This window comes from Malaclemys terrapin, chromosome 8 (genome assembly GCF_027887155.1).
Source record: "Malaclemys terrapin pileata isolate rMalTer1 chromosome 8, rMalTer1.hap1, whole genome shotgun sequence".
Lineage (NCBI taxonomy): Eukaryota > Metazoa > Chordata > Testudines > Emydidae > Malaclemys > Malaclemys terrapin.
The window spans coordinates 18,863,556-18,935,644 of NC_071512.1; the positions used below are offsets into that span (position 1 = coordinate 18,863,556).

At 41.4% G+C, this 72,089-nt stretch overlaps 2 protein-coding genes across 4 annotated transcripts in view; one reads left to right on the top strand and one right to left on the bottom strand.

The window, feature by feature from the left end:
* Positions 1 to 523: 523 nt before the first annotated feature.
* SFXN1 (sideroflexin 1) lies at positions 524 to 42,310 on the bottom strand. 3 transcript variants are annotated; one of them, XM_054037881.1, is made up of 11 exons: positions 42,228 to 42,310; positions 20,875 to 21,049; positions 19,951 to 20,121; positions 17,982 to 18,080; positions 17,289 to 17,364; positions 15,423 to 15,508; positions 14,109 to 14,236; positions 12,548 to 12,597; positions 5,549 to 5,598; positions 4,730 to 4,777; positions 524 to 2,967 (listed from the first exon to the last, which is right to left on the bottom strand). In XM_054037881.1, exons 2-11 carry the CDS (start codon positions 21,042 to 21,044, stop codon positions 2,871 to 2,873), a joined length of 975 nt encoding a protein of 324 aa, XP_053893856.1. In that variant the 5' UTR covers positions 21,045 to 21,049; positions 42,228 to 42,310; the 3' UTR covers positions 524 to 2,870. The 3 variants fall into 3 exon arrangements, with proteins under 3 accessions (XP_053893856.1, XP_053893855.1, XP_053893857.1); XM_054037880.1 differs by lacking the exon at positions 42,228 to 42,310 and adding an exon at positions 29,387 to 29,479; XM_054037882.1 differs by lacking the exons at positions 524 to 2,967; positions 42,228 to 42,310 and adding exons at positions 9,407 to 9,507; positions 29,387 to 29,484 and having other exon boundaries at positions 4,725 to 4,777.
* A 28,756-nt stretch (positions 42,311 to 71,066) lies between these two features.
* DRD1 (dopamine receptor D1) overlaps positions 71,067 to 72,089 on the top strand; it is a 3,716-nt gene continuing 2,693 nt past the window's right edge. Inside the window, exon 1 of the mRNA XM_054037866.1 lies at positions 71,067 to 72,089. This exon is cut by the window's right edge and continues 2,693 nt beyond it. Within this exon, the coding sequence (XP_053893841.1) occupies positions 71,628 to 72,089 (462 nt within the window). The 5' untranslated portion in view covers positions 71,067 to 71,627.

Sequence of the window (72,089 nt, forward strand, 5' to 3'; positions counted from 1 at the left end):
ACAGCCTGGGAACGAACGTCTAAGACTGCCGCTGAATTTCAAAGGCATAGCTGGGAGTTAGGCCCCCACTTCCTGGTGAAAGTCCATGGAAGTTGGGTGCACAACTGCCCTACTTGCCTTTGAACCCCTCTCCCCCATGTGCTTTTACTGGTTAACATTGCACAAGTATGTTTTGTTTTTAAATATTAGTTAAATAAACACGTGGGATCTTTCAGCGATGAGTCCAAATATTGTCAATATAAATATTCAGTTTTTTTCCTATGACAAATTGACATTGGAGTTGTACCTGCCTAAGGCTGTTAAAGGAGCTGTGAAACAGTTATTTATGATGGCCCATGCCATCGTAAGCTTTATTGAAGCTTATCAATCAAGAAGCTTTATTGATTGCTTTATTATGAATTTTCAGACATCAGCACTCAAAACCTCTGAGGTGCAAAAGATGATGAGCTGGTGTCGACTGCACCATAAAATTCAATGTACAAAAATCTATATTTAGAAGACAATACAATAAGAGAAAAATCAATTCATTTCAGTCTGAGTTTATTTAATATTGTACCTAGTTCACTTTAAATAGAACATGAACTCCATCAATACTGGAAAGACATTGTGAGAATACTTAAATTAAAAATGTAGTCAGTCACTGCATCACTGAAAATTATATTCCCCAAGTGGAAATATAACTATTCTATTTTTCTAGTTTTAAGTAAGAGTTTATTGCACTTAAGTTGGAAATATTTTTTTAAAAACATTCTATTTCTAGCAGATCAGTATAAATTGTCTGACCTTTATACCATTTTGTTCTGCTTAATAATATCATGAAACTGTACAGATATTAGTTCTGTAGAAAAGCATTAATAGACTGAAGCTTCAAAAAAGAAAGTTAACAAAAAATATATATACCCATGATTTTTTTTTTCTCCTCAGATCTACACTTTGGTCACTGAAGAATCTCCTTTATTTAACTGAAATCTATCAATAATATTCTTTAAACTAGGCTATATCATTTTTATAGAACATTTGCACATTTCAGAATTTTCCAAACTGAATAAGTGAGTTCACAAAAAATATATCTGATTGCAAGAGTTCAAAAATCAATGGGTGGAGAAATGGCATGTTTAAAAATGAGACAAGCTCCTTTAAATAGGAGATTGTAATCATTAAATTAATTCCTTCCTGGCTTCTCTGCAGATGAGCATACACTTCTACATGTGTTCCTAAAGCATTCAAGCATAACACAAATCTTTTGGCATTTATGTTTTTTCATTTCTTTTCATGCAGAACTATTTATTGCAATAAAATATATCTAGAGTCAGAATTCACTGGGGAAACCAGCTCACTCCCAACTAGAAAGGTTAAGACAAAAACGTGAAGGTAGGTAATTACAGAAGAAATGCAGGTAAGGCTCAGTGGCATTCAAGGAGACTAAAGCTTCAGATCTGTTAATCCTTTCAGATCAAACATAAACGTTACAAGCCATCAAACAAATCTCTGCTTTATGAGAAAAGTCACTCTGATCACAGTCAAGCAAAATCTGCCACTAGACTGTTCTCTAAACTTCCAGACATTAGCTATGTTATATAGTCACTGCAGAACAACATACTGTCAGTAAAACACTCACCAATCATTATGTATATTACTTTGAACATCTACAAATGTAGGACAAAATTCTCTGCTGGTGCAAACTGGCACGGTGTCAGTGGAGTTGCACAAATCTGTCCCAGTGGAGAATTTGGCTCTTTAAGTTTAAGCTCTCGAACGTTACATTAAATATACTATATATTAAATATAGGTGGGCCTTGGTAATACAACGGATGTGTACTGGATACACTGAGAATATGGTGAAATGTAACAGAAAGTGTTCAGTAATTTTGTGCAGGAATTGATTAAAACAGCAGCATACAACATGTTTCCTTTGTGCTTTTCCTGGAACAAAGAGGTTGGCCAAAAAACCATCATATGAAAAAGGGTTAGGCAGATTGTACTGCTGCAATATTGATCACTCAGAAAACAAGAGCACTCTTAAAAGACTGAACACAGCAGGACTGTATGTGCTGAACGTAGTTAAAAAGGAAACCGCAGGAACTTTCCATGAAGTTTGAAGATTATAAAACATAAGAAAATAAGGCAAAATAAAATTAAGTGCTGCTGCTATTTATTAGAAATGGGAAATGAGGCTAATGGGGCATGGCCACAATATAGCTGTTCTTTGGAGTTATTACTCTTATGATGTTAACACTGGACAGGGAGGGCCTGAAGAAAAGGATTTGTGGTCACAACTTGAACCATGGGGCCAAAGACATTTACAAAGAGACATTTGCCCTACATTGAGGGGAAAATGAAAATCTGGGTTCCTTCCCACTCTGAGTGGAACAGGTAGGCTGCCAACCCTCCAGGATTGTCCTGGTGTCTCCAGGAAGTAAAGATTAATCTTTAATTAAAGATTATGTCATGTGATGAAATCTCCAGGAATTTGTCCAACCAAAGTTGGCAACCCTAGGAACAGGTAGCAAATCTCAGAAAAGATCATCTGATTTTCTTTGTGCGCTTGATTTTTTTTTTTTTTTCCTTTCGAGGAATTTTGTCTTTAGCTGCTTGCAAGCTAATGTAAACATGTTTGGATATGTGCGATTAAACTTTCAGTTAAAAAAACTGACGGCTACAAAGTGGGCAATACAACAGTAATGAGTTTGTGATTTAAGATAATTTTATCATAATTTTTTAAAATATATTTATATAAAATAACATGGATGGTCAAAATTGTTTAACAATAAAAGGATAGGTCAAAATAGAGTTCTTTTCACCAACGTTGGCACACAATTAAAAAAGGAGCTCACGAGATTCTCCTCGAAGGGTATTCTACCTTCCTCGAATTATAATCCTTTATTAAAGTACACACGTTCTAAACCAGGGCTGAACTCTTGGATCTTGGCTCGCAATTCTGGCTCCAAGCGTGTTACGGACATGGAACTGAGCAAAAGAAAGATAGTCAAATGAGTACACAGAAAAATGCTGGGATCTAAAATAAAAAAGATGATGTATCTGCTCAAGGCTTTTTGGACTAGGAAAGGAGGTTCTGGATCTATTTTTTTCCCAATATGATGTTCTTAGATCAGAAGCAAAATAACTTTACTTGCTTGGAAATGAGATGTTCTGCCTATTCAAGAAATAGCTGCTGCTCTAGTATCTTGGACTTCAACCTTGATGGTTAAGTTCTCATGTAAATGTAATGCTGGAAGAGACAAACTATATCCTTTTACGAGACTTTAAAAAAATACTGTATTTGGCTGCTTTTGACGACTGTGTTATTTTATTCTGTTGAATCAAAGGAACTATTCTGTAAATGCAACATTTATTTTTCATTTGTAAAATGAATTCATCTGACAAGTCATGTAACAGCTGCAATTTCTTAAATACATTTTTTTTAAATTAATTTCCCTATGAAATTAGTGAGTCAACTCAGGACACATGAGGGTGAATTTCAAGAAGCACTGATCTGACTCAAGAATAGCACAGTGCTCACTACACTGACTTGCCAGTACAACTGTGTCAATCCAACTCAACATAGCCCTGCCGTGTTCCTTGCTATTGCAGCTCTTCAGCCTGTTCTTAGCCAGGAGGGCAAACAATGTGTAATTGCACTGTTGGAATCAAGGGAGTTACACCAGTGTAAAAATTATGTAAGTGAGATGAGAATGAGACCTAGGGTTTCCAGAAGAGAAAAGCTAGTGAACTCACCCACTAACTTTGTTAACCAACTAACCTCCAGTTGCAACATTTAAATCACATTAAGTATTTTTTCCACTTGATGCAGTAATCATGACTTCCATTAATGACAAAAGGAAAGAATACATATCAGTGGAGTTTTTACACCAAATTTACATAATTTATTGCATTTGAGCTGACCTTAATATTTAGTCTTCCCAGGCTCCTTTAGGATCTCATGGACAATGAATGTCAGCTCCATGTTTATTTTCAAACAAAGCTAATGGTTCTGAGACACATTAACATGGATGAGGCTCTTACCTGGGGACAATCTTATTACCCAAACTACAAATAAAGCACACACAGTTCAGGTGGCATCCATTCAGTGCGAGTTTCCAAATGAAAATAAATGGGATCTCACCACTTTTTTCATACATTAAAATGACGCCACCACCTTAAGGCACAAAGATGTATCCTTTTGACGTCATCTCCCCCTCTTTGAATCCCTCTACTGGCTCCTCACTGTGCTGTGTATCAAATCCAAGCTCCTTGTCCTGACATTCAAGGCCCCACATAATTCAACCCCAATCTGTATGTCCAACTGTTTCCTTTTTTTTCCATTCACCCCATTCTCTCTGTTTCATCAATGATGCCCACTTTAACATCTCCTTTGCATCCCCTCCACTCCTGCTTCTGTATCTTCTTCAGAGCTGCCCCACAACAGGAATGCCGTCTCAAACCCCCAAGTCCTCCCTTCTCATTCAAATCCCTCCTAAAACTCATTTCTGACACCCAGCCTATCAGACGTTAAACCCCGCTCCGCAACTAAACGGAACTATTAATATGCACACCTGCCTTACTGAGTAACTGTGGCAACTGTCTTTTCCTTCCTCCCTCATGTGTATGACCCACACTTGTCATATGTGAATTTAGATTGTATGCTCTTTGAGGCGGGGGAGGGAGGGAAGGAATGCCTTGCATGCTTCTGGGCTCTCAACATTAAAAGAATAAAAAAACCCACATGTACCTTTTTTGAGGAAATAATGCACAGCACAGAGGTGTAGCAAACACCAAACTATAAAAGACAAAAATAAGATTACAATATTTAGGGTAGAATTGTACTTTTCTAAAAAACATTTCTAGACACACAAGTCAATCATTTTATTCTCTTTTCTTCTCAAGAACGGTAGGCCCCAGTCCTGTGACATGAAGTCAATTCTCCACTGCCTTGCACCATGTGTAGTCATTTACACCTATGCAGAGTGCAAAGAGGGCGCGATCACCCATCTAAGGCAGTGAAAATCTGATTTGGTGACATTTCACACCCACTTTGCATAGATGTAAGTAATGCACAAGAGGTTAGGCAGTGAAGAATCAAGCCCCTTGTTGACTTCCATGTGAGTTGAGGGCATTCACAACATTACAGGAATAGGTTCTACATTATCACCTGTTTAGGCAGTGGTCAAAACAACTTATTTTAATCAGTTGTAGGCCGGAGCCACCACCCGCACCCCCTTCTGCTCCCTTTCTTTGCTGGTTATATCTACGTTTGTAATTTCTCCATGCTGATGGCTACCATAAAAGAAGCAATGGAAGCAAGAGATTTGTGATTCATTTTTAAAAAACGAATAGATAATACGATATAGAATGAGCAGATGTAAATGATATAATCTCGTTAACACCTCATCTCACAGAAGGAATGAATAGTTTCTGATGCTCATTGGCTTTACTGCCCAAAAACATACAGCCTTGATTTTTTAAAATATTTTCAAATTGTGCCTCTTTACATCTTCCAAGGAAGCTATAGTCACACCTGTTAAAAATAGTAGAGAAGAAACTCACTCACCAGACTCCAACTAATCCAACTTGAATGGGGGCACTCATCCATGGGAACCGCTGTGTTAAAAATAATTATTACATAGTGAATCAAGTGTGCTTTTCCCTCCCCACAGTTTTGGAGATTTCATGTACTCATAAGAGATGGACTGACAGCTGTTAAGAGCTAAACATGGTGCAGATATACTGTGCAAGTTCTCCCCACAGTTTTGCCAGCACACTTCAATCCTGACCTCTAACTTTAATTGCTAAATTTGAGGGCCTGGTCCCAAATCATCTGAAGTCAGTGGAAAGATCCCCATTGACATCAATGTGTATTGGATCAGATCTGAATAAATCTCCACTAGGAACTAGATTAATAGATGTCTGACAACCCATTTTGCTCATGGCCGGATTCTGATTTGAGTCTAGGGGCCAGTTCTCTGGTGAGAACACTTTGTGCTGCACTGACTTCAGAATGTAGCAGCAGCATCAGTGTCTGGCCCTGAGAGGATCAGCCCAGTGAAAACAGAACCATATGACAGAGTAGAGGTTCATATGTTGCCCATCTTCCTGCCATAAGGAGTTTGGTCAAGACAGCCCTATGCTGTATTGAATCCTGACTATTGTTTCAATCTGTTGTGCACCCTCAGGTTGATCTAACTTATGCCTGAGGACTTGCCAGCAGCAGCTTAAGGATCATGGGAGTGCCAAGGTAAGGTTTTGCACCAACCTCTCTCCTCACCCCTTGATTTGCTCTGTATGCTTCTCAGCTATCGCTGAAGTTCTGGCTCTAAATTCCTATGGATAAAACTAGTACTGTGCAACCGTGTGAGGGCCCCACTCCTTTCACAATTAAAGAAGAAAATAAAATAGAAGCTGTGATTTGTTTAGCAAAGCAAAATAATTTTTTTTATACAAATGTGATATTTATGGCTGGTTCATCTCTACTGCACTTTTTTTTGCAAATCTCATCAAATGTATTTGGAAAGAAGACAAAACTTTTATTGTAGGTCTTTAGATGATTTTTAAAAAAATACTATGTTAGAATTTTAGTTGAAATTAAATACTAATGAAATAAAACCAAACATTTTAATGAAACTCTGCTGTGATGGGCTTTTTCATTACCATCAAACGAAGGTCTCTAAAAAGCATGAAACACACAATTGCTATCACAACAACATGTTGATTTGAAACAAAGCAGTTAATTAGTTAAGATTACACACTACAGTAGGCAAGTATAAAGACGATGTGTCTACAAGAAGCATTCCTCAAGCTGTAGGAAACTGGTGAACCAACAACAAAAGTCAATGTCAGTATTTTAAAGGGGAAAATGGAAGCAATAGGGAATGAAGGCAAAAAGGAATTTAAGAAAGTAAGTACGACAAGGTTGGTGCTAAAAGATCACAGCAGAAACAAAGAAGTGGGAAAACAATACTGGAATTAGCTGTTTCCTTAGGGACAGAGAGAGAGGAAATAACATAGCAGATTTGAGGCAGTCTGTAGTCCAGAAATGGCTGCAGGAGAGAACTGTTCAATTCATCAGTTACCTACAAAAGTAGACAACAGATGGAAAAAAGCAGCATCAAGGCGATAAAGGAGGATGAATTCAGTGGTGCTGCACTGTTCTGACATTCCACTAATGCATCTTCATCTGACCTTTGCCCCAGATAGATTGGTTCAAAAGGCTTTGGTTTCATACAGTGGGAGAGTTAATGACAAGAGATGGTGGGAATAGCATCACCGGAGCAGAAGTGCTCGGAGACTGTATGCTTATCACAGCTTGTGTACCAGCAGCAGAGGACTGTGGGATTGCTATCCTCTTTTTGGGAATGTTAGTCAGATTCCTTACTGTGAAAGGCTATGATCAAGGGGAGGATTATGCTTGAGAGATTCCAAGTATTGAATACTGAGGGAGTTGAGATAGTCTCATAATACAGAGGCATCAGGTCACTTGGGGTATATAAGACAGATCTGTGCTTTTATCACAGTAAAGCACAGTGGTATTCGGCCTTCTTCTGAGTAGGATATTACTCTGAAAAACACAGGTGTGTCTAACAGCCTAGGCAGCATCATTAGCATAAACTGTTTCGTTTAATGGAACGTTTTTTGTTTCATGACAGTAGGATGTAAAAAACGCCTGTTAGGCAGATAAAGTCCTGACCTTTATTTTCCAGGAATGCTGCTGGACAATGCTAATATTAAAAAGAGTAGGAGGAAGAAGCCAGCATTAAAGATCAGTTTTAAGAACAAATATCTGGAAGGGTGAAAAAAATCAAACCAAACAAGGAGGTATAAGTAAAATACACTTAACTAAAAACAAGTTAGAGGCATCAGACGCAGAATGTGCATCTGTCTGGAGAGAAAACAAAAACAAAGAAGCACAAGATAACAAATAATTTGGTGAATACCAATTCTCTCATTAAACTCAGGAAGACAGTAGTTCTGAATGTATCAGGACTTAGCTTCCAGATGGTTTGTGTGGCAGGTGTTATTGTTGGATAGCGCACATAACGAGGTTGTAGAAATGACAATTAAATATGAAAACTTAATATTTTAGTTATTGTTTCTATTCACTGTTAGTGCATAGTCACATTGGGAAAGATGGCAGATTCAAATGTTCTTCTATTTGCAATTAGATAAATAAATAACATGACTGGAAGCAGTTAAGGAATTAGAGGTATATGGAAGGAACTTGAATGTATCATAGGATAGTTCTTTGAAGAGCAGAACTATATGAGAGAAGACTGCAGAACAGGCTCTCTTTCTAATTAGGAAAAAAAGTTTGTAACGGTTGTTACAGTTGCAAACTAAGAAAATCTGATTAGATGGTTATATTACATGAAAGGGGAAAAAATACACAGGAATCAACCTGAAATGATGTATAGCGCAACAGGAGAAAGTAGGATGGGAACTTGTATGAGAAATTATAGGAATTTATGAACCACGTTAGAGTTGGTTTAAAAATCTCAAAGTTCAGGTGGCAACAGTGATTTTCAGAAGTTTGTATGGAAGAAGCATCCAAAGTGCCTCTAATGGAAGGGTTAGATGAGATGGAAGTGCACCTATAAACTCTGCATTTCTATGCTAATATAGTTTATGGCTCCTGCCACTGGGAGCAGCTATTGTGACTTGGTTTTCAGACATACATACCCAAGCATGAGTCAACAGAGATGATGAATATAAGTAATAATCATATAGTCATATGGCCTTTGTTTTTATTTCAAATATCAATGGAGTTTACCATGATACCATTAAAACTGTTAGACATGAAGAAACAGAAAAGAGTAGGCTATAAAGAAATGAAGACTTGCTGACTGACACGCATTTGTTTATTTTCAGGCTTTTTGGTCTCAAAGGTACGTCTTCACTGTAATTAAAAACCGGCAGCTGGCCCATGCCATCTGACTTGGCCAAGGGGCTGTTTAACTGCACTGTAGATGTTCAGGCTTGGGCTGGATCCTGGGCTCTAGGACTCTCTAAGGTGGGAGGGTCCCGGAGCTTGGTCTGCAGCCTGAGCCCAAACATCTACATCATGGTTAAACAGTCCCTTAGCCCGAGTTCTGCAAGCCCGAGTCAGCGGGCACAGGCCAGGTGCAGGTTTTTGATTGCTGTGTAGACATACCCAAAAGGGTTTTTACAGGCACATAAGAATTATTTTCTGGAATGCTGGTGTGCAAAGCAAAGACTGAGGTACATGTGTTAGTAAAGCAGATTGTAGGTGGTGGTGTCACAATACTGCAGGTGGAATGGTGCTTCTGGAAACCTCAAGAGGACATGCACAAGCTGCTAGTTAAAAAATGCAGCTCATTCCTTAATAGTTTTAGAACTAATCTACACCAAATGTTACCACTGACTAACTGCAGAGCAAGGTTTCACCTGAACTCACAGTCTGTGAGGCTGAGGGGAAGGAACAGGAGAGCATAAACGATCATGATGGTACCAAAGAACATTGAGTAGCCACTGAAGAAATCTCTCATGTATGCTGATCTGCAAAATTCACAACACCCTTATGTTGATTATACTGCACAATAAATACTTGAAGTTTGACTCCAAAGACACACTGATTCCTCCTTCACGCTTTTTGCCATAAATGTCATGTTTCTGCCATGCAAGTTGATATGACACATGACAATTCTTTCATGCTGTGCACATGTAAAACCATTTTTGCTCTAAATTTGCAACCCCTTGGATTTCAGAAAACAAATGTCCTTGCTCTTTATGGACAATAAATTTTCAGGTGCACTGCTGTAGTTATCATGCCTCAAGTAGTCTAAAGGTCAAAGGAAGTCCATGAATAGGACGTAGGTCAAATCAATATATATCTCATTTATACTGGGGAAAACATGATGTGTGTACATGGGAGCTTCACTCCTATCAGTTAGGAGAACCATACAGTTTAAGTCTCCTATAGAGTAAAGATTTTAATTCCAAAATTCAACAGCTATATTCCCTGTTTTAGCACTGTGACGAACATAATTTTCTGAAGAAGTGAGCACTTCAGGAAAATGTAGTTTTCTAAATTTGGGGATAAAAGAAAATAAAAATTAAACAGTCTTAAAGAAATGCATATTTATACACAAGTGTGAGCGTGTGCATGTGCACACACAGTGTATATTTCAGTAGTGTAGTTGTGAAATCTAAACTCAACATAAAGACTATGAAGAACAGAAATATAAGAAATAATTCCTCAGAGTCAACTACACGTGTAATCTAAAAACCAGGGCCGGCTCCAGGCACCAGCCTACCAAGCATATGCTTGGAGCGGCACCCGGAGGGGGGCTGGCGCTCAGGGTTGGGTTTTTTTTTGTTTTTTGTTTTAAACATACTGGGGCGCCCGGCGGCACTCCAGCCTGAGAGCGGGGCCGTGACTGGGCTCGCCGCCCTCCCCCGGCACTCTGGCTGGTCGGGGAGACCGGGCCCGCGGCCGGGCTCGCCGCCCTCCTCCCAGCGCTCCAGCCGGTCAGGGAAAGTGGGCCCGCGGCCGGGCTCGTCGCCCTCCTCCCGGCGCTTCGGCTGGCTGGGGAGAGCGGGGCCGCGGCCGGGCTCGGCACCCTCCCCTGCTGCACTCCCCACCGGGGGGCGGCGGGAGGCTTTTTTGCCTGGGGCGGCAAAAAAGCGAGAGCCGGCTCTGCTAAAAACTGATAACACTAAAAATATACCTTTCCAAGGAATGTCGGTAAGTTTATACACAGTACTACTTTTCTGCTTCTAACAATAAGCATGCTCCTAACTCAACTTGTGTGTTTCCCAGACAAAGATATGAGATTGTCCAAAGCCACTCATGCAAAAGGAAGCCAGGGACATTAATGGGCAAAGAAATTCTACCTTTGTAACTAAGATACAGCCCTGGCTTAGGTCTTATGTGAAATCTGTATGATATTTTATTCACAATGTAGTATGTTATTACTGCTGATTACAACCTCATGCATACACACAGTGTAAAAGGTAAACCAAAAGACCTTAATAGATCAGTATTAGATTTATACTAACATATTATGAACAACTGGATAAGGACATCACACTACATTAGCTTAAATAAAATATGAGAAACATATCATACCTATTGAAACATGCACACCCAATATTTGGTTTACCCATAATTCTAATGGGTCATTTTCAAATCAGATTTTTTTCCACTTCAAGATACTTTTTGACTCCAGCTAAGCTGAACCTCTCTTTATTGACCAAAACTTAAAAAATAAATTTAAAATGATTTGCATTGTATTTGTAACAAATTCAATGTTTACAATTATTCCACTGAAACAAGCAAATCTTTCTGAACAGAGAAGAATTGCATATTTTAGATTTTTTTTTAAAACATAGTTATTGTATTTTATAATTTGGTAGGTTCATTCATTTTTTGGGTGGGTGGGAGCAGGGGGAAGGTAGATGACACAAACATCATTCGAAAACAGATCGCAATCTGTGTGTAGCCCATTGTGTTAGCTGATTCAGATAAATGTTCCCTAGATTTTAACCAAAATATCGTATACACATACATGATGCTATGCAGAGTAATCTACTCATTCCTTTCATAAAACTTTTATTTAGACAGTGCTGAGGTGAAGGACAGGGACTGTTCAAATGAATTATTTAAATAATTCATGATACTTCGATAGCTCCTCTGATCAGAGCGATATATGAAAGCACTCTGCCAACCTTAAGCAAGCATAACACCCTATTATTGCTGCTTTACAGATGGGGAAACTGAAGCACAGGCAAGTTAAAGAGCTAGATTCTATTTGGTGCTGAGCAACTCATTTGAAGTACTTAAGCACATGCCTAAGACCCACTGACTTCAATGGGGCTTCTGGACGTGCTTAACGTAAAGCATGTTCTGAACTGTGTTCGTGAACTGGAGCTTAGCTCCCTCAACTCCCACTGTCTTCAACGGCAGTTGAGGGGCTGAATATCTTCAAGGAGCTGCTCAGGTCCTCACAGGATTGAGGCCTAAGTGACATGACAAGAGTCAGAAATTCTTGACTGGCAGACCAACCTTTAACCATTAGACAACATTTCCGAACTATTCAGTAAAAGATTTAATAATTTAATTGGCAAAACTACATTACTGAAAATATTCCAAATGTTTCTTTATGCATATTCAGAAACAAAAATTTTCCTTTTCTAGGGAATATAATAGTTAGCGGTCAGATCATAGAATCACAGAAGAAGATTAGGGTTGGAAGAGACCTCAGGAGGTCATCTAGTCCAACCCCCTGCTCAAAGCAGGACCAACCCCAACTATATCATCCCAGCCAGGGCTTTGTCAAGCCGGGCCTTAAAAACCTCTAAGGATGGAGATTCCACCACGTGCCTAGGTAACCCATTCCAGTGCAGATGTAGACTAACTTTATGTTTCTGGTATGTATTTGCGGTTAAGTAACTTAAACAATGTTTTATGAAAATACAAAATATTATTGAAAATATAACGTTGTAATCTTTCTTCATGTAACATTTACTTAATACTCTGTATATGAAATACATGTGACTATGTCCTATATGCATATATTTAGCAACAGAGGCTTACCTTTAAAAAGGCTTTTTTTTCCAAAGTATTCATTATAAAGGGAGGAATAGCTGAAAGTGAGAAAATAAAAAACAAAACACAACAAATGCTTAAATCTTTGCAAACAACATATAGTTTTCCATAAACCTTTTTGCAGCAGTTTAGAACAGTAGTTGGAAATCTTATGCCACCTTTAGAATCTGGAATACTTTTCTGTGACTTCTTGAAGTGTGAACAACGACATCCAAGTAGCTTAATTATGACAGTTTCAATATTTACACATATCTCTAGCAATGTGTGCAAGCATTTTGCTTGGACAATTCAGTCTATTGTAAATTTTCCTCATTCTGGAGCAGACTCATCTTCTCCTCGTTTTCCCCCAGTGCTCCTTTCCCATTGTGTAGGCTGTTCTAGTGGCACCTGCACTTTCCCCACAACTCCAGGTCAAAAAGAGCAGCTGACCTTCAGTAAGCTGAAAGTATTGGTTAGTAAGACCCATTAACAGCAGTAAGGAGGTGATACACCATAAACAACCATTGTCTCCTTGTACCTCTTGGCTTTTACCAGCCTGCACACAAATTTTAACGTTCACATCCATTGTGAGATTACATTATCAAGGTATTTGCCTAAATTAGTGTAACACTAAGCACAGAAAAAACTATTTCCCATACAGTAGAATCATCTTAAGTCAGACATCTCAATGGATGACCTATCATACTAATTAAGCACCTGCCTTGAGTAAAAGGAGGACACTTTAAAGCAGCCAGTTAAGACTTTAAATGAACTGAGTACCATAATGAAGATTTCACTGCTTTTCATTTTGATTTGACTTTCCTTTTCCTGCTCCCCTCTGCCCTTCACAACCTCTCCTTATCTTTATTTGACAACTTGTCTTCTAACACATTGGAATGGAAAATTTCTCACCTATTTAAAATATGGCTAAGCACTCAACAACCTGGCACTGGTTAAATATGTCCAGACTTGTAGCTAATTCTGTTCCATTTGAGTAGAAGTTACCACCACTCGCTGACAGCAGCCTAAGAACCATATTCTCAGAAGTATTTAGGCAACTAGTTTCTATCGATTTCAACAGCAGTTAGGGAGCTAAATACCTTTGAAGATTTGGGCCTAAGGCCCTGTCTATACTACCACTTATGTCAGTGAAACTTATGTGAAAAAAACACCCCCCGAGAAACATAAGTTTTGTTGCCATAAGCTTCTCCCACCGACGTAGCTACCACCGCTTGTTGAGGTACTTTTATGATGTCAACGGGAGAGCTCTCACCCATCGGCATAGAGAGGCTACACAAGCCATCTTACAGCGGTGCAGATGCATCGGTACAGCTGTGCCGCTGTAAGATCCCTAGTGTAGCCATGGCCTAAATCTCTTCCTGGGGAATCATTCCAATAAATTCTGTTCCATTTAAGAGGAACACATAGCATGGTTCCTCCTGGAATGTCTCTACAGCCATAGCAGGGTTTGATCTATTAGAGAAACATTTACATAGAATTCAGCATCCCTCTAGCTGTTTATTCTAACAACTGTAGGGCAATCATTATGTTTGACTAAAGTTATACTAACCCATGCCAGGGGCAGCCATGAGAATCCTTGAGACAACCACCTGAGTAATGGCCTGCTGAGCAGCTTTGGCTGATTCACCTAACCTGTTCCCATTTTCGTCTGTAACAGGGATACCAAACTTGAGTTCCCTGTTGAATAAAAAAAAAAAAAAAGAAGAGTTTAATAACAATTAGTGGCACTCATTTTTATCCTTTTTTGTCATCTGATCCTAAATGATTTTTCCTCCTTTAACTATGTCAAATTGAAAAAATACTTCCAAGCAAGTGACATAGGCCATGTGTACACTGTTTTCGTTGTTAAAACTTCTGTTGTTCAGGGGTGTGAAAAAGACACCCCCCCGAATGATAAACGTTTTGACGATGGAAAGCGCCAGTAGGGGCAGCGCTCTCCCGGTGACAAAGCTACCACCCCTCATTCAGAGTGGTTTTATTCTGTCACCGGGAGAGCTCTCTCCTGGCAACAAAGAGCGGCTACACTGTGCACTGTACAACAGTGTGGCTGCAGCGGCACAACCACACTGTTGTAAGGTGCGCAGTATAGACACAGCCTTAATATTTTATGAACTTTAAGTGAATACTTTAAAGAGCTTTTAAAAAATAACTCCTTTGGTGCCAAACAAAAATATTTCTTTTGTAATCTTGTAGGCCAAATATAGGGATTTTTTTTTGCTGGGGATAGGGGGTGGGGAGGGGGGTTAAACACACTAAAGAGTACTTCTCTACACAACGCACAGTCAACAAAAAAGAATTAGATATATTCATGGAGGACAGGTCCATCAATGGCTATTAGCCAAGATGGTCAGGGATAAAAACCCATGCTCTGGGTGTCCCATAACCTCTAATTGCCAGAAGGTGGGACTGGATGATTGGACGAATCTCTTGATAAATTGCCTTGTTCTGTTAATTCCCTCTGGAACCATCTGGCACTGGCTACACTTGGAAGACAGGATTCTGGGCTAGATGGACCATTGGTCTGACCCATTGTGGCCATTCTTATTTTCTTATAAGACTCTATATGTCAGGTCTTGAAGGACAGGTACTTGGCTTTTGAGATCCAAGAGCAAAGATCTAATGGGATACTTATCTTAGGGGAACAAAGATGTTCTATTTTATACTTGTGATATTTAATCAAATGCCTTTAAAACCTAAAAAAGACTGCCCTTGAAATGCCATACACGACATTGAAAACAACTAAAATAGGTAGAAACATTACAAAACGGATAAACTAACTAAACAAAACAAATAGTTCATCTGCAAGTGTTGCCACAAAAATTACATTTCTTCTAGAATGAATGTATCACATTCTCTTTCTTACCTTTGCCTCATTAATGGAATATTTATGCAATTAGCAGCGGCTACAGCAGCAAAAGGAACAAAACGTCCTATAAGGGGCGAGACATGCTGTGAAAAGGGGAGGAAAAGGTTTTCAGGTTTCACAATCTTTTTAAAGGGTCTTCTTAAGCCATTTTTTTTTTTACATATAAAGCAGATTGTTCTCTTTGACTTAAAATTCTGAGAGAACCCACTGTGAAGTCAAGGGCAAAAAAAAATCTGACATAAAACTTTTAACTGACAAAACTGACAACCCTCTCTGTCAGGGTAAGCATTGGCAGGAAGGTTGAAGGGGAGACAGTCTTGACTATTAGCATCGCCGTTGCCTAGAAGTGTGAGCTTCCTGACATACCCATCAGCATAATAGCAAGGAGTGGCACCAAAGAGACCTTAAATTTAATTCTATCCACTGGCAAGGTTATATCCACCAGGCATCAATATTAATAGCTTTGTAACTAAGGGCACTGACTATACAGAAGCTATTGATCAAATCAATATGTTGTATAATCTGTTATGCTCTACTTAAAATAAATTCTCTTGAACATTTTGTCATTACTGCATTTTATCCAAAACTGAAATTTAACAAAAATATGTACGACATGCTATTATTTAAAAATATTATATAAAAGGTAAAGAGTCTTCTTTCATGGTAAATCTGAGGATTTAGTTAAATAACTCGACAATTTTCAATCTGAAAATCAGTTTAACAGAAACATCCAGACATACTCCATAGCAGCTTCATTAACTCTGTAATGCCAGTTTGGGACAGAGTTGCGAAAAACTGCGAAAATCGCAAGCAAAGTAATGTGTATCATCACTCATCACTGAAGCACGTATTAAAATTAAGCATTTGGAGAACAAGAATATATAAGCTCAACAGAATCCCTTGTGTAGGAACAGGTGATAAGAAAACTCCAATTCCCTACATTTTAAAAGTGAAAGCAACATAAATATTAAAAGGGAGGTAGTGAAAACTGTTGCAAGTATTGCTATTGCAAAATATAGTATTCTTGCAAAGTTTACAAGTTTTAATCAAAGATTTTGATAAAAGTACTAAGTTCATTGGCAAAAACTTCTTGACATATTTTCAGGAGTTTTGACAATAACAATAAGTAATAGTAAATAAATAGGTATCTGAATAACTACATCCTACATAAATATTATTTTATGCTTAAATATCAGACTACTTATTTCACACTTTGGCTATGTCTACACTGCAACTGAACTGCAATCAAAGGTGTGATTGCAGCTGGAGGAAGCATCCCGACACTAGCTTTAATCTAGCTAACTTGGCTAACACCACAAGTACATACCCAGGGTCTCAGAAGGGCTCATACAGCCTACGCCAGGGTCTGTGGCGTCATGTCTTCACTGCTATTTTTAGCCATGTTATGCCTACTTGAGCCGCAATCACATCTTTGATTGCAGTTTGACTGCAGCATAGCCATAGCCTTTGGCACTTATGGCCAATTTTTCAGCCAGACTGAGGTTCAGCCTCCACGTTTGCTGGTGCAGTATTGCATCTACAAAAAATTTTCCTGCACGTTTTGTTCACATGAATGGATGATGAGCATATATATCTTAGTGCTTACTGGTCTAATTTCCTGATTTTCTTCCAAAAGATACTTAGACATGTAACACTGCCAGTGTAAAAATGGAGTACATGCAATTGCACTAGCAAGAGGGAGGGATGGGCCACTGAAAAATCAATCTGCAGTTCTAAACGAGCAGTAGGTAATTATAGTTCCATAATGGGAATTGTGTTTAACAAGATGTAGCGGTACCAGAGGATGACTAAGCCACTAAAATTCTACTAAACATAAAAGTTTAACTAAGAAAAATTCAATACCTTGGTTAGTGCATTAAGTCCTAGAGCTGTTGCTACAGCACCTGTAGTGGCAGAAACATAGGCTGTTCCCAGCTGGCTAAAACAAAAATAAAAATGATTGCACTTGCACAACCTGTATTTGTATTAACTTGCAAAATCTTCAAATTCTAAAACAACATGCATCAATACTGTACTAAAGTAATTTAGTTTAAAAACAAAGCTGCATTTTATTAATGTGGAATCAAATTTCTCTCTGCATCTTATTCTGTTCATCGCATTTTAACTTTCGCTCATATGTCCAACTCTCTGAACTGAGGCTGTGAAGGATCGTATGTCCTATATTTAATCTGTTGATGTCCTTAATTAAAGACATTAACCAAAGCTTCTGACAAAGTAACAAGCTAATTTAGCATTTTCAAATGACTGGTTAAACAGTGCAATGAAGATCTCTATTAGAGATTATGTTGGCGTTTAAAAGATTGCTTAACGCATAGCAGTTATATTCATTTTTAAAAGGTTAAACATAATTGTAATCTCAAATCATTCTCAAGCATCTCTTCGCAACTGTGCTAACTTGTTAGCACGCACTCACACTGATTTGTGCAGTGACTCATGTCCACATACTGCATCAGAAATTACTGAAGCTCAACCATCTTCAGATAGATGGCAGTGCTGGTTACAAAGATATTTGAACTATTTGGTTAAGCATCTGACCTGACAGTAATTGGGGCATCTCCACTCCTGTTGGTGTAATTTACAATAGCGTTGAAGGACTGGTTAATCCACTGCCAGAAGACCACTGCTGGAGTAGTTCTTAAAACAAGAAAAAGTGTTTTTTTTTAAAATGGACATTAACAAAAGAGCGATGTTATACCAAGCAAGGTGAGTATGAACCTGAAGAGCTGCTAGGCTGTTCTTATTTATCTGAGCAAAGTTATTCCGAAGTACTTCAGCCAATCAGAAACTAGTTTATTACAGTAATCAAAATACAGAATACATTTTTAAACAAACACAAAATCACAACTAAAAACCATATCAGCAGTCAGTATAATAAAGCACAACCCTAATTATTCACTCAAGATGGGAGGTGAATTGCAACAACTGAGACATTATGGCAAAAGCTTAACTTCTAAAAATTGAACAAAAATATACGAACTTACTTCCACCTTATATATAGACCACATTTACAGACCTGGTTATTTCTCGCCCAGCTCCACAACCACATGGATTGGTAGTTTTCTTTGGAGACCACACACACACACACACCCTTTTTAAATCTACTTACTCCAAAAGTTCTTCAGTCTGCTACTGTGACATAAAACATGTCCTCTGACCCTGAAACATTTGTTTGAGTTCAGGAGTCAACAGGCGATTTTTTCATTATTAGCTCAAAGTATAAGCAAACATTTCTGCATGAACTAACAATAAATATTGTTGTTGTACAGGAATGAATGTAAAATCTGTTTCAATATAGGATCAATGACAGATTCATTTGAAAAAAAAGTCTCTGAGACGTCCTCAAAATTGTGTAAATGCTACTAAGGTGATGCCTCAAGACAGAAATCCTACCTTGAAAGTATTTAAACACTTTAGCTGTTGGGTAGCAAGAAAGCTAAAGATCATGCTCAAGTTTCAAAGCTACAGTCTGAAAAACTGATGTGACTGCTATAATATTATCAAGATGGGTGCTTTAAAAATGCCTATGTGGGGAGGTTGGGTGGGGGGTAACTGTTCTACTATGAATTCTGAGATGGAAAACAACCCATTAATGTGAACAAAGAATATAGATTAGAACATTCTTTCTATTAAATTCAAGTAAATTGCACTTGTGGGGCCTTTTTCAGATGACAAAATATTATAATTATCAGGTTGTTCAGTGGAAAAACTCCAGAAGACAAGTCATTGACAGAGACAAAGGACACAGAGATCAGCAAATCGTTTACATTTCTTAATATAGATTGCACTGATAATATTTGTTTTTGTTGGTTTTGATAAAGTGATAAGATAAAGTGAGGATAATTTTAGAATCACTGAATCAAATACAATAATGTTATTGCCTCTAACTTCTCCACTGGTTCTTCTAAGAAAAATAATATTATTTAAGAAATAAATAAATAAACTAAAATAAAATTCAAGTACAAAGACTGCTCACAGAAGATACTAAGACTGGCCTTTGAAAGTAGACTCCACTGAATTTGTGAAGATTTGGAATAAGGATAATTCAGGTGCTTTTGAGGAAAAGGGAGGTAATAAAAGGGACATGGGACTGGACGACTGATAGACTGAAGGATGTTTAACACTTACTTTGCAGAGAGCATCCTACATGCCAGATCTCTACAGTAAGAATTATCAGACAGAATCTCCTCCTCTTAGTTCTCCAGATAAATCTCCTATATGGATGGGATTTTGGAACATTCAACTTCCCCAGTTAAATGAGGAAATACAGGATATTTGGTGAATTATTAGAAGAGGCTAAAAGGCTCACCTCCCAGCTACTTCTAGAGGAAACCACCAATAAATGCAGGTAAAAAGGGATGCAAGGACAGAAGAGGAAAGGAGGCAACATTTTATATTTTAAAAAGTATTTATAAAACATCTTTTAAAATGTTCTGATGAGCTAATTACATTAAATATTACCTACTTAATTTACTGACAGTGTTTGTGTTATATTGGCATCACTTACCTATAAAAGGTCATCATACAACCTGTGATAGTCATGTTCATTGGTACCTGAGCTGACATTCGGCCAATCAAAATCATCTTTTCACCGGTGTCTGGGTGAAAAGCTGAATCATACACATATTTTGCTCTCCATAGTTCATCTTCTGTCAGCCCAGGGGCCACAATACCTTGTCTTGGAAACAAATAAAAAATGTTGTTATAAAATATAGCAATTAGTATAAACAAATAAGGTACCAAAGGACTTTTGGATCAACAGAATACATTTAAAAAGATAGAAGTGAGTATTGTACTTTAGCTTCTGTTGTACTGCATGTTAAGAACCCCATTGACAAGTGCATTTGGTAGATTAGCCTTTATATAGCTTGCTGAAGAAAGAATCAAAATTCCCTGCAATGGTTAGGAACCTTAGCTGATACTGCCCATAACAAAATTCTACCTGTTCAAAAGAATGTAGAGATTTCAGCTATATAACTTCCATTAAAATCACTAATAATCACATAGACAAAAACCCATGCCCAAGTCTGAAAATTTATCTTCAGGTATCTGAGAAGCTATTTATCTCAAATAATAGAACAAGTAGTCAAAGTTAGCTCTCAGTATTGCTGTCATACCAACTATTTATCGGAATTAGACAGCTCATCCATAGACCAGAGTGCTTTCTTAGCACGGGTTCTCAGACCATGTCATTTGTTAATTCATAACTCTAGATGCTACTATTTTAAATATCACATATACTTGGCATTACAAGAAGATACAATGGAATACCTAAAGGAAGCGATATTGGTTTGAAAATGTTTTAAATATTTCATTAGATGGATATAATCACCTACTGATATGAGTGACACTTAGCAAACCACAATCACTTATGGTCCAAGAAAAAAAATTGTCATTATTACTGATGGCCAAAAATATCCAACTATCATACCTGTAATCATGAACAATTTTTCTTGCATTTTCTAGTTGTTCATTAGGTAATAAAATATTCCTGGGATCCGTTACAGTAAAGAAATGATTGGCTCGTCCAACAAAAGTGCTTTGATCCCAACGGGGTTCCTTGATATTAATGTCTAATGGTATATCTGCTGACATTTTCATGAACTCTGTGTGCAAAGAAAAAAGATTTCAATTTGATAATTCTTAGTAATACATAATGTACCGAGAACCTCTAAGGATGTAATCTTGCTAGGTGCCAAACACTCTAAAATTCCATTAAAAACCCTAAATGAGCAAGTACATACTTTGAATGCAATGTATTTATCCCATATGCTTTCTGCAAACAACAAAGTGATTGGCATTAGTCAAATTGTCATTCACACGAGGAACAAGTGCAAGTTCATCTGAACATACATATATATTTTTACATTCCTTCTCTTAAATAGTGCACAGTAAAAGAATGATTCTCAGAAGATGAGTAACTGAAGAGCAGAATTTTATTGATAATAGCCTCACAAAATAATGGATAACGCAAAATACTAATTCAGTATTTGCTTTACTTGAATTAATTATGTATTCTCTCGACACTCCACCAGACTGGAATAAGGTGACTTAAAGCGAATTAAAAATTAAATTGAGAAGACAGGCTTTAAGTGAGTTAAACTATTCTTCTGCACCTTTATTTTGTGAGAAAGCCTGTAAAAAATTTCTGGCACAGCAAAACAAAATTAAAGTTAGAAACACACAATACAATATCGTTTACTGTAACAGCTGCATTTTCTAGATCTTACTGTAGATTATCCTTTATTTTTAAAAGTGTTACCAAGCAATCCATTACACTAAGAAGGTGTGCCAGTTTTCCTAGGCATAAAGACAGGAAAGAGCACCTCTGCCAGTTAACCTCACAGACCTAGCAGTGTTCTGCCACCTCAGTAGAACAGGGTGACTTATTCATAGTTTGCTTCCACACCAAGAACAAATATCATCTACTCAACCATTCATTCTGTCTAATTACTAAATAAGTCTGTGGAAAATGCTAATTAATAATGATTGGTTGGGGGGTCAATAAACAATTGTATTTCAAAGGCAATGCTTCTCACAGCCCTCTAAAACAGGCAGATGGATGTTAAAATACATCTAACTGAGAAGTGATGTTAAAGACAACCCGCTGTGTTTCTTATGGGTTTAAGACCGAATGGGACCATAAAAACAATGTTTTTTCAATGCATTTCTAAACATTAATTTTTAAACAGTATGGTATTCTGTCTAGTATTGAAAACAACCACAGACTTACAGACTTCAGTGAAAAAGAAAAGTAAACACATAAAACCCAATATGTGATCAAACACAAGACCTTGAGAGAATGACAGTTTCACTGTAGACACTACAGCAAAAGCAGGCAAAATATCATACCAGCAAGAGCACACGCTCAGCTCCCCCTGACGTCACTGGAGCATGTCCATGTCCATAGGGGTTAGGGCCCAGAAAATTAAAGGTTTTGTGACTAAAATAATTTTAGCATCCTGATGAAAGAAGGCAGTTCCTAGTATAATACCGGCTGTATCAACTATAGCATTGTATCAACTATGCATCCGAAGAAGTGAGGTTTTTACCCATGAAAGCTTATGCCCAAATAAATCTGTTAGTCTTTAAGGTGCCACCAGACTCCTTGTTGTTATTGTTAAAAGTGGATTTCTACAACATGTTCAAATAAAACCTGAAAGTGGATTTCTACAACCTGAAACAAATAAAAAACCCAAAACAAACAACCAAAGTTAATTAGACTTAATAAAGGGAAAAATGTTATGTGAGAATGATATTTGTACTGTAATGTATTAATTGCTAATATCATTATCTTTGTCAGGAGAAACCAATACACTGTGTACCAGTTCGCTACCATTAAGATCTAGTTAATAGTCCAGGTGAAGTTCCAAAAGTTAAGACTTTTAATTGTTAAAATGCCAAACTTAAAGATATTTGCGTTCTTGTTGGGTTCACTGTTATCTAACTGGAGCTTCATTTGGGGTGGTGAGTTGTGTGCATATTATTTCCATCAATGAAATAACAGACTTTATATAAACTTGTATTGTCCAGGAGAGAGCTGGGTAGTACAGGACATACATTTCTGGGGGAAAATTTAAGACCGGGAGTGTGTTGGGGTCACCCTGCATTATAACAAAGGCTAGTGATAGCCAGAGTGTAACCCATGCGTGGCTGGCAGGCTGCAGTTACACAGAAACACACAGGGAGTGACTTGCATGTTGGAAAGCTGTTTGGGAGCAGCCCAGGTTGGAACTGCTTCAGCAAGGCATCATAAGGCACCCAAGATTGCAGGGCAAGGGTGGCCCAGCTGCTCATTATTCTACATTGTACTCAAGTATGTCACACCTTCCACATGGCATTCTTTCATATTCTGATCAAAGACAAGTCAAATACTGTTTGTGAGAAAATTAGTGAAGACACTGGAGTTCAGCAATTGAACTTGAGTTGTTGTGTCACTGAACCTGGATAGTTCTTTGCTGTTTATGTGAACAAATTCTGATGAGTATTTTCATCTTAACTTAGCTTCTCTTTTTACTTGGTTGATGCTTGCTTGCTAATGGAGAAAGATCAGGCACAAATTATGAAAGCTGTTTGAATTGCGTGAGACTGATCAAAATTAGATGTGTAGAGAAAAAAGTATAAAAAGAAGCACTTTATAACACAACTTCTAAAAACATCTTCAACATATGAATTTTACACCAAAACAGAACTAGTCCATTCATGAAAAGTGGAGAGTTAACACATCCAATAGACATGAACCGTTACTCAAAGTCCTTTTTTTCCACCTCAAGAGCACTTTGGAAGTCTTTGGAAAAGCAATTAAGTTATCTACAGAGAGAAATTTCTTGGTCTTCATATCCTAAGCAGCCCAAAACAGCAAAAGTTGTAAGAGATATAAAATACCATCCACATTTCATATTGGAGATTAGGAAGCTGATTTAGACCACTGATACTATTGGTAAAAAACCTCCCAGTTCTTGGAATCAAGAAATTAACCATTTGCAAAAGTCAGGCCCGGATCCACAAAGGGACTTTTAGGCACCTAGAAAATCACTGAAATCCACAAACCCTGGATTAGGCACCTAGACTCCCTATACAATACATTGGGAAATATAGGTGGGATCCACAAACGCCCCAGCACTCTAGGTAGGAACTGACCTAAGCTGGCCAATGGGAGATACCTTTCTTTATAATCTTTAGCCCAATGGTCAGAGTACTCACCCTGGTTCAATTCCCCCCACCCCCCTGCCTGAGAAGATATTTGAAAAGGCATTTCCCATCTCTCCTCCAGATGCCTCACTAAGGCAGCAGTGTGCATGCCCAGAGGCAGAAACTTGGGTATCTAGGTAACTTTTACAATGAAAATGTAGGCACTGACTGAGCTTTGGCCTTGGCTACACTTGCAAGTTACAACGCTGTAAAGCCTCCCCCAGCGCTGTAACTCAGTCCCCGTCCACACTGGCAGGGCACTTGCAGCGCTGTATCTCCCTGGGTACACCGCTGCAGGTACTCCACATCTCCGAGAGGAATAACAGCTGCAGTGGAGTGGCTATGACTCACGGGTGTGAGTGTAAATGCTTGCAGCGCTGTACTAATCACCTTGTCAAGTGGCCAATCCTCTCCATTGTTGTGACCGGCTGCAGGAACGTGGAAGTGACGGTTTCAAAGCTTGTACCACAGAGAAAAGCAAACAGATTGCAGCTTGCTTTGAGTGAGTGAATGAATGATCAGGGGGCCGGGAGTTTGGAACTTGCAAAATAGAGAGCTGACATGCTCCAAAAAGCACTCTTTCTCCCCACACACTTCCTGTCACAATCCACCCCGCCCCCCCCGTTTTGAAAAGCACGTTGCAGCCACATGAATGCTGGGATAGCTGCCCATAATGCACCGCTCCCAACACAGCTGCAGATGTTACAAGTGTGGCCACACCACTGCGCTGGCAGCTGTCAGTGTGGACAGACTGCGGCACTTTTCCCTACTCAGCTGCACAAAGACTGGTTTACCTCAGAGCGCTGCTGTACAGCTGCAAGTGTAGCCAAGGCCTTTTTTTGGCACCTAAAGAGTTAGGCAGCAGCCAAGTGGGGGTTTTGTGCATCACAGTAATACCTACATCTGGGGTTTAGGCCCCTAAATCCTTTTGTAACATATGTCATGGGGACCATAAATTTGTTTTGTAAACAAAGTTACTACGGAGAACTGATGGCTGTGACAAAGATATTCCCTCTCCATGCACTTAGGTCAGAAAAGATTTTGTAAACTGTAAGATATTGAGGGAAAGGGCTTTGCCTTCCTTTATGTCTACACAGCACCTAGAACCTTTTGAATGCTTTTATAATTATTTATTGTTTAAATTACAACAAAGGCCTAGTAGTCACACATCATGCATAGCTTACTACATTTCACATATTATGAAAGATAGCATAGTTCTCTAAGATGTTAATCCCCACAAGACCTGTCACTGAGATTCAGTTTGCCCAAATTCTGCCTCACGTTTATCTCCTACCAAAATCAATGAGTGTTGGCACACACATGAAGGCAAAATTGGCTCCAATTAATTTTACCAAGTATACAGAGCAGCTGTGTTATGTATGACATTTAGTAGCGGAAAAAAAAGAACTGGCAAATACAATTCATTTGGCTTTCCAGAACACAATAGACAAAGTCCCTCAGAAGAGGTTTTGAAGGATACTAAGTAGTCAACAGAAGCAAAGTTCTGTAATGGATTAGAAAGAAACTGGTTGAAAGACAGATAACAGATTAGGAGTCATCGTCCAGCATAGTAAATGGTTAACAGTGGAATGACCCAATGATCCATACAAAGACCAACACTGTTAAATAAAACTTGCTAATGACCTTGATGAAGTCATATTTTGTTCCCACTTACCTTTATACCAGGGGTCCCCCAATATGGTGCCCGCGGGTGCCATGGTGCCTGCCAGGGCATCTAAGTGCGCTTGCGTACTGGCCAGTGGACGAACATCCGCCGAAATGCCGCTGAGAAGCAGCGTCATCCAGAGGCGTTGCCGCCAAAATGCCGCCAATTTTCGATGGCATTTCGGCGGCAACGCCTCCGGATGCTGCTGCTTTTCGGCGGCATTTCGGTGGTGACGCCTATTGACATTGCCGCTTGTCGGCGGCATTTCGGCGGATGCTCGTCTGCCACTATGGTCCTCCGTGCTTCGTTGTCTGGCACCCGCCAGACGAAAAAGGTTGGGGACCACTGCTTTATACTATCCCTTTATGCATGTCCCTGATAATTATACACTATTTCTTTCAGTTAAACAACTATTCTTTAGAAGAAAAAAAATTGAGTTTATTGTGTTTTCAATTAAAAAAAAATCATCTGTCGTGATATTATATTTTTACATTTAGTCTATACTGTCAAACATAGAAGATTGAAATAACAAGGCCATTACATTAAAAAGATTTCTGTTTTCAGCCAGTTCCAAGATTATCCTTTAACAAACATTCTACTGCGCTAGACAACAAATCCTATTATTGACTTAAACATCAGTCAATACCTGATTGCTATCCTGCTAAAAACTCATAAACAAAGTTTACAGTATGTACACATATTTCTCCTTGTCAGGAACCACATGGATTTTTGTTTCTAGTCTCCTAATTTATTCTGGCACCAGGAAAACTGTACATTGTATAAATAAATTGACCCTTTTTTGTCCTGGAGGTGCAGAAGTTAGTAGTATAAAGAGGTTGTGATGGGTTGGATCACAGAAACCCCTTCGGGACTGCCACCTGATGTGCTTAGACTACCTCTGAGCAGCGGCGGCTCCAGGCACCAGCGCTCCAAGCGCGTGCTTGGGGCGGCAAGCCCTGGGGGGCGGCAGTCAGGCAGCCTTCGGCGGCATGCCTGTGGGAGGTCCGCCGGTCCCGCAGATTCGGTGGCAATTCGGTGGCGGGTACGCCGAAGCCGCAGGACCGGCGGACCTCCCGCAGGCACGCTGCCGAAGATAGCCTGACCGCCGTGCTTGGGGCGGCAAAAAAGCTAGAGCCGCTCCTGCCCCTGAGCCTGTTTTCCCTGCCAGCTTGGGACTTCAGTCCCTTGCCTGGTTTGAGCCAGACACACTTGCCTGCTGCAAACACAGATCCAAGTCTGAACCACGTCCCCCACAAGCTGCAGGCTTAACTGAAGACAGCTTAAGAAGTTCTCCTGGTCCACACTCAGATACCCAACTACCAATGGAGTCCAAACCCCAAATAAATCTGTTTTACCCTTATAAACCCCTTGACTAAAGCTTATACAGCGTAAACTCATAAATTGTTCGCCCTCTATAACACTCAGAAGTATGCACAGCTGTTTGCCCCCCAGGTATTAAACATACTCTGGGTTAATTAATAAGTAAAAAGTGATTTTATTAAATACAAAAAGTAGGATTTAAGTGGTTCCAAGTAATAACAGACAGAACAAAGTGAATTACCAAGCAAAATAAAATAAAACACACAAGTCTATGCTTAATACAGTAGGAAAACTGAACACAGATAAAATTGAACTCCGAGATGTTTCAATAAGCTTCTACCACAGACTGGATGCATTCCTAGTCTGGGCCCAATCCTTTCTCCTGGTACAGTCCTTGTTCCAGCTCAGGGGGTAGCTAAGGGATTTCTCATGACTGCAGCCTCCTTTGTTCTGTTCCACTCCCTTATATATCTTTTGCACAAGGCGGGAATCCTTTGTCCCTCTCTGGGTTCCCATCCCTCCTTCTAAATGGAAAAGCACCAGGTTAAATAAAGATGGATTCCAGTTCAGGTGACATGATCACATGTCACTGTAAGACTTCATTACCCACTTGCCAGCACACAGGTATACAGGAAGATTTATAAGTAAACCAGGGCCGGTGCTTCCATTTAGGCGACCTAGGCGGTTGCCTAGGGTGCCAGGATTTGGGGGAGTGGCATTTTGTCGCCCTCGGCAGCAATTTGGCAGGGGGTGGGGTGTCCTTCCACGCTCCGGGTCTTCGGCGGCAATTCTGCGACGGGTCCTTCACTCGCTCCAGGACCCGCCGCCGAAGTGCCCCGAAGACCGGGAGCATGGAAGGACCCCCCCGCCGCAGAATTTCTGACGACGACCGGGAGCGCGGAAGGACCCCCGCCTAGGGCGCCAAAAACCTTGGCACCGCTCCTGAAGTAAACAGAGCCATCTACAGTCAACTGTCCTGGTTAATGGAAGCCATCAAAATTCCAAACCACCATTAATGGCCCACACTTTGCATAATTACAATAGGACCTCAGAGTTATACTTCATATTTCTAGTTTCAGATACAAGAGTGATACATTTATACAAATAGGATGACCATACTCAGTAGATTATAAGAATTGTAATGATACCTTACAAGAGACCTTTTGCATGAAGCATATTCCAGTTACATTATATTCACACTTATTAACATATTTTCATAAAATCATATAGAGTGCAACGTCACAGAGGTATTAACTCAAAGGCTGCAAACATCTGACTAAACAAAAAGCACAATTCATGAGTGCATACTGCAGCCAGTGAACACTATTGTCTGATGTTTTAAGACTGTTTTCCTGGTTTATACTCTTAATGTGTTAAGATCATTTAAGCGTCTAAATGTTTCTCTAGACAAGTGTTATTAGCCTGGCTATTTTACTACAGGAGGTCTGTGATGCACTGCTTGTGCAATGCTGTTTTAGGAATGTTACTGTCTCAATAAACAGAAGCCTATGCTGTCACATGGAAGGTCATCTCAAAGACGCTCAAAGCAGTCCAGATTCTCACATCTTTTATTTTGACAATTGCATTGGATTAAGAGGTTGGATTATTTGGCAATAAAGTCAAATTAGCTATTCTGAATGCTGGCCTTGTCAAAGCAAAGTGTGCTAAGGTCTTTCCAACAGATGGGACCTAAATTTGAAATAGAACACAACCTTGTGAAACCAGAAAAAATAAAGATGAAATAAGGACAAATAGTTTCCAGTAATGATTAGGGCACATGAATAGTTCCCACTGACCTAACTGGCTCACTTGCAGCAGAATGCAATATTGGTCCCCAGATAAAAAAGAGTTTATCTACTGCAGTTAATGCCCAATACCTATTAGCCCAAGATCTACATTTTCTTGCCAAGGTTAAAAATACTAGTGCCACCACTCCTTTTCAGGCCAGTACCTTGCAATTTAAATGGCACCATTATGTGCTGAGTTGTTGTTGCAATTCAATATTGTACTGTACTCATGATAATCAACTTTCTATTTAATACAGTTTTATTACCTAGCTGAATAACAGAAAACAAAATTTGTTGTATATAATTATTCAATGAATTTCACAAGTAGTCATCAAATGATATATTCATTAAATAGCCTTTGATCAGTTAAGGAGTCAGTCTAATATTGCATAAGAGTATATGTCAACTGAATTATTCAATAATTCCAGTGAACTTTTAAAAATATAGTCACTTATTATTGTACCAGCTCTACTTATTACCTCTTTCTTGCTTTTTGTCATAACTTCCTTCCATTATGAACTTCGCTTTTTCTTTCTCTGAAAGAGCTCCAGGAAAGTGGGGATTTTTCCAAGTACCGTAAATATCTTCAAAACCGCTGTATATTTACTAAAATAAGTAACCATAAACCAGGGGACTCAAAGAGCACTAACTCTGTTGACCAAACTTACTGTAAATATAGTTTCAGTACATGTTAAATATACAGATAACTTACATTATCTCCCATATTTCAAAGTTCCAAAATTAGGTTACACAAGAGAAGCTCAAAGTCCCCCTGGATAATAAAAGGATAATAAAAGCAACTCAGATTGGAGGTGGGAGGTTGGAAATCTAGTTCTATTATTAAATCGAAAGGGTATCTTAGGAGATAGCAGTGTCTATTTGCATTTTTTTATAGAAAGTTGGCAACCTTCCTTCATCAAAAAGGGGAAACACTTTTCTAATTCATGGACTTCCAAAGAAACAAGTTGGCACAATGACAGGCTATTTATAAAGGTACTTTGAAATGCTGAAGATACTCTTCATGATAACTACGTAACTGCTAATAGACCAGTACAATCGAATAATACAGTGACTTTCACAAAGGCTCTCAAAAGACCTTTATTAACACTTATCAGTGAGGTATCATTTCCCCCATTTTAAAGATAAGGACACTGAGGCAAAGCAGCAATAACTTGCTCATGGCTACAAGGCAAGTCAAAGCCAAGAACAGAACCCAGAATGTCTGAATACTAATCTTTAACCATCTCTGCTACAGCAGTTACTCACATACTCTATGATAGTGTGGTAAATAAATTCTCACAAATTATCCAGTTGGGGGAGGGAGGGAAGGAAGAAAAAGAATTCCCACTTGTCGTCTAATGGGCTTTATAGACTGTTAACTAGCATGTGGAAATAAACTGAGTCAGCGCACAGAGTGCATCATAAGCATCTTATGCTTTCTTGGTCCTGCCTTACTCAAAAAGGGCTCACACATTAAGCGTTAGTTGAAACTTCCAAGAGATCTTCAAGAGGACCACAAGCAATTAAGCAAGACTCATTGCCATTGGTATCATTAGGCATCAATTTGATCTCTGGGAGATGTCCCAATTAAGCATAAACTGGTACTTTATCTTAGGAATTTTAGTAGGTAGACTATTGAACTGATGCAGGTGATTCTACCACGTAGGTAATGTTTGCTCACATGTGAGAAACTTGTCTGGCCAAATCATTATACAGTAGGGGCAGATACATTTTACTAAGAACAAAACACTGCTTAGAAAAAGAGAGGGGGAAAAAAAAATAAACCCTGCTACTTCCAAATGTTGAGACCCAGCATGTTGTGGATCTTTCCAAGCTCCCTGGGGCATGTGCTGTACCTTCCTCTAAATTCTATATAGCATCAACAATGTTACCAGCACTCAAATAATAAAAGAAAATGTAAACCTGCATTTTCAGATTTTGTTAGCCTGGAATATACAATAAATTGAAACAAGCCAATATGACCTGTTTCATATATTTAAGGTAATGAACTTTTGCTTTGATACACTGTTGCCAATAGCCCATTTTTAATCTCTAACACTTAATGTGATGAATTCTTCCACAGTGCTATATAATCTTTCCTATATCTAAGAAAGAGGTCCACAAAGAAGAACTGTATTCATTTCAAAGTGTCATTTTGTTTTTAAAAGGTTTTGACATTTACATAAGGTTCACACAGTGCCAGGGACTGTACACAAAATCATACACTGCATGAATCCTGGCTTAATCATCAAAGCAATGCTAACATTGTAAAGTTATGCATTCATTTAAATATTAGTGTTTCTTCTGATCGTAAAACCAGCACTAAAGTGACAGGAAAATATCTAGAATTTCCTTGAGAGGTGTGGAGCATGTAAAATTTTAAGTCAGCTTCCATCCTGCCAAATTCAATAGGCCACATTCAGAGGTGAACTGTAAGTTACTGACTGATAAGTGAGAATAAGCAAGCCTGAATTGCTGTAACTTACACGAGGAGGGTAAGATCTATAAAAGAAACTAACAAGGGGTGTAAAGTGTCTGTTAAAGTAGGACCCTCTCTGTGTAAATTACACTGACACTTTTTCACCCACATACAGAGGTATAATTTTCACCATTTTACATAACTAGAGTTGGTAGAAACTGACTGATGTTTCAATCATTTCAAGTTTTCCACTACATTTTTCATTAAAAATCTGATTTTTTTAATGAAAAGTATTTCTCACAAAAAATGCAGGTTTTCAATCACTTGTGGAGCTGGTTGAAATATTTCAAGAATTGAAATATTTTGATGAAATTTTAACATTTTTACAATTTAAAAAATTCCCCGGACATTTTTAATTGTTTTTTCAACCAATTCTACACATAATCTATGAACTTCTCAGCCTCATCACCTCCTATTTTCTTTTTTGTGTTCCTCTCCTACACTTTCCTGCATACCCTCTCCACACAGAATTCTCATCATGACTTCAATGGCGGGATCATACTCTTGGTAGTTACAGGAGCATACTCTTGATGGTTACTTTAAAACAATGTCTTCATTAATTAACATATTAGAGCTTTAGATTTAATGACCGTCCATAAAAAATAAAAATGGCCCACAACTAATGGATTTGCAACTGTTTGTTTTGTCATTTTAACTATTAAAATGTGATCAGTTCAGCAAGTTTTCAGCAGCAAAAGACTGATAATTTAAATATCAATTTTACAGAAGTGGAACATGATACGGATAATCTGAAATATGGGAGTAGGTGGGAAGCAGAAAAAGGTCATGGAAGCTTCAACTGCAAGACAGGATGGAGCGGATGCACTGTTAAGTCTAGCAACTGTTGAAAGGACTGGCATTCCTTCACATGGGAATGAGCCATTTCTATAGAAAACAAGCGTTTACATTTTCCTTGAGGATGAATGTTCAAATGACTAAAAATTAAATAAGATGAAGAGGGCCAACAACATTGTTTCATTGGATGGACTGATTTAAATCAAGGCTATTGAAATTGTGATTTTAATCATTAAATGGAAAGCCTCGATAAATCAATCAACTGGAAATGGAAAAGAAGATTACTGTAAACTTATTTTCTAAAGAAAGATGCATTCTCATTGGTTGATATGACCATTAAAACATATTGATTTACAATTAAACAGAGCTTTTACACTAGATTTGGTACATCTTTTTGCCACCTAGGAGGGTACACTATAACTATGTACATTTATTTAAGCAATTATATAGCTTAATAGTTTCAGATTCTTATTAATAATACATTTTTAGTATGTTAGAAGATGGCAAATGATACATTGCCTATTTACTAGATAATTAACTTTCTGATCATGATTTGCACCAAGCTGCATTAGGACGGTAAACACACAAAACAGCATATAAAATTATTTTGATTAAACCAACTAACCTTAAATATTTTGGATAGATAAGCTTCAGTATTTTTCCATGTGCTGGAGAGTAAGTTTCCATGCTGGGTGGGGTCATAAATATTCATAATTTGAGAAGTGAGTCAAATCAGAGCTCCATTAAGGCAAAGCCAGAAAAAAACAGGAGTATGAGACCACCCTTTTGGCTCAGTGGATGATCCTGATGAGACACCTGATGATGTTTCCTGGAGTCAGAGGCTGGGCTCCTGTGATGACATCAGACTCTTGTACCCACTAGCACAGGATCAAGCCCTACTGTCTATTGTGCCATATTTATAAAGTTTGACCTCAAAAGTTAAATATTCCCCCCCCGATTCTTTCTTTACATAGAAAAGCAGCCTTGTACTCAAAGTTTTTGATAGCTGCTCATGGATTCAGCATATTTATTTTTTATTTTAAAATTTTAAGAAATAATAATATTAGGCCTTAGCATATTTTAAAGAGGTTTATTTTTAAAAAGAAAAAAATAATTTAACATAAATTAAAAGAATTGGATTTAATAAAAAAATCTGATTTTTATGATTTTTTTCAAAAAAATATTGATTTTTATCTACCCTGTCACATTAACTTAATGCACCAAGGAAAGAATGATAAATGCCATGGCAGAGAATGTTCATTACTTATCTTTTAAAAATTATTGTAACCCCACATTTTTCATTACTGCAGTTCAAACATTTCAAAATATTAAATGATTCATGAAGAATGAAACCCAACGACAATCGTGTTCACCATTTTTAGGACCCAATCCTGCCTGGAGCTCTGTGTGGGCACAGCTGTCAGTCCACATGGAATTCAGTGAAAGATGGGGACCTTAATTAGTAGCTACCTAAGAAAACAAAAGGTTTTCTTCCTCCTCTAGATTTTTTCTGCATATGGTATATTTGGCAGACGCAGAAATCTTGAGAAAATAAAAGCAAGTATGAAAAATCTAAAATACATCGTATCATCCATTGAAGTGATGGATACAATCCAAGGAGGAAAGAAAACACTTTGTATCAAGTGAAAATGCAGTGATTCAAGGTCATTCTATATACTTCGACAATAAATTTAATTTCTCTGAGTGTAATGAAACCCAAGTGCTCTGAACACATAAAGAGTAATAGTGTAAGGAGCCCACAATTTGCAGTCACCTGAAAGTTGAAAAAAAGCTGCTAAGCTTTCTGATTTCACAGTGGAAAGCACTGTTAAAATGGTACATATCTAACAAACAGCAAGGATATTTCCTTGCCTTGACAAAATTACAAACTTTTCACAGAAATATTTTTTATATAGAAGTATTGTCCTTGGTACTATTGGGATTGTAAAATCCCAATTTTTATTTTGTTTTGCTTGTTGGTAGACCATCTGTTAACAGAGAGGTAGGTACCAACAGAGAGGTAGGTACCAACAGTCTGAATGGAAAAAACAGTTCATGTATTTCTTTCCTGTTCTGCATAATTTATCATCCACTATCAGTAAATAGTGAAGATGTACATAAAATCCCATACAAACTAAACTATACAAGCAAACACCAACAGAACTCCACTAGCCATCACATACAGTCCTCAGCTAAAACCTCTCCAACGCATCATCAGTGATCTACAACCCATCCTGGACAACAATCCCTCACTTTCACAGGCCTTGGGTGGCAGGCCAGTCCTTGCCCACAGACAACCCGCCAACCTGAAGCATATTCTCACCAGTAACTACACACCGCACCATAGTAACTAACTCAGGAACCAATCCATTCAACAAACCTCAATGCTAACTCTGCCTACATAGCTACACCAGCGACACCATCACAGGACCTAACCAGATCAGCCACACCATCACCGGTTCATTCACCTGCACGTCCACCAATGTAATATACACCATCATATGCCAGCAATGCCCCTCTGCTATCTACATTGGCCAAACTGGACAGTCCCTACGTAAAAGGATAAATGGACATAAATCAGATATTAGGAATGGCAATATACAAAAACCTGTAGGAGAACACTTCAATCTCCCTGGACACACAATAGCAGATTTAAAGGTAGCCATCCTGCAGCAAAAAAACTTCAGGACCAGACATCAAAGAAAGACTGCTGAGCTTCAGTTCATCTGTAAATTTGACACCATCAGCTCAGGATTAAACAAAGACTGTGAATGGCTAGCCAACTACAAAAGCAGTTTCTCCTCCCTTGGTGTTCACACCTCAACTGCTAGAAGAGGGCCTTATCCTCCCTGATTGAACTAACCTCATTATCTCTAGCCTGACTCACTCTTGCTTGCATATTTATACCTGCCTCTAGATATTTTCACAACATGCATCTGACGAAGTGGGTATTCACCCACGAAAGCTCATGCTCCAATACGTCTGTTAGTCTATAAGCTACCACAGGACTCTTTGCTGCTTATACAAGCAAAGTGTTTTAACAAATACTTCGGAAACTGTCCCTATACTTAAAGATACTCCTATATATAAAAAATACTTCAACTATGAAACAAGAAATGGGAACTGTGCACAAATGTATTTTTATCATGGCTATTTTTAAAATGTATTGAAGACGCCCTACTTAACTGGAAGGCATAATTCTCTTTTCTGGTGAAATAATGAGCCTGCAGCCAAAGATCCCTGGAACTGGTACAATACCTTGTATTCATGTGGTCTTGTAACAGTATTTTAATCAGCTCTATCTTAATCAGATACATTAATTTTCAGAGGGCTAGTTTTAAATTGCCCTAGAGGAATGCCACAGCTTACTTAATGAGTCTGAAGGCACAAAAATCCAACACCAGAAGCGATCAAATAAATTTTATAACAAATTATGTAAGACCTGATTCTGATCTCACTTACACTAGTTTTCCATTTGTTTAACTCCACTCACTTCAATGGAGTTATTCCTGATTTATACTGTGATCAGAACTATATCCTTAGTGATACAAAATCTGTACCTGAATATTACGACTAATAAAATGTTAAGAAAAGAAAAATTATGGACATTTTGGTTACATAAAATTAAGATAACTCAGGAAATCAGATAAATTTAATGAAAAGTTTTTAAAGGGAAGATGCATGGGAAGCAAATGATCAAATCTTGTAAAAAGATTTCAGCAGCTACAGCCATCTGATGAAGCCAGAGCTCAACAGCGATCAAATCATTTACTGCTCTTTTTTGGCATCTTATTTTATCACTTCCAGAGATTACATTATTTAATAAACACCATCAGAAGTGGAATAATCTATTTAATAAGAGTTTTGAATCAATAGCGCCACAACATTTTCATCCCTGGTGCTTCAAAATCTGAGAAAATTAAACACAAGCAGCACAATTATCTCATCAGTTATTCAGCTTCCAGTTATTGTCAGCATTTCTTTTCAAACAGCTCAGTAGCAGAGATGCTGAAAAACAAAATTAATTATGCAGACATGTCAACTATTAACATAATTCACACTGAACAGTCAAGCTGAAGTGACTGTCACAATGCAAGGACACGCACTATGGGAAAGTATTAAAAACCCCAAAGATATTTTTATATAACACAGTTAAACAATTGTTTCTGTTGTGGATATATAAGCATATATATTTTTTGTTTGTTACTTTTGGACAATAATTTTTTTTCACTGATTCCAGTAACACAACACATCCACCACTTGAATTCAAAGTATATTTACTTTTTAATAAAACTTGTACATATAGATCCAGATGGTTCTAATCCAGAATTCAAGACTATGAGGAAAAATATCTTAAACAACAATATTTATAAACCACTTTTCACTTATAGATCTCCGAATGCTTCATAAAAGAAGGAATCATTATCCTGAATGTACAGATGTGGAAATTCAGTCACAGAGAGGTTATATGGCTTGTCAAAGGACAAAGAGAAAGGCAATGACAGAATTGGAAATAGAAACTAGGTCTCCTACAACAGCATCATCCAGTGATCAGGTCCAATGTTCTTATCCACTGGACCGCAGTGCCTCCAGATTAAGTTAGTTGGGTAAAAAAAAAAACTGTCCTATGTCAGTTTAGTCTAACTTCAATACAGTCTTGTTAAGAAAGAAGTCAGATGCATAAAATTATGTATAACTTTCTCTCCTGCATCTCTTCCTCCTCCTTTGTCTGCATTATGTTCCATTTAGGCCCAGGTCTTGCAAACACTGACAAACATGGATAATTTTTAAGTGTCTGAGTAGTTGGAACTAGGGATGCCCCAGTCCTGCAATAAATAAATAAATAAATAAAACCATGCCTGTGCTTAACTTGATGCCCTGTGAGTAGTCCATATGCAATTCTAAGCAGAAACATGGCCTGAGATTAGACTCCTCAGACGAGGGTCCTTATCTTCATATATAGTTAGGTGTGCATGGCACTTTAGAAGACATTATAAAAGATGTTTGTGCATAACGGATAAGAACTCTCTAAGGGACACTCTCAACTCATTTTTTAATTGACTAATTTTTTTTTAAATCAGTTTTTGATAGAAACTTTATTTAATAGTTTTTATGTCTTTTCTGCTCCCCTTCTGATATTTAGGAGGGTAATTTGAAGGGGCATCTAAAAGCAATACTACCAAACACACTCAAGTTTGCCCCTCCTTACTTACTCTTTGATAAGATGGAAACATTTGCAATTTTTTTTCAAGTGTCCTGTACTCCTGTTCTTTTTGCGGTTACAGACTAACATGGCTGCTACTCTGAAACCTGTCTTAACGGGAAATAAAGTTTATAAATATCATAAGAAGTGACAGTATCCTCCCCTGAAAATTAAATCACAAACCAGAGCAAAGTCTAAACAGCAGTTTTTAGTACAAAGGCTACTGTTAGTTTTACCATGGAATCAGCAGCAGGGGAAGACTTTAAACTTTGTTTAAAGGATAACAACAGTAGCTGCAACGGGTCTGAAAACTGCACGTTCAGAAGTCATCAGGAATTAAACTCTCAACTGTAATGTTTCAAAGTTCACTTTTTTCTTTATTAAATGTAAAATGTTCTACAGCTACTTTGTAACCTGACGCAACAGTCACAAATGAAGCAGCAACTATATGTGATACAATTAGTCGCAGATTAGATGAGTTTTCGAAGGGCCCATACACTTGGTAACTTTTTTACTCACATTAAAATACAAATGAACAGCACTGAAGTTAGCTGTAGTCAAAATTTAAGGTTTTAGAACATTTTAAATTGTACTGGTTACTAAAATCACAGTGACAAATTCATTAACTCCTGGGTGAATAGAAATCTCTGTACAAGTGTTACCAGTTTCTGCAGAATCTAAGCATTCATTGAATAAAGTAAAAATAAAATAAAGTTTCTAGACCTTATAATTGTGAACATAAACTTCTAAAAGTGAACCAAGTGTAAACGAGGCAGTGATGCCTTCCTAATTCTACAGATGGACATCTCTAGCGCCAGAGTGAAAAGGGGACAGCTAATGTTCTTATGATGGGTGGGCAGGAGGGTTCCAACACTGCTAATGATTGAGGAGACAGCGTTTATGTACAATGGGAACTGCAACTTCCAAAACCTCAGGCAAAGGCACTAGGGTGGGGGGGTGGGAAATCCCAGAAGAGGACTCTGCTGAGTCGATGTCAGCAAAGCCCCCCCACTCCCAACCCTTCTGCTTGGTAGGGAGTTCTGTTGTGCTGGCAGGCAGGGGACCCACCATTTCTCTCCTTCACTCTATCCAACATCTCCCTGATCCTCAGCCTGATGATCCCTGTTTCTGGGCAGGTTGAAGTCCAAGAGAATGGCCCCAGATGACTGTCACCATAGCAGCAGGCTATGTTGGTAAGACAAGGGTCCTCCTGCCACTCCAGTAGAGCACTCTGTGTGTCTGACCAGCATAAATTGAATGAGGAGGAGGCAGGTTGTGTGGGAGGTCCAGCTTTAACTGCAGAAGCAGAGTGCTTCCAGAGAAAGACTAGCAGGGATGTATTTAACCTGCATGAGACAGGGAAGGAGGTTTAGCTCAGGAGGGGTACTGATGTTATTTCAGCCTGCTGAGTAGGCTTAGTGTTTGGGCTAGTAGATGCTGGGCATGGGCAGTGGGTCGAACCCCACTTTGGGGAGGCTAGCCCCTGGCTCTGCCCCTTCCACCCCCACCACCCTTCGGCTGGAGCCCGAGCCCCCCTGTTCCCCTCACGGCCGGAGCCTCGAGACCTCCTCCCTCTGGCAGCCTGAGCCCTGCAGTGGCCGGATTCCCAAACCCCTTTGGCCCCCTTGCAGCCCAAGCCCCTCTCTGTGGCCAGAGCCCCGAGATCCCTGCCCCCCTCACAGCCCAAGCCCCCTCCACTGCCACAGCCCCCCTTCCCCTCCACAGCCGGAGCCCCAAGATCCCCTCCCCCCCACAGCCTGAGCCCCGAGTCCCCCTCCCTGCAACAGCCCGAGAGCCCTTGCTCCCTCCCCGTGGCTGGAGCCCTGAGACCCCCTGGCTCCCCTCCATGGCCAGAGCCCAAGATTCCTGGCCCCCTCTAGCTCCCCCCCATGGCCAGAGGAGCCCTGGGCCAGCTGAAGCCCTGAGCCCCCCAAAACCTGCTCAGAGGAGCTCTGGGCTGGCCGAAGCCCCCGCAGCCACACCTCCCCTCCACAGACCCCAAACCACCCCTCAAAAATTCAAAAGCTCTTTTCTTCTTCCGGAAGAAGAACCTGAGCTTTTGCTATGCCCCATGCAGGTTCCGGGGCGGCTGAGGAAGCGGAATGTGTTATTCAGACAGCAAACCTGGGTTCATCAGTAATCGCCCTGGAGTCCACGGAGAAAATTCTGAGGAACCCAGGAAGCTGAACAGCACATACTGCCTCCTCAGCCACCCCAGAACCTGCATGGGGCATAATAAAAAGCAAAAAATTCCCCCCTAGAACCTGCAACCGGGGTCCAGCGGCAGCGCTAGGGGAGGCAGAGTCTCCCCTGGCCTATTATACCTGCCACCAATGATGTTGGGTACATTTTTCAAGCCCTGTGCAACCTTGCCTATCAGAATGGGAGATGGCATTAAAACAAACTGCTGTGATGCAAAAGCTCATTTAAGCGAATGGCAGTAACTATTAATTTAAGCCGACACCCTTATAATTTATTATGATGCGCCAAACATCACAGCATGATTTATGAGGATGCTAATGCTATGTAAACTCGCTAACCATTCTCAGTTGCTTAATTTTGAAATTAACACACTGGCCTTTTAAGAACATAAGAATGGCCATACCGAGTCAGACCAAAGATCCATATAGCCCAGTATCCTGTCTTCTGACAGTGGCAATGCCAGGTGCCCCAGAGGGAATGAACAGAACAGGTAATCATCAAGAGATCCGACCCCCGTCACCCTTTTTGGGTCTAGAATTAAAGACCTGCGGCATGGCCATGGCTGGCCCGGGTCAGCTGACTCTGGCTAGGGCTGCAGAGATAAAAATCGCTGTGTAGATGTCCGAGGTTGGGCTGGAGTCCGGGCTCTGAGACCCCTCCTCCCTACCTCATGGGATGCCAGATCTTGGGGTCTGGCCCAACACAGCAATTTTACATCCTTGCAGCCTGAGCCCGAGTCAGCAGACTCAGGCCAACCACGGGTGTTTAACTGCTGTGTAGATGTGCTCTTTTTGAGTAGTCTCAGTCTTGTCCCCAATGGATATGGATTTTCCTTCCCTCAGACCTGAAAATGCCCATCATAATGACCTGTCTTTTGACAGTTTCTGTGGAGAAGCCAGGGACTGAAGACCTTGGGGACCGAACTACTCCCTCCCACCTGGAAAAGGTGACCCCTCTACCTCAAGGCTGAAGCAGTCTGACAAGGCAATGATGGGGCAGCATACATTGCAAATACTCATACTGTAACTGTTCTGATGATAAAAAGACTTCAGGCTCCAGAGACATGAGGCCAACACCTCTCATTATAATTAGTGCTAGATTGTTTTAAATGATAATTTTGGGGAGAGGAGCATCTTTACATGATTACAAATTTTCAGCATATTTCAGATTTATCTTTTATCTTAGCAGTGCTGTCCCCTCTCTGTGTTATGCTGGCAGCCCCAGTTTAAAAGATGATACCTGGGAGTCAGAGGCATTGCAAGCGAGTGATACAGAAAATTACAAATGAGTTGCCAAATTTTTTCTACCCTAAAATAGCATTTGCTGGTAACTATCAGTTGAAACCAGAAAGCTTTTACTGCAATGTCTACTTTTCCAAAGGCATTAATAAAAACACATCACATGCTAGAACCAGCCCGTCCCATCACAACACCACTCCCAGATACATTTATAAGGCAAAAAGTAAGTCCTGTTTGTAGCCTAGCAACAAAAACTATAGCCTGTGTTAAATGGATAGGGTCTGCTGCTGAGACTGACTCTTCAATACAGCAGCCATCTTTGGTGTGTAACTTAAAGGGAGATTTCATCATTCTGCACTGAAGCCACCTCCAGATGCTAGAGGTTTGCAGCAGCAGCCAGCTCAGCAGTGTGCTTTCAATTTACAACCCCTCCTCGGATCCCTGCCTCCCCTGAATTACACATGGGCATTCACCACACATTTCTCCCCTATTTTTTCAAAGAGCTTCTTTGCTAACGAACAAGTATCAGAGGGGTAGCCGTGTTAGTCTGGATCTGTAAAAGCAGCAAAGAGTCCTGTGGCACGTTATAGACTAACAGTGTATAGGAGCATGAGCTTTCGTGGGTGAATACCCACTGCTAACGAACAGTTATTTCAAGCTCTTCATTTCATCCCCAAAAGCAATTGCTTCAAACTTGCCTCCTCTGGAGGGTTAATGTGTTTTCTTCCCCTTATCTGTGTCAACAGGAAACTGAATGAGGAATTATTTCTTTTTAACTAGACACTCTAAATGGCCCTCATCATGGTACTTTTTCTCATTATAATGCATCTTTTCCTGAAAGGATTGAAACTGAGGGTCTTTACTGTGCCTAGGTATAAATCTGCCCCACTCGCCTCCTTAATGCCCTCATCTTGATTATACATCGCTCCCCAAACCGGGTGCATTAGTCAAGTCACATGCGTGTATAGGTTGGGGGTACACGAGGAGCAGGAGGAACCCACCGGTCACCCAGGGCGAGTGTGCATGCTACTAGCTAGCCTATGAACCGTGGAGGGCACGGGCCAAGCACAGACCCCCCCACTCTGCAATCTCATGCCTGTTTATTAATTGGGGGGTTAACCTGGAGGGAGGTTGCTGCATTAGGGGATGACCCCCAGGCCTCCCTCTTGCATAGGGGGAGGGACTCTGCAGAAGGACTTAACCCCCGGGGGAAGCTGCCACCCAGTCACCGGTCTTTTGGGGATGCGATTGCCCGGGAGGGGGCTCGCTGCAGAGGAGTACCCAGTTCCCCGCGCGTGGAGGGGGCTGCGGCAGGAAGCCTCCCGGAGGCTGCCCCAGGTCCCCGGGGGTGGGGAGGGCAGGTGGCGTTAACCCTTGCGGGGTTCCCGCTGCCGCGTACTCACAGCGCCCGCCGCTCCGCACAGCCCGCCGCCGGAAGAGAGTCAGCCAGTGCCGGGCAGGCGGGAGCGGGAGGCGGGCGCCCGGCCCTGCGCGGCCCGCCGAGGGGAGGAGACAAGACAAAAGGGGGAGGGGGCAGCACCCGGTGGAGACGAGGGCGGGAGAGATGGGGAGGGGGTGGGCGGCAAGGCCGGATCAATGGGGTAGGAATGGGGAGGGGGAGCTGAGGGCGGGGAAGAGATGGGCGGGGGCAGGCAGCCGGGTGGATGGGGAAAATCATTGGTATTAGCCGTAGATTGTTATTTCCGTTTTGTAATGAGGCCCCTTTGCAGCCCCTGGGGGGCATTTCCCTTCCCCGGTTCCCTGCACCGCCCCAAACCCAGTGAGATGTTGAATAATAATAATAAATATAAATAATAATAATGGAGATATCCCATCTCTTAGAACTGGAAGGGACCTTGAAAGGTCATTGAGTCCAGCCCCCTGCCTTCACTAGCAGGACCAAGTACTGATTTTGCCCCAGATCCCCAAGTGGCCCCCTCAAGGATTGAACTCTCAACCCTGGGTTTAGCAGGCCAATGCTCAAACCACTGAGCTATCCCTCCCCCACGCAATCCCTGTTCTGTTCGGGTTCCATTTCCCACCAGGGGGCTGGAACAATGTGTATCCTAGGGGTGCTGAGAGCCATTGAACCAAACTGCAAACCCGGTGTAGGATGGAAACAACTTCAAGCCAGGGGGTGCGGTGCGGCAGCACCCCTAGTTCCAGCACCTATGCTGCCCACTCATCCCTGTGAGGGCCGAGGTGCCTGCGGGGTGCCAGGCTCTGAGAAGCGCCTCATTACAATCATCCTTCCACAATTATGTTTTGCAGTTTTTAAGGTGTAATTTCAAAATCTGACACTTGCCTCCAAAGCAACGCTGGCCCGGGAGACCTGGAGTTGCCAGAAACCTCACTAGTTTGTTATTGCAAGGCATGGCTATCCACATAGCCACACCGCGTAGTGTAGGAGTGCTATGAATGGTGAACTATCTGTCTGCCTAGCTCTACCACACATCAGCATGGTAGCTGTGTGCGCTGGTGTGACAGTCTAAGGCTGCTCAGGAGGAGACATGTTCTGTCTGCACAGATTTCCTATTTTTGCTCATAAGGCCTGCATTGCATTCACAAGCTTATTATTGAATTCCTCCTTGATATTAAGTAGTCTGAGATTCCGGGTATGAAAAGGGCAAAGGGAACATCAGGACAGTTCACATAGGCCAGTGTTCACCTTGTGGCAACCCTGCCAGGCAGAATACTTAGAGGCTAGCTGATTTCAGTTTAACATAATTTGAAGGTTGATATCACATGCCATGTGTAATACTCACCCAGAAGTATTCCCGATTGTGAGACACCTCACCACCTGCTCTTAGTGTGGAGAGTCTTGCCTAAATGCCTGCTGTACTTTGGTTCCCTGAAACCAACAGCCTCTGGTCACAGCCAAGCACCAACTTGCAGGTCTTTGCAGACCTCACCCTCATGCAGGCTAGTGACAGACACATATCAACATCGTAGCTCCCCTGTAGTGTCCAGCCTGTGCCACAAGACACTCACAGCAATAGCCATGTAAGCTGTCTTCAGAGAGAGAGCGTACACACTGCTTAGCTAGCACAACTCAGGATCAGATCCTTTATAACAGCACAGCACTGGAATCTACTTAAAGTAAAATCAAATATGAGTTTATGTACTGTGACAATGAACCTCTTTCATCACATGAGGGCTCAGCATTTCTCCCTGTGGCATTGCTGTGGTAATACTTCACATTGGTTTGTTTAGGATTGGCCTAAGAGGCTTCTTTAAACAAACAAAAAATACATTTTCCCAAATCCTACTGGAGTATTGCCTCTTATTAAGCTGGCTATTAATTGCCAGCCACCATCTGTAACCCACTCTGGGCCCAACTACACTGGGAACCTCTCCAAACAGAAACAAACCCAAGATTTCTCCATATGGTGAAAAAACAGCTGTTTACCTAGGGGAAGCCCTTTCCCCCTCAGTGCAAACAACCCTTCTGTAGCTTGCTTCTCATCCTTCCTCTAATCCCCCACTAAAAGAGGGTTTTAAAGGTCATTGTATGCCCTTCATTAGATGCAGATGTCCATAATTAGCACGCACCCACTTCCCAGAATCCAACAGGACCACTCTTCTAGATTGAGGAGCAGTGGGCTCTCTGACCTTCACACCTGTCCTTGCTTTTCTTCTGTTGTGCCCCTTAGTTATTGAGTCCTGGGCTCAGTGGCTCCTCCCCTAGGCTGAGGGAGGGGCATTTAGCTGTGGGCGGGCATGTGCCCACCCACCTCCCGGAACCCAACATGACCACTCTTCCAGAATTGTTAGGTGTGACTTCATCACGTTACGAAGATTAAAATGTAAGAGATTGTAAGCAAGGATAATAACAATAGGTTACATGTAAAACACAAGGGATAATATGCTTCTTAGAGTCCAAACTTAACTGTAACACGCTAAAGCCCTTGTCCAAAGCAATTTCTCACCTAAAACAATGTCCCAGCAATGCAAGCCCATGTGGCCAGGATGCAATTTTCATGAACGCAAAAAACACCCTCTGTTTTGCTTTCCTTAGTGAAAGATATGTAAGGGGTCCTTTTTTCTTCTCTAATAGTCCAGTAAAGCTTTTTGATGCCCCTCTTAAAGTTCACCCCCAGATAAGACTCTTCTCCCCTGTTGCTTATTCTCTGATGTGTTTCCCACGTTGGTCTCAAATGCCCTCCCTCCTATTTTTTTGTTGTTGACTTCACATGCAGACAGGATTTCCATTGTGTTGGCTTTACAATGTTTTATTTACATTGGATACAGAGATAGGTAAATAGACATGATTTTGTCTGGCAGAAGATTTGTTGGTCCACTCTGCCTTGTTGCAGACTTTAAAGCATGATTTCAGAATATATATATATATATATATATATATATATATATATATATATATATATATAATTCTTTATATAGTGTCAGTACAAACAGTTCATAATGATATAATGACCAATGTGACATCGGCTTTCATTTGCAACCTTACAAGATACTTTTGGGATAAGTACTATGAAAGCAGTGTGTTGAGTGTAGTGAGTTTGTCAGGCCTGATGGGAGTTGCTGACACAGAATAGTGAACTCTTTCTAGGTGGCACCAATGGTCTTCTGGGTCACATCATGAAGCTAAGTATATAATGAAAAAGCTGACATAACACTTAACAGTATTACTGGTCACGTCTGTAACAGGATACTTCATCTGGATGACGAGCAAATTGGATCATCAATCAATTTCATGAAAACTTCAAAGGCAAAAAATGGGTGGTTCAAAGGCCAATCCTGACAATAAAGATGGACTTCTAAATTTACTTTCTCATTTTCACTTCTGCTTTTATAAATATTGCAGAAAAAAGGAGCAACAGGAAAGCACAAGGAAAGAACCCATGACAGGAAAGAAATTTACTCTCAGTGCCTGGTCCTAAAATGTAAATGAAAACAACTCAACATCACTGGATATTTTTGCACAGTGGCTTCTTCTAAAAACAAAAATGCCAAAGTTTGACATGATCATGTATGAATTAATTGGCTGCATCCAATGAAGTGGGTTGTAGCCCATGAAAGCGTATGCTCATATAAATTTGTTAGTACTCCTGTTCTTTTTGATTACAAGCATTTTCTTGATCTTTAGTAATGATGATGCTTAACATCTGACCTATAGCATATCATAGCTTTAATTTTTAAAAAATTTTTAACTCACGCGATTAACTCAAAAAAATTAACTGCAATTAAAAAAATTAATTGTGATTAATCACACTGTTAAACAATAGAATACCAATTGAAATTTATTAAATATTTTGGATGTTTTTCTACATTTTCAAATATATTGATTTCTATTACAACACAGAATATAAAGTGTACAGTGATCACTTTATATTATTATTTTTATTACAAATATTTGCACTGTAAAAATGATAAACAAAAGAAATAGTATTTTTCAATTCACCTCATACAAGTACTGTAGTGCATGTATATTTTTTTTGTTACATAACTGCACTCAAAAACAAAACAATGTAAAATTTTAGAGCCTACAAGTCTACTCAGTCCTACTTCTTGTTCAGCCAATTGCTAAGACAAACAAGTTTGTTTACATTTACGGGAGATACTGCTGACTGCTTCTTATTTATAATGTCACCTGAAACTGGAGAATGCTTTCAGATGTCTTAAAAGAGCAACACTCAGATGCGGAAACTACAGAACCTGAACCACCAAAAAGAAAATCAACCTTCTGCTGGTGGCATCTGACTCAGATGAATAACGATCAGTCCGCATTGCTTTGGATCGTTATCGAGCAGAACCTGCTATCAGCATGGATGCATGTATTCTGGAATGGTGGTTGAAGCATGAGGGGACATATGAATCTTTAGCGTACCTGGCATGTAAATATCTTGTGTTGCTGGCTACAACAGTGCCATGCGAATGCCTGTTCTCTCTTTCAGGTGACATTGTAAACAAGAAGCGGGCAGCATTATCTCCTGCAAATTGTAACCAAACTTGTTTGTCTGAGCTGGCTGACGTAGGACTGAGTGGACGTGTAGATTCTAAAGTTTTACATTGTTTTATTTTTGAATGCAGTTATTTTTTGTACATAATTCTACATTTGTAAGTTCAACTTTCATAATAAAGAGATTGCACTACAGTACTTATATTAGGTGAATTGAAATATACTATTTCTTTTGTTTTTTACAGTGCAAATATTTGTAATAAAAATAAATATAAAGTGAGCACTGTACACTTTGTATTCTGTTGTGATTGAAATCAATATATTTGAAAATGTAGAAAACATCCAAAAATATGTAAGTAAATGGTATTCTATTATTGTTTAACAGTGTGATTAATTGTGATTAATTTTTTTAATTGCGCAATTAATTACGAATAATTTTTTTAATCACTTGACAGCCCTAATATAAACATATATAGATATAGATAAATCCTTGTCTTTACTATTTGTCTAGCTCTGGTCATCTGGTTTTCAGAAAGATTTTGTCCACCTAATAGGTATGCATTATTAAAGTACAAAGATGTAAATTTATGCTCTGTAGGTTTGTACTCTTCTCAGTAGGGTTATTCGCTCCCTTCACTAAGGATGTATTCTGTTTACCATTTCAATACCCTTCTAATATGTCCCTAAGGATTGCTTCCAGGTCACCCAGTCTGCTGGTTGCTTAACCCTGTCTGGCTTAGCGTCACACTGAACTTTTCCAGTTTTTGACCAAAAATTTTTGTTTTTTAGTTTTTCAGTAAAAACTCAAAATTTTCTGCATACAATTTTTATAGAAGCATTTTTTTCATTTTCATTGAAATCCCTCCCTCTATTTGTATACCAGCTCTAATTCTTGGCCTTTTCCCAGCCTAAGCCATACCCTCTAGAAGGAGTATGGCATCACTAACTGTACCAGAAGCAACTGTATATTTATTATACTCTTAGTGTTATGAGGTACAATTTGCAGTCTACATACCAAGTACTGAGATTCTAATTCAATGTTTATAGAGTCCTTAATTGAGCATAAGCCCATTGTGACCAACAGGAGTTTGCCTGCATAAGGATTGAATAAACACGGAATAAGGATCATAACAGATGACACTAGATATTCAAGGACTTAGATTGTGGTAGCCCATTTTTATAGCCACTCGAGTGGAGAGGTATTCTTTCTTGTCATGTTGTCATCTTGTCACCTACATAGGGCTAGCTACAGTGTGGTTTTAGACCTTTATTTTGGAAGCAGTCTCAAGTTAGCATTTTTCTTTTTCAGGAACAATTTTACACTTGCATTTATCTATGGGAGCAACTACTATTTAGAGGCCTAATCCTGCATTATTGAAGTCAGTGGGAGTTTTGCTACTGATTTCAATGAGTACAGAATCAAGCCCTTCGTGCATATGTATCTGATTCCACCTGCAGTTCAAGTATTTAAACCTGTAAAGGTTAGTATTTGCACCCACAACGAGAAAATACAAATAAATAATAATACAAGAACCTCACAGTTGGAGGCTGCAACTGGTATTTATTGAATTAGGATAACCCTCACTCCAGGTAGCGTAGAACTTGCAGTCCCCTCACCCCACAAAAACTTGCTACCGATGAGGTCCCTGAGGAAATCAGATGTGAATTGAGCCAATTGATTTCTATGGAGTTACACCAGGGATGAATGTAGCCTTCTTTGTATTGTTACAGAATGAGTTTCTTGACTATCAGTAGCAAATTCTTCCCTTCACTCCCTAAAATACCAAAGATCTCTGCTTTTACACAGCTCTCTCCTCCTCAAAAAGCAAAAAAACATAACAACCCCCCATAATATATTCTTTATTGTATTAATAATCACAGGTACCTTAAGAAATTAGTGTATTTATATCATGGATTGGGATCAAGAGATCCATTTCATCTTGCTAGTTTATTACTGACACTTCATTTGAGCAAATCTAAGTTTATAACTGCTGTGTTACATTATGGCTCGCTATTAACAAACATGTCCTGTAAGGGGCACTGCAGGACTAGGTTAGCAGCAGCACAGTGTCATATACAACATATTGAAACAGGCTAAAGGCAAAGCCTGGGATATTACGTTAGGTTTTTCTGATCTTTGTGAAAGGTGGATATGCAGCAGGTGGGAAATGAAGTGTGCTCACCTCTCTGAAGAGATGTGGATGGCATTAGAAAGTGCTGAGTTGCTGACTTTTCTCAAAGGTGAGTGTTATGGTCTAGTGCTTTATACTGATTTGTCCCTTTTCAGAGATTTGCCAGAAAGAATCACAGAGGCTCCTAGGAGCAATCCATTAACATTCAGGTAAAGGGAGGTTGGGGGTGATTCTCTGGTGAGTGATACAATTCTTCCTCTCTCTGGATGCTGCTGAATTATACCTGCCAGACAAGATCTTTATCTCTATAGCAAAGTCCTTAAAAGCACAGGTTTCAGAGTAGCAGTCATGTTAGTCTGTATCCACAAAAAGAACAGGAGTACTTGAGGTACCTTAGAGACTAACAAATTTATTTGAGCATAAGCTTTCGTGGGCTACATCCGAAGAAGCGGGCTGTAGCCCACAAAAGCTTATGCTCAAATAAATTTGTTAGTCTCTAAGGTCCCACAAGTACTCCTGTTCTTTTTTCTTAAAAGCACAGTTCCCAATACCACATCTTCCCTTTCAACACAAAACTTAATAAAAATAACACTTAAAAACAACACTATCATAACACACAATGACAAACACTTATAACCAAATTCATAACTACTACTTACTAACAATGTTCAATTAGTCTCTGAAGTGCCCTGTGCTGTCATGTGGACCCACAGGGCTCCCCTAGAACATCGGCACTATGGTTGTGAGGCGGAGGAAAGTCCACTTGTTCCGGTTGTTCCAGGTCCTGGTGCTCCATTGTCTCAAATCTGCGCTGGTTGTTGCCTGTCTGATACCCTCTGAGGCAAAATGGCAGACTCAGTGCCCCTTTATCTCCATCCCTTCTGGGATTTGGAGAAGGTATTGTCACCTGTTCCTCAGTAGTACATGTCCATCTGGGTGACAATCTCGTATGACCACAGATCAAACTCTTGTGACACAATGCCGTTGTGTCATCACAGAGATTTTCATGAAATGGTGGTAGCTCCAGGGCCCCCAAATCAGACTGAGTTTCTTGTTTTGTCTTATCTGTCTCTACAAATCTGCAAGTCCTCAGTGACTCTGACATCCATTTCTAATAGTGCAGGCATTCTGTTTTCTTGTGACCAAAATGTCAGCAGGTGACAAACTGTGCTTCATTGATGCCATTCTGTAATTAACAGTGCTAAATACAAATCAGAGTCTGACTTCCCAGCCATTTTCAGTAGGCACTTAATTGTTTTGACACTGTTTTCCATCAACCAATTGGATTGCAGATAATGGGAACTAGTGGTTACATGTATAAATCTGTACTTCACTGTAAATTACTTAAACTTATGCCCATTAAACTGTGGCCCGTTGCCAAACATTACTATGTCAGGTATACCATCACTAGCAAAAATAGATTTGGTATGCACAATCACCTATTTAACTGTAATATCTTCTAGTAAGGCTATCTCAGGGAAGTGAGAACAACAATCTAGGACAAGTACATAGTTTATTCCAGACAGCATAAACAAATCTATGCCTACTTTGCTACAGAGGGCTAATTTTTCCTGTGCCACCAACATGGGCACTTTTGCTTGAGTTGGCCTGCATTTTTGGTATATGCAACAAGACTTAACAGCTTCCTCAGTGTCACTGTTCATTTGACATTGAAATGTATCTGGCCCTTCTTTTAACCTTTTCAATCCCTAAACAATTTTCATATATCCCTTTTATTCCTAGTATCATATGGTGTTCAGTGATCACTCAGTGGCTTAAGGTGCTTGCAAGAGATCTGCTTTCTTCTGAGACTGGTTCCATCTGGTTGTGCATAACAACAAGAGGTTCCCAGCGCCCCTAGGGTTACCATATTTCAACAATCAAAAAAGAGGACGGGAGGAGCCACGCCCTAGCCCCGCCCCCATCCTGCCCTAGCCCTACCCCTGCCCCTTCCACTCCCTTCACTTCCTGCCCCCCTCAGAATCCCCAACGCTCCCACCGCTCCTTGTCCCCTGACTGCCCCCTCCTGGGACCTCTACCCCTAACTGCCCCCCAGGACTCCACCCCCTACCTAAGCCTCCCTGCTCCTTGTCCCCTGATTGCTCCCTCCTGAGACCCTCCCCCCATGCTAACTGGACCCTAGGACCCTATCCCCTACCTGTCCCCTGACTGCCCCAACCCTTATCCACCTCCCCACCCCCAGACAGGCCCCCAGGACTCCCACGTCCCATCCAACCACTCCCCACCCCCTGACAGCCCCCCCCGAACTCCCGAACCATCTAAACCGCCCCCCCGCTCCTTGTCCCCTGACTGCCCCCTCCTGGGACCCCTTCTCCTAACTGGCCTCCAGAACCCCACCCCTACCTAAGCCTCCCTGTTCCTTGTCCCCTGACTGCCCCCCTCCTGAGACCCCCCCACCCTAACTGCCCCCCTCCTGAGACCCTACCCCCTACCTGTACCCTGACTGCCCAAAACCTTATCCACCCCCCACCCCCAGACACCCCCCCCCAGAACTCCTGACCCATCCAACCCTCCCCCTGCTCCCTGTCTCTTGACTGCTCCCTCCAGAACCCCCCTGCCCCTTCTCCGACCCCCTGGCCCCCTTACCATGCCGCTCAGAACAGCGTGTCGGGCTCCACGCAGAGCCCAACATGCTGCCGTGCTTCCCAGCGGAGTGCACAGCCTGGTCTCCGTCCCCGCAGAGTGCTGCGGAGTGGCGCGCTGGGCAGCTGGGGCGGGGGGGAGCAAGGGGAGGAGCTCCAGACTGCCAGAGGCCCATTGCGAACGTCCAGTGATCTGCGAATGCAGGGAGTGGGGGGAGGGAGGGAGAGAGAGGAGGGGCGTGATCTCAAGCAGCAGGGGAGAGGAGGGGGAAGCGGAGGAGGGGCTCTGGCTGCTGGAGCCCCATGCGAGTGGCACGATCTGCCCGGCTGCCCTGTCAGCCGTGCGCGCTCGGCATGGGGGGTGGAATCCAGACATTTACAAATTCCCCCTGGACGCTATTTTTAACTCAGAAAAGCCGGACATGTCTGGGAGAATCCGGACGAATGGTAACCCTAATCCAGACTCTTCATCTAGGAAACTCAGTCCACTCCCAGGACCATAGACTAGATGGATCACTGGTCTCGTCTGGTATGGCAATATATATGTTCCATTATCCTTTGAGGACCAGACATTGCTGATTGCAAATGGTTTTCTGCCGAGTCTTTCCACTGGCTTACAGCAATCTTAAAGAAAGTATTTTTATTTAGAAATCACCTCACAATTGTTTTCTATGCAAGGCACTGTAATAGTTTTCTTACTTCTGGTTATACTGAAATTCCCTTTTTGAGAACATGTATGCCCTACATTGGGGCCTTTTCTTGCAGACCTTACTCATGCAATTATTTTCATTGAAGTCAATGGGATTATTCACCTGAGAAAAGTCTATACCAGCGGTTCTCAACCGGGGGTCCGCGGCCCCCTGGAGCTCCGTGAGCCCTTTCAGGAGGACCACGGGGCTCCGCAGATTAAACCTGGTGCCCCGAGCCCTGGTGTTCCCCCACCCCGGGCTGAAGCTGGGAGCCGGCAAACCCCTCCACCCCCCATCTAAAGCCGGGAGCAGCTTCATGTGTACTGGGTAGCAGCCGTGTTAGTCTGTATCCTCAAAAAGAACAGGAGTACTTGTGGCACTTCAGAGACTAACAAATTTATTAGAGCATAAGCTTTCGTGGGCATGCATCCGAAGAAGTGGGTTGTAGCCCATGAAAGCTTATGCTCTAATAAATTTGTTAGTCTCTAAGGTGCCACAAGTACTCCTGTTCTTCATGTGTACTGTATGTATTCGCTGAAATTGTTTAGGACACACTAAAGCTGCCCATTGGCTTTTGAGTCATAATCACTCCAGGATATGATTAAAAAGCACTAAAACACACGCATGGGGATTGCCAAGAATCATCCCTGTGCCATATGCTTTTCAATAAGCTTTGAGAAAGTGTTGCTCAAACTAAGGCTGGACTCCCCAGGGAGGTACTGAACTCTTGTAGGAGGAGGCACACAAGCACAAGGAAAATTGCAAAAAGTTTTATTTAATTTTTTTGCTTTCTGGTTGGAACATTTTCACTAAGGAAAGGACTCAGCAGGCACAGAACAAGCAGGAATGAATAAATCAGCAAGAGAGGACCTCACTGCTTAAGCTGCATGTTTTAGATATATAACCTACCTTCCATCTCCTTTGGAGGTTACATCATGGTAGGGCAGATTTAAGTTCTGATGAGGGTTCTTTTATAGTTAGGGTATCCTGAGTATTTGGGGATAGTTTCCCCAAGCTCCATTTGTATACTACTGAGGATATCAGAATATGTACCTAAAGAAGGAGATTCAGTGATAAAGTTAAGAGACTCTCACTTACAGATAGTAAAAAGTAACCAAAATCAATAGCTAAGTGAGCTAATATATATATATATTTGAAATTTTAATTTAATTTTTAATTTTTCACAACAAATACTGTTTTGAGCTCCACAATTTTCTCAATTTATAGACATCCTTGAAAATGACATGTTAAAATGCAATGTGGGAACCTCATTCATCAGTATTTCCTTTAAGCGTTACTCTTGTCCCTGCTTGGAGCTTTTTCTATAGTTGACAGATAGCCATTTTGTTCTTTTTCCTGCAGCAATGCACAGAAAGTAAAAGTTCAAGGTGGCTGAAGCTTAGCCAGGAACCATCTGTGAGTGGGCAGACAAAAAACTATAAGAGACTGTCTGTAGAGTGTGATTCATTCTGGGGGTTAAAAGGTGCCTGGAGGTGGCGAGGCAGAGGGAAATTGCCCAGAGTATACTTACTCATTTGAGTTTGGGAAAGATAGCAGAATTAAATAAGAAGACATCAGAATAGTTTGGGATAGAGCTGGTTGAATTTTCTTTACCACAACGTTTTCCTGTCAGAAAATATGGTTTAATTAAAATAGGAATTTTCTTCAGGAAAATGTTGATTTTGATGCTCTTTCACCTTCCAGTCTGTCCAAATCAGGAGAATCTAAGGCCTGGTCTACATTGGGGAGGGGAGGGGTCAATCTAAGTTACGCAACTTCAACTACATAAATAACATAGCTGAAGTCGACGTACTTAGATCTACTTACCGTGGTGTCTTCACTGTGGTAAGTCAATGGTTGATGCTCCCCCATAGACTCCGCTTGCACCTCTTGCCCTGGTGGAGTACCGGAGTCGACAGGAGAGTGCTCGGCAGTCGACTTATCGCGTCTAGACTAGATGCGATAAATCAACCCCCGCTGGATTGATTGCTGCCCGTCGATCCAGTGCATAATGTAGACATGCCCTAAATGAAAAATTTAATTTCAAATTGACATTTTGAAATGAAACATTTGGAAGTGCCTATTTGAAACAAGAAATTTCATTTCAATGTACCAGAATATTTTATTCAATTGGAAAAGTTAAAAATTTCCATTTTGGTCTGATTTGAAACTTTTCAGGTTTTTTTGGTTTTATGAAAATGTTTGATATTTTGATGGTTTGCCTAGATTTCGAATGGAAAGTAATTTTGAAATGTCAAGATTTCTCCTCTAAAGGATAATTCCATTTTCAAACCTCTCTAATGTGTGTGTGTGTTGTGGGTACAAATAGATGCACTTTACTATTCGATGGATGCATGTTTGTAGGCCAGCTGAAAATTTGACCCCTAAACAGTAACCCATGGTCCCCATTTGCCTATGAGTGCAAGGTGAAGACAAAAACGATCACTTGTAGATTGCTGCTGGTGAATTCAAACCAAAAATTAGTTTTATTAGTCTACAAAGGAAGATACACAAAGTAGGAAATATTATGCTAATGTGCATTTATTTTGATTTTAAAGTTCAGGAGCAGCACAGTTTGCACACAGATAAAAAGGAACAACAAAGATCTGCCCATCTCCTCTTCAAAATGGCTGACCTGACCCTTCTCCAAGATATCAAAGACTCCTGAATAAGAATAAATAAATAAAAGGAGGTTGAGCGTGTGTAGAATTGTAACAAGAACTCCTCAGTGGCATAAATAGTGGCTGTAGCATGGGTCTCCGTTTATTCCTTGGAGGTCTCCCTTCCAAGTATTCACCAGGCCTTATCTTACTTAAATTACAAGCTCTGATAAGGTTACAACCCTCAGGAGTCAACGGCTGCTGCTATCTGAGATAACCAGAAAGCCTAGAGTGTTAGACTGCCAGCCATCCAATTAATTCACCAGGCCCACTCCAGTTTAATTCTAAAAATCATGAAGGTGAAGTCTGTTTACACAATTTGTTTTGAAGCATCCAGACACTGCCCTCTGAGTTCCAAAATTTATTATGACTCCTATAATTTATTCATCCCAGGATTCACATATACACCTTCAGTAACAAAATGAAGTTTGAGCAGTGGTCTTCCTGAGTAAGATGTCCAGCACTTTAGAACATATATATGCTTCAAGGATCACCATTCAGTAGATCTGAATGACTTCCTGGCCAAAAAGCATCACTCGCCTTTCATAATGAGAATTATATCAGGCGCCTTTTTGATCTTCAAAAAGCATTAAAATATTAATTCATCTTAATAATACCTAGTTCTTATATAGTGCTTGTCATCAGTAGATCTTAAAGTCCTTTACAAAGGGTATCAACATAATTTCTCCCCTTTTACAGAGGGGGAAACTGAGGCACAGATAGGTGACATGACTTGTCCAGCATCATAGTGGCAGATTCAGGAATAGAACTTAGCTCTCCTGAGTCCTAGTCCAGTTCTTTGTCTGCTAGACCAACTGTTCTCAACCAGAGATCTGGGGCCCCCTAGGGGGCCACGAGCAGGTTTCAGGGGGTCTGCCAAACAGGGCCCTCATTAGACTTGCTGGGGCCCAGGGCAGAAAGCCAAAGCCCCATTGCATGGGGCTGAAGCCTGGGGCCCTGTGCCTCACCACCCAAGGCTGAAGCCGAAGCCTGAGCAACGTAGCTTCGTGGGGGCCTCAGGCAATTGCCCTGCTTGCTACCCCCTAACGCTGGCCTGGGCTTTTATATGCAGAAAATCTGTTGGGGCACATGTGGGCCGTGGAGTTTTTATAGCATATTGAGATGGGTAGGGTTACCATATTGGAGCCCCTGAAAAAGAGGACACTCCAAGGGGCCCCAGCCCCACCCAAACTCCGCCCTTTCTCCTTCCCTGCCCCCGGCCCTGCCCCAACTGCGCCCCTTCCCTAAAGTCCCCACCCCAACTCCGCCCCCTCCCCGAACGCTCCGCCCCCCTGCTCCTCCCCGTCCCCTGCTTCCCGCGAATCAAATGTTTGCAGGAAGCCTGAAACAGGCATGCAGCAAGTAAGCTGGGGCTGGGGCTGGGGTTGGGGCTGGGGGCGCGAGGAGACGGCCAAGAGGCTCTGGCCCCGGTGGCTCTGGCCCGGCTCGGGCTCTGGGGCGCCAGCCCCGGTCACTCTGGCTCGGCTCGGCTCGGGCCCCGGTTCCAGCCGTCGGCCAGCGGCCGAGCACCCCCAGCCCCGGTCACTCCGGCTCGGTTTGGGCCCCGGTTCTGGCCGCTGGCCAGTGGCCGAGCACCCCTGGCCCCACTGGCCCCGGCCGAGCTGCTCCGGCTTGGCCCCGGCCCTGGCCGAGCGGTGCTGGCCAAGCAGCGCCGGCCGAGCATCCCCAGCCCTGGTTGCTACGGCCCAGCTCGGCTCAGGCCCTGGTTCCAGGCAGCGGCCGAGCAGCTCCAGCCCGGCCTTGACCGAGTGGCGCTGGCCGAGCACCCCCAGCCCCAGCCCTGGACCCAGCGGCTCCGGCACGGCTCAGCTCGGCTCGGGCCCCGGCCCAGCCCCAGCCAGCGGCCGAGCACCCCAGGCCCCACCGGCCCCGGCCGAGCGGCTCCGGCCCAGCCCCGGCCCTGGCCGAGCAGCGCCGGCCGGTGGCATCCCAGCTCGCAACCGCCTCCTCCCGGGCTCCAGCTGCTGCTGCGCTGGGGAGAGCGGCGGGAGTCGGGAAAGTTGAACCCCAGGTAGGAGGTGATCCCCTTACCATGCCTCCTTATTTTCCCGGACATGTTCGGCTTTTTGGAAATTCCTCCCGGACGGGGATTTGAGGACCAAAAAGCCAGACATGTCCGGGAAAATCTGGACGTATGATAACCCTAGGGGTGGGGCCTCCTCAAGAAAAAGTTTGAGAACCCCTGTGCTAGACTACACTACCTCCCTATTTAACGCTCACTCTTTAGAAGCATTTTGTACGGTTCCCATCACCATAGTGTCTGAGTGACTAAACATCTTTGTGTGGCAGTTCAAAGTATTTCTATCACCATTTTACAGACAGGGAAAGCGAGAAAGAGAGGTTTTTCATGTCCAAGTCCGAACTGGAAGTCAGTGTCAGCAGTTGCTGGCTCCTAGCACTATGCTGAGGCCACTAGGTTATAGCTCTTACAGAACATGGGACTGTCAAGAAACATTGTTAACAACAACTTTCTTAGCTCCAAACCAGATGTTTCGCAACATGTCATATTGACTTCCCCTCATTGAAGATGACAGGTCTGAACTTTCAAAAGCAAATAATTATAGAGTCATGTAAGCATATACAAAAATAGTAACACTTTAAATAAATAAGATAAAAAAGTAAAATTTTCACTGCTGAGAAACTCTAAAGCCTCAAATTCAGCTTTGGGCTGAAAATGAGCATGTGAAATTTCAGCCCCAAAGACCTATTTTTGGTAAGTTTAAAGGCATGAAAAATAGGAATCAGCCTGGAATGTCCACTGAACCTTTAAATATGGCTTATACTGAGATCCCATAATATACAATAGCTCAGAAAAGGCCTAGCCCCTTTATATGTTCCCTCTCCCATTTGTTATCCCCCACCAATCCACTCTGAGACATTCAACATGTTTATCTTTTAGCTAAAAGTAGTTGAAGGCTTAGATTATTCTAAAACTACCAGAGGGATTTTAATGGGATTTTACTGCTCACAGAATGGGTAAAATTGATAGCCCTGTGGAGTAACATCCTCTATTTATCTACTATACACATCTAGGATAGCAGCAGAAAGTGTCATCCCATTCCTTCACCACCATGTCTCAAAACTGACCTGGAGGGATCACTTCTAGGGATGAGAGAGGCACTCCAGTTGATCCTTTGCTGCTCTGCTGAGATTTCCAGTCAGTGTGCCAATCAATACCAATTGTGGTGGTGGATTTTGTGATGTGGGTGTCTGTCTATTAGGAATTCAGGGTAACTGATTTTAAAAATGCCAATATATGGCCTACTCCTGAGAGGTATCCAGCCATCACTGGCTTCTCTGGGAGTTTTGGTTCTCAGCATCTTGCAGGATAAGAAACTAAGGCTAGGTCTACACTGGGATGTGGGAGTGGGTGTCGACCTAAGATACGCAACTTCAGCTACACGAATAGTGTAGCTGAAGTCAGCGTATCTTAGGTCGATTTACCTGGCCGTGAGGACAACAGCGAGTCGACCGCTGCCACTCCCCCGTCGACTCTGCTTCCGCCTCTTGCCGCGGTGGAGTTCTGGAGTCGACGGCAAAGCAATCGGGGATCGATTTTATCGCGTCTACACTAGATACGATAAATCGATCCCCGATAGATCGATCACTACCCGTCGGATCGGCGGGTAGTGTAGACATGCCCTAAGTGCATAACCTCTGTACATCTCAAAATGAATATCTGATAGACACAAAAGTGTAATTGCAAACACATTTTTAGCTTCATTCTGCATTAAATATCAACATTATATATTTAATTTCTTGCTGAGAAATTGATCATGCTGATAATCTACTGAAAATCTTCCTGAAGCTTCAGGTTGAAATTTAGCATCTGTCTGTGTATTTTACTCCTTGGAGATGATTCTCTGCTACCTCCTTGCATGTAGTAAAAGTAGTGGAAACATTCACAAGGGAGTACCTGGGCTTAGGGGCTTTCCCACTTGGCATAGAGCCTCTGCAATAGATCTATACTGGCTCCCTCGTGTAAAAGAATGCCAGGAGCCAGTAAGGGAAGGAAGATGGCATGGTCAGGATGTGTTTTGCTCTTGCTATTCCCAGGGGTGAAAGTAACTTAAAGGACTTACTGGTACTCCGGAGTCCTTAGGAGGGGGCGGGGCCTCAATTGGAAGAGGCATGGCCTCTACCAGAAGAGGCGGGGCCTTTAAATCAGGATTTAAAGGGCCCAGAGCTGGGGCTGTGGTAGCAGCAGCTGGAACCTCCGAGCCTTTTAAATCACCCCTGGAGCTACCAGCTGCAGAGGCGTCTGGGAGCCTCGGGGGTGATTTAAACGACCCGGGGCTCCAGATGCCACTACAGCAGCGGAGCCCCGGGCACTTTAAATCACCATTGGAGGGGGCTCCCGGCTGCCACTGCTACTCCGGTGCCCCAGCCTCTGGCGGAGTTTTAAAGGGCCCGGGACTCCGCTGGGTTAGCAGCGGCGGCCGGGGGCTCTGTCGGCTATTTAAAGGGTCCGGGGCTCCGGCAGCCGCTACTGCCCTGAGCCCTTTAAATCGTCCCCGGAGCCCTAGGGTAGCAGCAGTGGAGTTAAAGGGCAAGTTAAAGGGCCTGGGCTGTAGCGGCTGCTGGAGCCCCGGACCCTTTAAATCGCCACCTGAGCCCCGCTGTCGCTTCCCCAAGGCTCCGGCAGCAGGGGTCTGGAAGCAATTTAAAAGGGCTCGGGGCTCTGGCTGCTGCTGGGAGCCCCAGGCCCTTTAAATTGCCGCTGGGGAAGCCAATCCACCCCGGTATAGCCTACCGGGGCGTACCAACTTACTTTCACCTCTGGCTATTCCAGGCTGGTGTAGTCAGCCAATTTCGGAACTGTCCCAGCCAGAACAAAATGAGCCTTATGTTGCTGAAATTTACACCAGAGGCTGATCAGGTCCTCAGTCTCAGAATTCAGGAAGTACAAAGGTGGCTTAAAGCTTTGCCCCGCACTTTGGTCCAATATTCAATGCAGGAATGGAGAAACAGAAAACCAGATAGATCATTATGTCAAATCACCATATACCATTGTAGGAACATTATCAGGTCAAATTTGATCCCAAATTATAGTTCTACAAAAACACATTTTTACAATACTTAGAACAAATAGAATTGGTATTATGGCTTTTCCAAAACAAAAAAAAAAAAGACTTTTTTAAAAAAACAAACAAACAAAACAAATAAACAAGGATTCCCTTTTGTATTTGCAACCAAAGCATTGGAACATTTTGCCAGTGCCAGACACCAAGAAAATGAAACAGACTAAAACCTGAAATTGAATTGACCAACCTATTTTCATGGCTCAAATGGAAAGAAATGCAAAAAATGTAAACAACCATTGTAAATAATGAAAAATCAAGTAGATGGTGTCAGATTTAACAACCTGAATTAATTAGCAACATTGTTAAAGAAAACTGCTCTAAATTTGTCTAATTTTTAGCCTGAAAATGCCTTTTTTTTAAAGCAAAGCCATTGTACTCCTCATAGCTGCAGAGAACCTAGCCAGTGTGTCCTTAGAGTGGTATAAATACAAAAAAGACATTTAGATTTTATAAGGTTGCCATAGCTGAATATAAACATGCCATAAAACATGACCTTGTGCTGTTATAACTAAGTGGAGAATGAGCACAAGACAGTTTTGAGACATTAGAGGACACTGTCCCTGAGATAGATTTTGACAAATCTATGATGAATCTCAGAGAACAGTTCCAGACAAGGAAAGCATCATCCTTCAGTGACTGCTCTGCTAGTTCCACTCGCAACAAACAATTCACTTAGCAATAGAGGGCAGACAAGGAATTAAGGGTATCAAAGCAGACTTAGGCCTGGTCTACACTAACCCCCCAATTCGAACTAAGGTACGCAACAAGTCGACGTACCTTAGTTCGAACTTACCGTGGTCCAGACGCGGCAGGCAGGCTCCCCCGTCGACTCCATGTACTCCTCGTGCCGAGCAGGATTACCGGAGTCGACGGGGAGCACTTCTGGGTTCGATTTATCACGTCCAGACAAGACGCGATAAATCGAACCCAGAAGTTCGATTGCCTGCCGCCGAACCAGCGCGTAAGTATAGACAAGCCCGGTGACTAGCTGAAATGTCACGAATTTGGGATCAGAATGAGGCAATGATCCCATCTGACATGGCAAGTGTCAAAATCAGCACTGGCACCACTGCAGTGAAGGCTGTGGTTGGAATGGAAATCCTAATGAGGGAAGCTAGAGGAAAAAAAGAGCTGGAATTTTTTTTTATAGGTCAGAACACTAGGTTAATTCTGTAATTGGACTTCCAATTGAGGCAGAAGGGACATTTGTTTAATGTCTCATCTGAAAGATAGCACTCTAGCTCCGTTTGTTTGTCTATGTGTTTTACACCTTGTTGTGAACACCATCAGCCTCAGATTGCTCTGTTTTGGCAGAGAGGCCCATAGCCATATTGCTGCTTCCAGGAATACTCTGTTTCCAAGGCCTGATGGTCAGAACCTGGGCCTAAACAGCTGTGTCATCTCTATGTTGCACAGTGGTCTTGGGGGATCATGAAGGGTAAGTTGGTCTCTGAGGTAGAAAGCTCCCAGACCATGGAAATTAAAATCAGCTCTTAGAACTTTGCTTTCATGAGCATGGAAGCTGCGGAGCATTGGTGTTATGTGACCTTGTTTGCTAATGAGGTATGATGTTGCATATTGTATCAAGTTCAACCTTTTTTTTTTTTTGGTGAGGTTGTACCCAACTCTTAGTTAGATCAAGGACTCCATTTAGAACCTGCCTAGTACTACACTAGATATGAATCTAAATCCTATGATGAGTTCTAAACACCTCGGGCCATATTCTCCTCAGTAGTCCACCAATGCTTCATGCTGTGTTGGTCCTGTGATGCAAGCTTTGAACAATGCTGGGGGAATAGCCCCCAAACTGGGGGAACACAAAGAGCACTTTGCTTCCTTCCTTCTCAAGTACACTCGTCACTGAGGATCTGGCCCTGTGTATTTTGGACCATGCCCAATATAATAATAGGTCAAGTACTAGGCTGAGTACTAGGTCTGCCTGTGGTTGGGCACAACTATTATAAAAAGACTGAAGCAGGTCCAGTATGCAGCATTTCAACTCATTGGCAACAAGTCAAGTCCACGAAAATGTGCATTTATTTTGATTTTAAAAATAGGCAGGGTACAACATAAAAAGTCTGATGCTTGTTCTAATGTATGCCAGATGACAATGGCTCCAGGGATCCTTACAGGAACTGGAGATCAGTGGTGTGCAAAGGAGTTCCAGACATGCTCCATCCTCACCATACATCCTATACCAGCTACTGCCAGATGTTTGTCATTGGAGCTGCTATGTCAGCTCTTGCTATCTCATGATTCCTCTCCATAGGACAGGATCCTTTGGGGATTGGATCTACTGGGTTTAGGATCCACTTTGTGGACCAACACAAATGGCTGGGATGCAGTTCAGGATTGGGGCCATAACCTCAAATCAAGAATGCCACTTACTGGGCTATTTTCTGGCAAACCATGTTATTACATTTGCTGCAGTCATAAGACACAACACACATCAGTGTGTGAACAGTTTTGCTGCTAACATACCTGTTTATTTGTATTCCATCCTGAGCCATCCACTTGGGATTGATTATGTCTCAGATTAATTTCATTTTAATGAATTATCCTCTACCTTTGGCTTTGGCTTTTCATTTTATATTTGCTAATTAATATGCCAAAGCCAGCTTTAAAAGGAAAGTGCCTGACATTTTATTGATTACTTCATTTTGATTCATGTGGTCACATTTTTACTTCTCTGTATGTCTAACTGTGTTGCTTAGCTGGGGTGGAAACAAAAGAAAAATCTTTAAGCAAACTGCAATAATAATAGTAATGATAATAATAAATTATAATAATGATGTTGCCCCTCGCCCGAGGTGTTGTACGCTCAAACCTCCACCCTGATGGTTGCTCCTTGAGGTGGCTTTTCCCTTCTCCTTGCATGGGTTGAATCTTGGGTTCTTTTTTGTGACGCCTGGTGCCTCCATCCATGGTGACTCCTCACTATGCCTGGGATACAAAGGATGCTGTCCCTTGGGAAAACTGAATAATTCTACCACTGCTGGCAAAGAGTATAAAACCCAGTACAAGAAACAATCAAATACATCAACACAAACACCAACAAAGAAATGACACTGCCCAAAATAATAATATAACGAAGGGGGGGTTTATTGGGGCTTGTCCAACTGGCAGCCCGGGGCCAGATCTTGTCCCTGTGCTCCCTGGCTAGGAGGACCCTTTTCCTTCCTGGTTGCAGAGCATCCTCTGAGCTGGAAGATGCCAACCTGGGTGGGGTGGAGGGAGGTGCTCAGAGACAGGTCAGCATGGGGATGCTGCAGCCAGGATGGGCAGGGCCAGAGCCACCTGCAGCCCAGGGTGGAGCTGCCCTTACAGCAGAGCCCCCAGTGAGCAGAAGGACAGAACAGCTGACACCTGGAGGACCAAACGGAAGGCCCTCTGGCTGCTAATTGAAGAACACGGCCCTACAGGCTCAGTCCAGATTTTGAGGACCTAGCAAACACCAAATGGGGGCTACAGTAATAACTACCCTTGGTCCTACATTAATGCATAAGAGGAGGACTGGGACCCATTCAGTATTTTTGGTCTGCCATCATCATAGGCTAGTCATACCATCAGTACTCAGCATACCCATCAGTTATAGCCCTCACTTGTCTGCATTCATTTGAATATAAAGTTCAATGATGCATCAAGTGTATATTTTGTTGTTTTAAATAATCGGATGGTTTGTTTCATTTATTTTTTTATTATTTCACTTTATTTTTTTTAAAGAAGGGATCTTGGTCGCCGGGTCTGGATTTCCAGAGGTGGGGCCCTATTGTGCTGCAGCCGGAACAGACACAAGTCTTGTGGTTCTGGGAAGAGGGGGTGTTGAAGGAGCATTGCTCTGTAGTATTATTTCCCTCCCCACAACCTCTGGACCATTAATGGGTAAGGTAATGCTGTTCTCATCAGCATTAACTTACATTGCCCCTCTGCAGTTTGGTATCCGATCTCTGCACTCCCCTGGAGGGAAGTGGCAGTAGGCAGCCTTGGTCATTTAGCTGTTACATTATATCATCTGGAAGGAGAGTTGTACAAGGCAGGAGCCAGGGGGAATCACAGGGCCTTCACATCTCTGGAGAGCGAGCAAGTTTTGATGGCTGAACCACATCTTCATTCCCTGTGGGAGGAGGCAAACTGAGCCTCTTCTCCAGCTGTGGACCAATAGCATGGAAACTCCATGAAGGATCTTTGAGAAGTTTCAGAATTCCCTATGTGGATCATTCCTGGTGTGGTGTAGCTCTACTCTGATTTGACTGACTGTATGAGGCAGGATTAAGCTTAGTTCTGGTGTGCTTATGGAGAAGGACTTTTCTTTCTCTGGAGCTGGGGAAGAGAATGGGCGAAATCTAATGAAGAAAGTAAAAGGTGACTGTATAGGACCAACAGGTTAAATAACATCATTCTCTTCATATCTATGTAGGCTGAATCTACAGCTTACAGGGCTCCCCGGGGCTGCAGGGCTAGGGAATTGTTTTGGTGACATCTGCCGCTCAGAGCCCAAAGTATAAATTCTATTGTTTCTCCCTCTCTCTCTCGAGTGCATTTGTTCGGCTTGCTGATCTCCGAAGAGAATCAATTTGTTATAAAGCACTGCAAGCTACATTTCAAAGGGATCCTTGGTGGTTTATATTCAATGAATCCTTTCAGAGATCAGCAAGCTGAATAAATATCTTCTGAGAATGAGAAGAAAAGAACGTTAACTTCGGACCCTGAGCATCAGCTATCGCTCACTCCGTCACTTGTATGTGCAATAGAAGGGATTTCCATATGTAGATCCTTCGGGCTGTGTAGGCAAAACCATGCAAACAAAGATGTCAAGATTTGAAAAATCTAGTATCTTAATCTCCAGATGAAGTAAGCTCCTTTAATAAAGTGATGCAGAGTTTCCTAGTGTAAATTAAACTAGGCTGGAGTATTGTCTAGAGCCAGACTGCGGGATTAAATTCTCAGCTCTGTCACTGACTTACTGAGTTGCCTTGGGCAAGTCATTTAGGCTCAAACTTTCATAAATGGCTTCTTTTTTTGAGTGCCCAGTTTTAGACATGAAAGCTGTGGGCATTTACTTTAAAGTGGCTGGATTCCACACCCACCACTCCCCTTTTTCAGTGGGAGCTGTGGTTACTGTGCATCTATGAAGGTCTGGCCTTACCTGTTTAAAGCTGGGCACATAAAACAGAGGCACCCAAAATTTACCACTTTAGAAAATTTGAGCTTAAATCTCTCTGCGCATCTGGTTAAACATCTGTAGACCAGCCATAACACCAGCCTCACTGGGATATTGTGTCTTAATTGTTTGTGAATTATTTTGAGGTCCCTGGATGCAAGAGGCTTTATAGTGCAAAGTAATAGAACTGTCTACCACCTTTGTATGATATCCATGATTTGTCATCATGCCCGTCTTACACTTCCTCCCACTCCACATCTTTTTCCTTTGGAGATGCCTGACCCTGATAATATCATTTAACTGATGTGGCTCCTGGATCTTTAAGGAGGTTTTTTGTTCAATGTCCGACAACCACTGATTTTCAAGTAGGAGACACTAAGACTAATGTTGTTTTAGCTTATTAATATAACAGTTACTTGGAAACTTGGCAACTTGTTTAGACTTTATCTCTGCTAACATTCCCAAGCTGATTTCATGTCTGATAAATTCCATGCACATGGCCTCATTCCCAGAGTGAAAAGAGCACAATGTTTAGCCACACACTGTAAACAATTTTTGTAAATGAGCTGCCTTTTCCCCGGCTTTCGTATGTGTGCCATTTTGAAGATAGGAGCATATTTATCTCTGGATGAAAAATTCACACCTCATTCAATTCTGACTCAGTTTTCCAAAGACCTTGTGGATTAAAACCATTTGTGCCAAGGTGCTGTACAATATAGTCAGAGACATGTATATTTAACCCTTCATTTGCTTTATTACTTCAACAGGAGTTTGTGGGAGCAGTGTTTGTCTGAGGTGATTGGTAATGGCCCTAGAAAAGATTTAATCTCTTGGGCACTGGTTTGATGCGGGCATAGGTCAATAGTGATTGAAAGACATTAACTAGCCAAATAGCTGTTTGATAGCCTAAATGACATGAATGGGGTGATCTCTGGTCTTGTTCCTGAAACTCATGAAACACCATCATAATTGCTCCCTTGTTGGCTGTTTCAGTCAGGTCCTGACCTGGAAGAGAGCTAATCCCTCTATGACAGGTTAAAGGCACATGAGTGGGAAGATGAGTCCATCCTCTGCTGTGGATAAATGATTTCCAAGGTTGTGTCAATCTGGCACCTTACACCAGCACTAAATTCACTTTAATAATACAGGGGTTTTAATGGCTTTCATTTTATTACTCACCTGGTGAAAACACTATTAAATCAGACAGGTTTTAAAAGCCTGCAAATTATCTGCAGTGATGTCTGAGTACCATAGGGCTCACAGTATAAAATGCTAGAATTGAAAACCTGCCTCGATATTTACAGGGCTTTGTTACTCCATCCAAGCCTCTCTTGAACCAAACACAGTCTTCATCCACAGACTTGCCACTGGAGAACATTTAGGTTTATGCTAGAGATCGGGGAGACAATTTCTAGAACTGAAATCCATACAAATTCTGGCTTCTGAAACCAACCACTGAATCACTAGCCAAGCAGAAAATGTCACATCTTCAGTGGTTGTAGGAGGTTCACAGGCTTATTATTTTAGATTTAACTAATTTTTTTCAAAAATCCCACCCATATAAACAGCTTTAGGCTTCATAACAATTGATTAAATGTATAGTCCCAAATGAATACTACCCAGTAACAAAAAATAATCATACACAATACTGAATTAACTCAGCCAATCAATAAATTAAAGAAACAAAACAGAACCTTTCCCCTCTGCAGGAACATATCCTCATCCTCTCCCTCAAACCCTGGAAGATCAAACTGTTTTGGATCAAAGGAGATACCAGTTTAGAGCCAACCTCGGGTTATACTGGCTTCTCCTGGGATAATCTAGGGCTGAATGATGACAATGGTGAAAAATCCACCTGGAGGAGTTACTCCAGATTTACACCAGTGGAAGTGAAATCAGAACCGGGCTCTAAGTCCATATATGCAGCCATGATTCCCTATATCGGGCAAGCTGTCCCATGGCCTCTGCTGCAAGACAGGAGTAGGAATTTGGAGAGTTTTGAAGGCTAAACAAATGCTCTACTTTTGTGTTTTGAAAAAAGATTAAATATTTGAAGAGAAAAAAAGAGAAAATGTACAAAGAATTTTGTTATACGAGAAAATAAATTCTGTAGTGTTTGATAATCGAGGTTGGCAGTCACTCTATTTTTTACTCCTTCCTTCAAGGATGATGGTTAAAGGACAGGATAATAAGATGTGGGAACGAGAACTTGCTAAGAAGCAATTTCAAAAAGATGAAGAAGAAGAAGAAAGAAAGTGAAAGGCAAATACAAGCATTTCAGTTAGCTAGCCAAGGTTAGTTTCATGTTATCTGCTATAACTGACATTATGAAAAATTACAGATGGCATAAAAACAACGTTACTAATGATAAACCCTAGGACATTTGTCTTTGATAGTGCTTGACAGCTCAGTGATTTTATTTGTTCTTTTATGAGACTTTAACTCCCCTCCATTGTCTATGATGTCTTATATCTTCATTTGCTGACTTCAGCGGAGTAAGGTTGTTGTACAAAGGAGATTTACATGTAAAGCAGCATTTTTATGTTCTTTCGTTGCATAGAGCAGAGCTAAGCTCAAATGCATCATGGGAAAAAGGGTATTTCTAGCCCTAACTCTCTTTTGCTCCTAGCCAGAACTCTGCCTCATAATACTGAGTTGAGTTTGTGGCGCCAAGTGTTCGCCGGAAACTTTTGCAAAGACAAAATTGTGGTTGGGAAACAACAGCAGATTTTTGCACTAAAGAAAATGGAGTCCTTTGGATTTTTAAAACAGACATAAAGCCAAATGACCAAAATTCAAGTTTTTGGAGAAAAACTGCAGCTCGAAGAAGGATGTTCCTTATGCTTAAGACACTGGACTGCAAGTCAGGAGATCCGGGGTTAATTTGTACTCTGCCAGAATTTTCCTGTATGACCTTGGGCAAGTCACTTCATCTTTCTGTCGATGGGGATCTGTAAATCGGGGAGAATTAATGCTGACATTCTCCCACCCTTTGTCTGCCTTGTCTATCTAGATTTTAAACTTTTCAGAGCAAGGACTGCCTTCCTGTAGGTATGAACAGTGCTTAGCACAGCTGTGGGTGTGAAGACTGCCTGGTGTGCCACCTTGGCCAGCTAGAGGCACTGGTGTGGGACAAAACACCTTGCTATAGTTGCTCATTTTCAGCAATAGCAGGCAATAAGGCTGAATCTCTTCAGAAGAGTCAGTTGCAGCATTTTGTGGTAGCTTGGGAAGCAGTTTTTTTGCTGCTCCCCTACTCTCCAGATGCCAGCTTTGTTAGCAAGCAGTCCCTGTGAGCAGCATTCAGTGCATCAGTAACCCACAGTTTGCAAGTCAATAGCAGAGCTATCATGAGGGGAGTGGAAAGATTTAATTCTATGATTTGGTTAAGACTGATTTAAAATGGTAAAAAGTGTGTGCGTGTGTGCATGTGCATGTTAACCTAAAACTCCATGTCGATTCCATGATTCACTTTCTTCCTAAGTATATGTGTTTGTGCCTGTTGATTCTGGGGTGAAATGATGAAACTTCCTCTCTTGTATTTTGATGGTGTTTTTTGAGGGGAAGGGGGAATTTTGGCCAGAAAGTTCAAAAGACTGGTGTGAGCCTCCAATTTACTGTGGTTGATGTGGCTGGAATCAACAGATCTGTGGCATTTTCTGTCTATTCTGCAACCCAGTGTTCAGCTGCGTAGAGCTAGCAAAAGGAATTCACTTTCCTTTGGGGAAGGTGCCCTGCATGGTGGTCTTGATCTTTCATACCTTGCTTGGCTGCCTAAGGCTCCTCTTACATAAATCCCTCCGATGCTATAAGGCTCTGGGATCCAAGAGAGAAGTCAGCATCCTCCCTTGTTTTCCCTTTCTATTCCACCCCTCACTTCGCCCACATACAAGGTGCTGTCAAATAATGTGTGGAAAAGAAACCTGGGTTCATCCAGCAGGGGGAGCCAGGCGCCCACTGAGTCGTTGCACCCCTGGAAGGTGGTGAACAATGAACGTCAAAGAGTGTGTGGATGTGGAGTGAAAACCGCGAGGTGGGAAAGAAACGAGAAATAAACCAGCAGGGAAAGATGAGGCGAGTGTCCTCTCGGCTGGGATCCCTGCCTCATCTGCAAGCCATAACAGCCAGCCTGTGGGATAAATGACTTCTCCCCTGTGTTGGTGAGTACATGCCACAGGGGAAAGAGTTTGACTAGATCTTAGCGTCAAGTCCAGTTGTGTGTGTTGTGTCTTTTGTCTGTGTAAATGTGTGTGTGATTTGTTTGTGTTTAGTGTGTCTGTGCATTTTTGTGGCTGTTTGATTTGTTTGGGAGTTTTCTAGTTTTTTTGTAGCTCTTCAGTGGTTGGTGTGTGTGTGTGTGTGTGTATTTTGTGTCTGATTATGGGTTGCTGAGCATTAGTGTTTGTGTATGATCTTTATTTGCAGAGTGAATGTATATGTGCGCACATGGGTCATTTACATTTTTTAGAATATTTCAAAGGGACAAGTTAATTACATCTGCTTATTTTTCATGTCAATTAATTTACCTTGTCTAGTTTTAAATGGTGAAATACTCTGTGTCACCCCATGTGCCACTGAGATGAATGTCGTTTAGGACAGCTGAAATTAATACTCTTTGTTCAATCAAACGCCAGGGTGTTGGCATTTATTACCCTTTTTGTGTCTCCCTCTGGGTGTGCAGTATACAGCCTACATAACGATTGGGGGCAATGAGACAGGAGGAAGTCATGTGGGACGCTCTGGAAATGCTCCTTTATGGAATAGCTCCTTGGATGCTGGAGGGGATGCCTGGGGGGCTGCTGCGACGTTTGCCCATTGAATAGTCCCATGTCTGTCTTTCCCCTTTCTTAATGCTTTAGGAAGGAGACCCAAGTGAAACAGACACTTCCTGGAGAGGCGATGTTGCCACCCGATACCCCAGGCAGAAGGAAGTCTTTGCTATCGGGGTCCCCCATTCAGCAAGACGGAGGGAAAGTCCCTGGGATTGGAGATGTAAATCCCAGGGCAGGGTGCAGGAGACCCTGAAGAGCCTGCTGCACCTGGGCTTTGTCTAAAGGGAAAGGCATGTTGGGGTTGGACCTCATCCCTGGAATGCAACTGTGAGGAGCAGCAGTTGGAAAGAGGATTATTCCTTGATGATTATGGAGAACTAGCGTGTCAGCAAAGTGTCAGAGCAAACTCTTTCCCACGGGAATAGTAACACACTCCCACAGCTTATGGTAGCCACCGGCCTGAAAGCTACATCAGTGGCTGAAGGGAGCTCCACTCAGGTCTTTCCCATTTCTTCCTTCTCTTCCCCTTATTTCTTCTTCCAGTGAAGAACGAAAGACAGAAACATCACTCAGATCTTGCTAGAGTGTTGGAAATACCGTGCCTTTGTTTTGGATGATTTGTACTGATGTGCCACTTCAATGGGATGTACAAAGTGTGACTTGGGTGATGACCATTTAGCCAGGACTGAGCTGGTTAACAAAGTTTGCAGGCTGAGCACAAAGACTGGGTGGAATGGAAGCAGCCTGTCATGCACTTATAGGACTCTAGTTTTAAACAAGAGATCTTTATGAAGGAAACCAGAAAACCAGACCTATTGTTCATCTGAAAATTAATTCCTGCCGATTAAACCATTGGGTTTTATTTTTTCCCCACCTGATGCAATGCAGTGCCTCTCTGTTGGTTTTGTATATGTGATTTGCTATGCAATTCAAATACTAAATAAGAAGGAGAGACAAACTTTCATCCCAGGACAAACAGAGAATCAAAGGTGAAAGGTAGGATTCAAATTTTCTCATTTAATTACAAATAAATAACATGAGCCGTTCTTTACTGAAAGTCTTTAAAAACACACACACACACACAGACACACAATGTAATTTATTTTCTTTGCTTCTAGGACTGTGAGACCTAAACAATGTGGAACAAAATGAGGAGTTGCTCCCTGAAGCTTCCCATAAACAGAGAACTAATGTATTTTGTAGCTGGAATGCACTGAGGGTGAAAAGGGGAGAAAAAAAACGTCTCATCAGTTAGAGGTTTGTGAAATTAAATTAGAAACAAAAGCACCTAATGTAATACGCTTCAGTAGATCTGAAGGGCTAGTCAAATGGACACTGGAAACACTGGATCAATAGCCTATTTAAGTGGGAATATGTGATTGAAAAGTGATTGCACTCTTGTCTGTTGGGTATTTTTGTAGGGGACTCAAGCAGGACATATGCAGATGGCCTGTTTTAATTGGGATATTTTGTGCTTGAGTAGTACAATGTAATTCAGAAGGGATTACTAAAAAAAAAAAAATCGGTGCAGAGTTGACTGTGTTTGTAAATTTCAGCTACTTGCCACACAGCTTTTGATGCCTCTTAATGTGATTCCTAAGGAGCATGGGGTCCACCCAAGGGTGAAGAGACTATAACACAAACCTTCGGTCTGCCTGGCAATGAGTAATTAATGGACGCCTGATGTATCTGTAGTCTCTCCAAGCAAAGGAGTTGATGTCATCATGATTTTCATGATATGATTTTCCCTCAGGAGAAGCTATGACTTGGAACGACACCACAATGGACGGGGAAGAGTTGCTCGGGGAAAGGGACTCCTCCTTTCGGATCCTTACAGGCTGCTTTCTTTCTTTGCTGATACTTTCCACGCTTCTGGGGAACACATTGGTGTGTGCAGCTGTCATTAGATTTCGCCATCTGAGGTCCAAGGTGACCAACTTCTTTGTAATCTCCTTGGCAGTGTCAGATCTTTTAGTGGCAGTCTTGGTCATGCCTTGGAAAGCTGTTGCTGAGATAGCTGGTTTCTGGCCTTTTGGTTCATTCTGTAACATCTGGGTGGCATTTGATATTATGTGCTCCACGGCCTCAATCTTAAACCTTTGTGTCATTAGTGTGGACAGATACTGGGCCATCTCTAGTCCATTCAGGTATGAGAGGAAAATGACCCCCAAGGCAGCTTTCATCATGATCAGTGTGGCATGGACCTTGTCTGTATTGATTTCC

What these genes read in the sequence shown, in the direction of transcription:
- SFXN1 (XM_054037880.1), bottom strand. Translation starts at nt 29,420, where the DNA reads ATGGAAGGAAGTTATGACAAAAAGCAAGAAAGAG. An exon ending in AAAATTGTTCATGATTACAG is followed by an intron (nt 20,122 to 20,874) that starts GTATGATAGTTG and finishes TTTGTTTCCAAG; the next exon opens with ACAAGGTATTGTGGCCCCTG. An exon ending in AAAAAAAAGCCTTTTTAAAG is followed by an intron (nt 5,599 to 12,547) that starts GTAAGCCTCTGT and finishes TTTTTAACACAG; the next exon opens with CGGTTCCCATGGATGAGTGC.